Source organism: Ascaphus truei, chromosome 1 (assembly GCF_040206685.1).
Source record: "Ascaphus truei isolate aAscTru1 chromosome 1, aAscTru1.hap1, whole genome shotgun sequence".
Lineage (NCBI taxonomy): Eukaryota > Metazoa > Chordata > Amphibia > Anura > Ascaphidae > Ascaphus > Ascaphus truei.
In genome coordinates, this window is record NC_134483.1 from 245,105,654 (window position 1) to 245,177,742 (window position 72,089).

Here is a 72,089-nt window from a genome sequence, read left to right on the forward strand (position 1 = left end):
AAAGCGCAACATAGTTATGTACTGTATATATCAGCTGGGGAAAAACTAAATCAAAAGGGAAACACTAAACTTAAATCAATTGTAATATCAACTTAGGATAGGAATTGATATTACTATATGGAGAAACCATAAAGAGCAAGTTAGATCATATTAATGGATTAGAAATGCACCCAGGTCAATTTCAGCATTAAGTCCAAAAGAGACAAGGGTTTTCATAGTGTGTATCCATTTGGTTTCTAATTTTGAGATCTCATTAATATTATCTCCTCCTCTCCAATTTGGAGCCATTTTTTCAATTCCTATACATAGTATTAGGATTTTGGTCATGGCGTTCTTTAAAATGTCTAGAAAAACTGTGCTGAAGCAGTCCTTTTTGAATATTAGTTATATGTTCAGCAAATCTTAGGAACAGAGGGCTGCTCGGGACATGGCCTCTTCGGCCAGGGCAGCCAAGAACCCATCTCAGTGGAAAGTTAGGACTGCTGCAGATGGAAGTGCACCCAAGCCTGCAGAGTTTAACCATGAGAGGAGGTTCTCTCAGTACCACCAGACTGGTCACATAAAGCCAGACTGTCCGGACTGTCCGAGGAAAGTCAGGGGCAATGTTCTCAAGCTGCGAGGTCAGTCACCCCGTGCGACTGGCACACCCAGAGGAGCAGCTGTTCAGCCAGTCCAGCCAGGGACACAGACAGGGGAATCTACACCTGCAGGGGGCATCAGGGTGCAACGGTCAGGTTGCAATCCAACGATGAAAAAATGTATATTGAGCGCGCTGTCCCTCCAAATGATTCCCCCCTCGGCTGTCCGGTTCCATCCTGCAGCTCCTAATCTCCCGTGATCAGCGGGGCACACTCAGCAAACAAAAATCTCAAAAACTGTCTAAAATTACACTAATAATTAATACATATAGAGCCCAAGCTACGTGGAGTAAAAGGGTGTAAACACCCAAAATCACAATTGTCCTAGTTGTAACAGGAGGGGAGAAGGTGCTAGGAATGCTAGATGGAAAAAACACAGACCTTAGACACTAACTCTCATGTGAACTCCTCGTGGTATAGCTGAGCTCTGGCAACAACACAAACAGACCGTCGTCACGGCCGTGCGTCGCTGCGTGATGACGTCACCAACGCGTTTCGTGTCACATGACACTTCATCAGGGACTGGTCATGGACTCTCATGGTGGCATTGAAATACCTCCTATAATTTGACAGGGTCTCTCATTGCTGGATGTAATAATCATAGGAGGTATTTCAATGTCACCATGAGAGTCCATGGCCACTCCCTGATGAAGTGTCATGTGACACGAAACGCGTTGGTGATCACGCAGCGACGCACGGCCGTGACGACGGTCTGTTTGTGTTGTTGCCAGAGCTCAGCTATACCACGAGGAGTTCACAGGAGAGTTAGAGAGTCTCAGGTCTGTGTTTTTTCCATCTAGCATTCCTAACACCTTCTCCCCTCCTGTTACAACTAGGACAATTGTGATTTTGGGTGTTTACACCTTTTACTCCACGTAGCTTGGGCTCTATATGTATTAATTATTAGTATCATTTTAGACAGTTTTTGATTTATTATGTTTCTGTATATGTGTGTTTATATGAAGAATTTTCTTTCTATGATATAAAGTATATGTATTAATTTTGGGTCTTTCTTGGTTTCATTTCATGCGCTCCTATTTTTGAGTTTTTTGCAATCCAACGATGCCCGGCAAAAGCAGTTTAGTGCGGGCACAGCACTTGTCCAGTAGGGGAGCCTTTGGTACCCCTGCCTATTGAGGATCTCACCATCCCTCTGCATTTGAGGCCACCAGATTCTGCAGTTCCTGAGGAGACCAGTAACCCCATGTCACGAGAGAGCAGACAATATATATAATAACCGGGCCAGATTGAACAAGATTAGGATAGAGTAAACTGAATGAGTTTATTTCTTATGAGCAGAACAGACAATACATTAAGCAAATAACATTATAGAAATATTTACACTTACTGGGGTTGGATAATGAGATATTCAGGCGAATAGCAGCTCATTAGTTGTTACAGGAATCAGGACAGTCACGACAAGCACAGGGGTGAGGCTGCAGGCACCTTTTAAAGCTAGGGACCTGGTTTTCAACATTAGCTGCATCCGATTGGCAATGAATTATCTTACACCTATTAGACATGGCCACGTATTGTGGGAGAGCTGATTTCACCCTCCCCTGACAGCTCCAGACAGGCGCAGTGGACATTTGAGTAGCCCCACTTAGGAAACAGGGCCCCAAAACCTTGGCACCAGCAGGTCTGGCTGAAGTGACATTGGACCGGTGAAGCTTTGTCTCAGGGTTTCACCTTTGTGAAGTGGTTCTCACCTAGTTGTGAGACCGGGTCTGCATATTCAAGGGGGTGAGATATAGCCCCTTTTATCAGCATATGGCCTCACCTCTGGTGTTACTTATCCACAGGGGTCAGGGAAGTGTAGGACATCTCAAAGGACTTTAATTATTCCTTCCTTGCCTACACTTAGCATATCAAAGCCCCATTTGATGAGCTCTGTTCTGCCTTATCACATATAGCAGAAAGATATACAAGTTCTAAAATATAACTTCTGGTGGAGGAATATGTTAAATGCATGTGCAACCTTGGCTATATGTGTACTGTTATCTCTTCAAGAATTTGCTGGCTAGCTTGTTCACCACTGAGATAGGATTTATATGTTACAACATTGCATTTCATATAAGCCTAACTCCTATCTCTTTAATGGGTAACCTTCGTGGCTTGCAGGGCGAGTGATCTGCAAGCCCAGTGCCGCGGGACCATGCCCGGCTGCCTAGAACTCTCTGTCCGCTGGCTAGGAGCGAAAGAACGGGGTCGCAAGCTAGCGGGGAACGGGAGATTCAGAGTTAATTAGGTTTGAACTTGGCATGGGAAAAAATGGCCGCCGGTCCCACGCGAATTACGATTCAACCGCAAGTTCAATTGGATAAATAGCCGGATGGGTTACTTCAAAGACGAAGCGAACTTCAAGTTCACCGCAACCACTTATTCAATTGACCTTGCGGTTAGCAGGGCAGCTTTCGAGGAAGGCTGTCAAGGAACACAATGTTAGTCTATAGCGCTATTGACTTCAATGGGAGTGCGCCATCTACTGAAGTAAAAAAGCGGCCACCGGCAGGTTTCTAAAACTCCCATAGACTTCTATGGGCTGCAGACTGTTAACCCCTGAGACATGGGTTAACTGCAGCTCTGACCCTGCAAACCGGGGCCGACAATGGGAGGTAAGGGAACACAGCATTATACACACAATATAGTCAACCCTTCCCCTCCCAACATGATTTATAAACATACAGGAATATAACACAGAGCTGCAGGGAGTTGCAGCCTTATCCTGGGGACAAAACAGATGTGACAAGTAAATGCAAGTTATTACCCTGCCAGCTGAGTGTGACCCCTTTATTCAGGCCTGGCATATCCCTACATCATGACACCTCCCCTACCCAAAATGTGCCCGGTGGGCCAGCTACCTCACATGGGGACTGGGTCAGTGGGGCAGCTTTTGAGGATTCACCTTTAGAGGGCTTATCTTGCCGGGACAGTCCATCTGCGTTGCCATGCTCGCTGCCCTTTTTGTGCTGGATGGTCAAGTCGAATTCTTGCAGGGCAAGACTCCAGCGGAGCAGTTTGGCATTCTCCCCTGACACCCTCTGCAACCAACTCAATGGGTTCTGGTCCGTTATAACAGTAAATTGGCGGCCATATAGGTATGGCTGGAGCTTGCGCAGAGCCCATACAATCGCCAGACACTCCTTTTCAATTGTGGCAGAGGCCACTTCTCTGGGCAACAGCTTGCGACTTAGGTATACCACCGGGTGTTCACTGCCCCCCTCCCCTACTTGGTTGAGTACAGCACCGATGCCATAGTCAGAGGTATCGGTCTGCACCAAGAACTGTTAGGTTTAGTCAGGAGCCGCCAAGATAGGGGCACTGACCAGCGCAGCCTTTAGAGCCTGAAATGCAATTTCACAGGCGGGAGACCAGACTACCAGCACAGGCTGTCGCTTCTTGTTAAGTCGGTCAAGGGTTTGGCCACAGCGCTGTACTGTGGGACAAACTTTCTGTAGTAACCTGTGGTGCCCAGGAAAGCCATAACTTGCTTCTTAGTTTTGGGGACAGGCCACTAGTCTATAGCTTCCACTTTGACTGGCTCTGGCTTAAGATGCCCTCCACCCACCATGTTCCAAAGGTAAAGAACTTCAGCCATTCCTACTAAGCACTTGGTGGGTTTTAAAGTGAGACCCGCTTCTCTGATCCTGGCTAGCACCGCAGCTACATGCACTAAATGGGATTCCCAGGAATTACTAAACACAGTAATGTCGTCCAGATAGGCCCTTGCATACCACTGCACCCCTTCCAGTAAACGGTTGACCAGGCGTTGGAAGGTAGCCGGGGCATTCTTCATCCCAAATGGCATCACCAAAAATTCATAGAGGCCACTCGGGGTAATGAAGGCCGACTTCTCCCTAGCCTCCAGGGTCAGGGGGATCTGCAGTACCCTTTACTGAGATCCATAGTGGTCAGATACTTTGCCCCGGCGAGTTCATCTAACAACTCATCCATGCGGGGCATGGGATAAGCATCTGCTACTGTCCCGGCGTTGAGCAACCGGTAGTCCACACAGAACCGGGTGGTTCCGTCCATCTTAGGCACTAGGACTACCAGGCTAGCCCAAGAGCTATGGGACGGTATAGTTACCCCTAGGGCAAGCATCTCCTATACCTCTCTCTCCATACTGCCCTTGACCTCTGCTGATACTCTATAAGCATGCTTATGCAGAGGTCGCATATCTACTGTAAGCACTGGGTGATCAGTGATGTGTTTTTACCCTGGCATATCTGTGAACATAGTCTATAATTGGCATTAGCATCTGCTGTGCGATACACTTTCTGACCAGCAGACTTAGGGAGGATTTGTTCATGTAAAGTACACCTGTGGTTTGGCATAGGTTTTGGATGCCAGGGTATCAATGAGCGTCCCAAATGTTAAATGGGAGTCAAACCATACAGTATGCCCAAGTATTTAAAACTACTAACAGGAGTTAGGGTGGTATTAGTGTTGGTTCTGATCTGGAGGTCAGTCATTGTGAAGGAAAACCGTTATACCTCGCCTAGGCTTCAGAACTCTGCCAAGAAAGCTGAAGGCCTTGTGACTGGATACACATCTGCACCGTTTGCAGCAGACTTCCCAGGAAGCTTAATCACGCCCTGCAACTTGTTATCTTCAATCTTTGTTGAACTTACAGGCCTGGGAATATGAAAGAAATTAAACGTAACACACGCCAGGTTTCAAATCCTTTGTCTCAATTTATTACTCATAGGGTAATGACTTTTATACAGGAAAAATAAGATAATGGTTAGAGGCGTAACATAGGCGTAACATAGGCGTATCCTGGGTGTGTCTTGGGCGTAGCTTTGATTAGAGGCGTGATTTAGGGACAGGACATATTAGTGGCATGATTTTGGGACGTGTCTTTCCCAATACAAGCAATGTCTGAATACATAGCTTATTCATTGTCTGTTATCAAAAGAGACCTTGAATCTTTAGCAACTAATTATACTATTTTGCTTCTTGCAGAGAACCATTCTATTATATTCTGACTAAAAGAGCAGGAGACTAACAATACACAAAGTATCTTAGCAATATCCTGAGCAGGAAGAAAGGAAATGCAATTTGGCAGAAACTGACTGCATTTAGGAATTTTATTTCAGCAAAAGGCTGACTACAGAATCTTAACTAGTTATGATCAGACAAAATGGAAGCTTAACACAAGTGTAGATTCTGTCCTGACCTACTGGTCCTAACACATTGGAAGCTTTAAAAATTTAGCCTTGGTCCCAAATATCATTGTTACAGTCTTGTCAATGTTTAAAAATAGTTTGTTTTGGGAGATCCAATTTTCAAGTCTCAAAATGTCAGATTGTAGTATGTGTTGAAAGTCGGAGAAGCTAGGGCTGTTTGCATATAAGATTGTGTCATCTGCATACATGTGTATTGAAGCTCTTTTACAGCTGTAGGAAGATCATTGATGAACATCGAGAAGAGTAGGAGCCCCAGAACAGAGCCTTATGGGACACCACAGGTGATATCCAAGGGGGTGGAGTTGGAACCTGAGATAGACACATGTTGGGATCTACCTGATAGGTAGGAATGAAACCAGTTTAAAGCATGCTTCCCTATTCCAGAGCACTGGAGTTTATTAAGCAAGATAACATGATCAACAGTAGCAAAAGCCTTTGCAAAATCTAGGAATATTGCACCAGTGAGTTGTCCCAGTTCCTTTCCACACTGGATTTCATTGCAAACGTTTAGTAGTGTAGTTACGGTGGAGTGTTTGGGGGCGAAAGCCAGGTTGGAATTGGCTAGGGAAATTTGTCTTGGTTTAATAACCGCTTAGTTGGGAGTGGACACATTTTTCCATAACTTTGGATAGTATTGGGAGAAGAGAGATTGGCCTCTCGTTTGGGACAGTGTTTTTGACCCCACTTTTGAAAATTGGGACAACTCTGGCAGTTTTCCAGGTCTTATGGATATGGCCTGCAGCCAGAATAGAGTTCATTATGGAAGCAACTGGTTTGGCAATGGCTGCGGCACCAAGTCTTAGGAACTTGGATTGCAGTAAGTCAGGGTATGGCTTTCTGGGCATTAATACATAATGTATTAAACACAATAAACCATACTTTAATACAGTATAAACCTCTGGGAACGTCATATATGTGTGGGCCCTGCATTGGGGATACATGGGCTTTAAAACTAGGAGTCTGGGGGACTCTGTTTAGCCCCAGCTCCTTTCGTATCCACAAATAATGCCTGCACGCCGGGGAGAATTAGGGCGACTTCCAGTAACTCAGCCCCCGAACTCCTGCAAACAAAATTAATACATTTTGAACCAAATATCCCACCAAAACTTTTACTCCTTACGTTTCAGGACTCTGGGACAAAGGGGACATGAAAAGTGGAAAAGCAGGGGTCACTTAACTTTTACATGCAATGATACCTGGCCCATGGTGCTAGGTAGCTGCCAGGGACCCATGATTCAAAGGGAATACAGAACAGAATGCATTAACTGGCCCACTGGGCTTACATAGTTAACCCCACACACACGTTTCCTAGCTTACACCCTATGGGGGACAGTATACTGTAAGGGGAACAGAATTAAAGGGCAACACAGTAATGTACAATATTTGACCCAAGAGCTGACACTCAACCCTTGACATACGGTTTCAGGGGCAGCCAGCCGGGCGTCACCTTTATTAATGAAGGCCAGCTACCTCCTGCAGTCACATATATCATTTAATTTATTATTATTATAATTATTTGTATTATTTCTCTTTTCCCCTTTATTTCCTCTTCTCTTTTTGTCTCTTCTATTCTGATATTCACATGGGGCATGTTATGTCTGATTAAGGTTATTATTTGTTTCTATGCTTTTAAGTTGTTATATTTTTTCTATGTTCCCGGACGAAATTTGAGCCCCTGTACTTTCGAAAGAGTAATTATGCCTGTATTTTTTTTCATTGTGCATTAAATATAATTGATATTATGATGATACTTTGTATTTGATAGGATTAGTTTTCTTTGATCATTACTTTTGTTTATTTTATGTTTTTTTTTTTCAACTTTATGTTTTATTCAGTTTTCAGACATACAGCAGTTATAAAGCATACTATAACATGGGTCAGCTTCTTTGCTGTATTTACTGCCACTTCAATTCACACATAAACACACTTACACAAAGACTCAGGGGGCGGGACACTAGGGGAGGGGAGGAGGGGGGGGATGGGGAAGGGGGGGACCCCTGCTGCTACCGCTACCGGTTCTGCCATGAGACACCGTTTTTCCAGACCTCTCGAACTCCTCGTGCGTCCTAGCTAACCACTTGATCTGAGGCTGCAATTGTCCCTATCAGTCATGTCCGTCCTTGTAGTGCGACTACTGCCATTCGTTGAAGGAGAACTCACCTTGTGCTATCACAGCCAAATGGTGGCATTGCTCACCCCCGTGATGTCGGTTTGCGCCAGCCACGGAAACCATACTTTTTGAAAATTTGAGCCAGTCTCATTGACCAAACTTGTCAATTTCTCCATCTGGCAGACGAACCAAATTCTGTTCCGAATCTTATCTATTGATGGAGTCGTGTGTTGTTTCCACAATGCCGCTGTCTCGCACCTCATTGCTGTCGCAAAATGGGCGACTAGTTTATTTACTGCTCTCTACAGGCCCTCCAGTGGTTTATTTAATAGAAATAACCAGTGATCCAGAGGAATTTCGAAGCCCAAAATCCTCTTTAGCCAATTCTGTATTTGTTCCCAGATCGGGCGCAATCGAGGGCAAGACCACAGCATGTGCAACAAGTCCCCAGGCTCTCCACATTGTCTAGGGCACAAGGGGGAGTAACCTGGTACAAATTTAGATAGCCTAACTGGGATGAAGTACCACCTCATTAGAACTTTATATGAGTTCTCCTTCAATGTCGTGCAGATCGATGTTCTTGCTGCCGCTTCAAAGATTTCTAACCAGTCCTCGTCCTCTAATGTATCTCCCAGATCTCTCTCCCACTGTGTCATGTAGTCAAGTCTCTGTCTGCTGCCCTCTCCAGGATCGATCACTTCCTTATACAAGATAAGTCCCCGTGGTACGTGTCCACGTGCACAGAGCGTTTCAAAATTAGTCACTTTAGGACGGTTGGTGTGTTGGTATAAAATGCCCGGATCTGGAGGTATCTAAACAATTCTGTGTTCGGAATGCCTTTATCTGACTGAATCTGTGTGAATGTCTTAATAGTGATTCTACCCTCCAAATCCTTCAACCTCCCGTACCCACTCTGTCTCCAGAGTAAAAAGTGTCCCTCGTCCATTCCTGGAGCAAAGTCAGGGTTTCCAAATAATGGGGTCATCAGTGAGATCCTCATGGTCAGGGCGCATTTAAATTTGGTGGCTTCCCAGAATGCAAATTATTTGATCATTGAGGACAGCGGTCTCGAGATCTGCTTTAATCTAAGTCTTGGGTACCAAATCAGATTCTGAATTTCTAGTGGGGCACAGATATCCCTCTCCAGCTCCACCCACCTACGTAGTTTCGGGTCTGTGTGCCAGTAAATAATTAGACCCAAGAGCTCAAGAGCTGACACTCTCAACACTTAACATACAGTTTCAGAAGCAGCCAGCCAGGCGTCACCTTTATTAATGAAGGCCGGCTACCCCGTGCCATCACATATATCATTTCATTTATTATTATTATTTCTCTTTTCCCCTTTATTTCCTCTTCTCTTTTTGTCTCTTCTATTCTGATATTCACATAGGGCATGTTATGTCTGATTAAGGTTGTTATTTGTTTCTATGCTTTTAAGTTTTCTCTTGTTCAAGATTAAATGAATTCTATTATACATTTGTATTAAGTCTAAAACAGATTCTATATAGTCTGCTGAAAGACTAATTATGTAATTATGATTAGCCCCTGAGGAAGTCTGATATAGACGAAATGCGTAGGGCTGAATCTTGCCGTACAGAGACATTGGGGGTCATTCACTCACTGTTGGTGGACTTCAGCCTAGAATAGGTTCCAATTACTCAGCCCAGTGACTGCCTATCGGTCGTGCAGCAGTATCTGAGGGCTGTTATATAGTAGCCACGTGCGCTAACCCATGCGCGTCACTTCTAATTGGCTTAGGTTAGTCAGCCCTTCTATACAAGGGCCACTCGCGCGCACAGCAATGAGCGTGCATCCGGCTGACAGCGGGGAAGATAGGGAAAATAATATTTTCACACCGCTACCGGCACAGATATGTATGTATGTGTATGTATGCATATATGTGTGTATGTATGTATGTGTGTGTCTGAACGTGTCTGCACAATGTTAATAAATATTTTATTTTTACCAAAGCGTTTATTTTTTTAATAAATAATAAATTACACACATACACACACATATACATACACATACATACACACAAACACACAGTACCTTCTCACAGCTCAGCATAAACACAAAAAGCGTGCGGCACGTGCACTCGCGTACACTCTATAGAACAGCCCTAAAGCTGTTTTGGGAGTGCTGTCTTTCCAGCTCCTGAGTTGTGACCCAGGGTGGTCTGAATGCTTACCTCAAAGACACTTATGTACGTGCATTACTTTTGTTTAGTAATAATTAAAGCATTTTACACTATATTTGCTTTTTTCTTCTTGTATGTGGGATTCCCCTCCCACTATTTTCCTTTTGAATCATTTGGGATATTGTCTGTGACGGTGTGAATTTACCTGGATGAATTCAGAGCTGGTTACTCTGTGTAACCATACTGCCTGTTTGTCACGTGGAACACGAGTCTAACATTCAAAGATTAACCTAAACTGTTTCAGATTATTATACATTGTTGCACTATTGTTGTTATATTTTTTGTATGTTCCCGGACGAAATTTGAGCCCCTGTACTTTCGAAAGAGTAATTATGCCTGTATTTTTCTCATTGTGCATTAAATATAATTGATATTATGATGATACTTTGTATTTGATAGGATTAGTTTCCTTTGATCATTACTTTTGTTTATTTGATGTTTTTAACAGGAAGACTAGTATGTTGTAATATACTATTTAAGATTGATGTCATCACGGAGGGGAGGTAAGTGACACGGTATGTTGTCATGATGCGGTAAGTTGCGTAACACACTATACAGTGAGTGTTTTTATAGTTCATTTGTGGATGAAGTTTTTTCACATTTTATAACACGATTGACGTGCGTTACGCCTGGGGGACGGTATAAATGTACTGTAGTACTTTTTGTATATAGAGCCATTTTGACAAAACGTCGATTTCACAACTGGCGAAATAGTGTTGATCCAGATATGATAAATTCCCACTGGGGAATACCTAGACACCGTAGTGTCCCTTGTCTTTCCTGATCCTGGGTGATGTAAAATGTTCCTTTGATGACAGAATTGCAGTATATGCAATGTATTGTAAGCATGGATACATACCATTCGTTTTCTCGGTGAGCAGTGTTTGTCTTAATGTGGGCATAGATCTCGCTGCTCTGACCAAATTGTCTAGAAGTTCCTTACACATCTATAGGACAGCAAATATCTGTATGACTTGTATTGAGCAACATTTTTATTCCATGTTTTTTAACATTACTGTGGCTTATAATGAAACGATGTGGCTCATGGATAAAGATATTATTAAAGTGAAATATTCAATGAGCAATGCAAAATAAACGATAACATCATTATTCTTTTAATGTTACATAAACATGGTGTAGGGCAATTAATTTGTAATGAACATGAGCCCAATATGCAGATCGTGCTCCCCATCACTCCGATGGTGGAAATTAGAAGAGGTTCATCATGGGAGAGAGAGGAGTTGAGGTGCATGAAAGCAGGAGGGAGAGAAGAGGGAGAGAAGAGGCCACATATCTGTGTGTGTATGTATATAATGTGTTGTGCCCTTTTCCATGCCTACCATTGTGATGTCACTCAGTGACATCCTGGATGGCATTACAGTCTCTTGGAGGCAGCAGTAAGTACTGTACTAAAGAGGCTCTAAACTACTAATAACTGGAAATGTTATTTTGTTATATGGAAGATAAACTAGTAATATTTCTATGCCAGGTCAAAATGTAATTCATCATTTCGTTTTGATGGCATTTTAAGAACGTTTATATAGGATATATGTCAATGTATCAGTCACAGTGTAATCAGAAACATAAATGGAGAATATTCTCTCAGATAATGCAGGATCACTATGACTAAAACATCCTCTAGGGGTGTGCCCTACTAGTTAATAAGTGTAGAATGGGGTTATTGTTTTCTAAATATATGAATCATTCAGATGATCATATTTCTGTTGCCTTCCTTTCTATAATATATCGTTTCAGCATATAATTGAGTAATTATGAAAACCACCTAATGACTATCTTAAACTGCAGGCAATCATTCACATTAACATTGTTAGTATGTAAAAACTAATACATAAATCCCCATTCCAATATTATTGTTATTAAAATGATCTTTTATGTACACAGCACCAACATATTCTGCAGCGCAGTACAATGTGGGGGAAAAGACAAGAACAAAACATAAAATACATACAATTTAAAATGTAATGAGCTCCTTGCTGCAAGAAGTTGACATTAACCCCATTTCTTCACTGAAGGGGTTAAGTAGACACGATGTGTAGGCATTATTGTATTTAATAGTTTGTTCCTGGTTTTTTTTTTTTATGAGAGGGACAGAGAGACAGAGAGACAGAGAGACAGAGAGACAGAGAGACAGAGAGACAGAGAGACAGAGAGACAGAGAGACAGAGATCTGTACCATGTTGACTGAGCTTTAATATTCAAGAATGAATAGATGATACCATTCTGTGGCTAACGAAACACTTTTATTTACTTACATACACACACACACACACACACACACACACATGGAACATTCAAGGACTATTTAACACCTCAAGTCATAAATCGCACACTACATAGGGGGGAAGGATATGCTCTGGTCACAGATAACATTCCTAGAGATCAGTGTATCTCAAAAGCTCGAACAAATAAAAACATTACGTTAGCCACATAACGGTATCATCTATTCATTCTTGAAATATACATTCAATCTTGAGATGTACCTTGTGCATCTATCTTGCCTCATGTTTTCTCCATTGACCTGTATGAATAAACCAATCTAGAGACAATCTCCTGTAAATGGGAATGAAACGTAGCAGTCTTTAACAATCCAAACAGACTGGTAACAATTGACTGTAACGTACATTTCATACAATTTATTCCTCACTGTTGGTTTCACATACATCAGTGTTTAAATGTTCATCCTTCCTAATTAGCCTTACATAAAACTAGTTGATATTAGAAAAGCCTGTATGAAAGTAAATTGAGTGACATGGTGTTTTTGAGATATATATATATAGTTAACTGAAGGGCAAACAGAGAACAGCACTCAATAATTGAGTGCTGTTCTCTGTTTGCCCTTGGTTTAACTATTTTTGGGTACTTATGTCTATAGAACATGCACCACACCATACTTGTGCCAGTTGAGTGCCAGCTGCCTCATATATATATATATATATATGCAAATATATATATATATATATATATATATATATATATATATATATATATATATATATATATACACACACATATATATTCACTTTTGTTTTAAATATGAGTTACCTACTTTTTGTTTTTGTATCATGTTACACACATACACGTCTATATTCAAATGCAACAGAGAGTGTCCCAAAACAAGCACTCTGGTTACAAAAAATTGAAAAAATATGTATTCAATACAAGAAAAGACAGCTTAAAAACACTGTATCACTAAAGTTCCTAAAAAATCTCCTATAAGACCAAATAGAAAGCACATCTGAACACTATAACACAGAACTGTGAGATGCAAAAAAATGCAATGTATTGTAATGGAATGAAATGGAAAAAATGCTAAAATCGCATCTTCTAGACTTTTATTGTAATAAAATCTATATGTACAGTATTGTATACAGAAACCTGAATATTTTTTGTAGTGAGTAGGCAAGACTGGATTTTTTATATTTGACTTATTTTCACAGGTGATGGCATCAACTGAGGAATTGACGGTAGATGGCAGCTTTTCATCGCAGGATGGTACATCACAGGCCCACAGTATGCCAACGGCTCCGTCCCCGGACTCAAAGTGCTCCATTTGCATGGAGAGGTTTAATAATGTGTCCCACCTGGACCCATGCCGGCACAGATTCTGCTTCAACTGCATTCAGGAATGGGCAAAAACCAAAGCTGAGTGCCCCCTGTGTAAGCAGCCCTTCCGCTTCAACTTCCACAGCATCCAGGCTGATGATGACCACAAGCAATACATTCTGAATGGTACCTTTGCCAGACCAGATGGTAACCGGTTTCAGTATCGCACCACTTATAGCAATAACTACAGCATGCCCTTCCATCCCCTGACATACTCATTCCCTCATACAACATTCACACCTCCGGACAGTAGAATTCTGTTTGATGGGCGTTCAAATCAGACATTACTGCAAAGGGGCGGAGATTTGCACCAGATGATACAGAGGCTGGCCTCCAGGAGACAGGCAAGTGCTGAGGGGCAGTTAATGAGTGGGATCCAAGAGGAGGAGCTTATCAACTTCAGGAGGGCTCTGTATTACTCTGGAGTACGAGTCAGAAACATCCAGGGTGGAGGCCAGTACAGAGATATATCTGCTGAGTTCATCCGACGGAATCCTGCTTCACTTCACCGCCTCGTGCCCTGGCTGAAGCGGGAGCTAATTGTCCTGTTCGGCAGTCATGGTTCCCTCATCAACATAGTGCAGCACATCATCATAAGCAATGTGACGCAATATGACATGGAGAGCCAAGCCTTTGTGGAGGACCTTAGGCCGTTTCTGAAATACCGCACTGACCACTTCCTGCACGAGTTCATCAGCTTCGCCCGCTGCCCCTACAACGTCAAGGAGTATGACCAGCATGCCATTTACGACTGCCTTACCCCATCATACATGGAAGGAAACCGCTCAGACTCGCCCATCTTCATATCATCTGATGAGGCGGATGCTAGGGGGCCAGATGTCCCCTCTTCTGCTCTTGGACTCAGCCAGACTCCATCTGATGATGAGATAAAGGCTATGTATTGCTCCAGAGTACGTGTCAGAAACATCCAGGATGGAGGATGCTACCAGGATATCTCTGCTGAGTTTTTCCAACAGAATCCCATCTTTCTCTACTATCTCATGGCCTGGTTGAGGAGGGAGCTAATGGTTGTGTTCGACAGTGACGATTCCGCCGTCAACTTCGTGCAAGACTTCATCATGAGGAATTTAATGCTGTACGACATGGAGAGCCAAGCCTTCTTCGAGAAACTTAGAACCTTTCTGGTACACCACACTGATCACTTCCTTCAAGCGCTAATCAACTTCGCCTACTTCCTCTACAACATCGAGGCATACGATGAGCCCGCCAATTGCGACAGCTCTGCCCAATCATCCATCATCACCATATCATCTGATGAAGATGATGTTAGGGAGCCAGATGACATCTCATCTGCTCTTGGACTCGACCAGACTCCATGGGACGATGAGACACCAGGGACTTCCTATTCAACATTAGATCAAGCCACAGCTATCAACAATGCAACAACTCAGGTCAACATAAACATGGATTCCGCTTCAAGGATGGAAGACACCGAGGCAGACGGCCAGCACAGCAATTACGACTGCTCTGCCCAGTCATCCATCATCACCATATCATCTGATGAGGAGGACGTTAGGGAGCCAGATGTCCCCTCATTTGCTCTTGGACTCGGCCAGACTCCATGGGACAATGAGACACCGGGGACTTCCTATTCAACATTAGATCAAGCCACAGCTATCAACAGGGCAACAACTCAGGTCAACATAAAAATGGATACTGCAAGGGTGGAAGACACCGAGGCAGACGGCCAGCACAGCAATTGCGACTGCTCTGCCCAGTCATCCATCATCACCATATCTTCTGATGAGGAGGACGTTAGGGAGCCAGATATCCCCTCATTTGCTCTTGGACTTGGCCAGACGCCATGGGACAATGAGGCACCGGGGACTTCCTATTCAACATTAGAGCAAGCCACAGCTACTGCGCCAACCACCATGGATAGCTCAGAAAGCTCAGATGAAGATCCCTCTATCAACAGAGCAACAACGCAGTTGGACATAAACATGCATTCCGCTGCAAAGAGCCAAGACAGAAGATCATCTCCCCCTGCTTCATTCCCGCAAGATAAGTGTGCTCTCAAAGCTAGCCATAAGGATAGCACGTCAACTGACAAACATGGCTATTCTAAGAAGAAAGAGAAGAGAAAAAGGCCGGTCATCTCAGACTCTCGCGTGTCTGACGTGTCTGACGTGTCTGACGTGTCTGACGTGAGAGAAGCCAGGAAAAAAAGGAAGCTTGCATAGCAGCTATGAAATTTCAAGATGGAGGGCACGGTCAAGGAGTTCATCTAGCAGTCCGGGCCATAACAATCAAAGGAGCCATTGCAGCAGGGACAGACCAAAAACAAGGAGCTTCAGAAGTCCAGAGAAGAGTGGGCACAAAGGCTGAAGAAAAAGTAGAAGATCAAGGAGTAGAAACAGGAGCTTGTCCTGGAGAAACAGGACTGTCACAAAACAGTGAAAGCTCCAGGGAAAGTGACGGGTCCAGTTCTACAAGCAGTAACCACAACAGGTTCGACGAAGGAGAGATGAAGCACTACTGGAAAAAAATATTATCTAGAGAGTGTGTCCCCATTAAAAAGGTTTTATTGGATCAGAGCATGGTATACATAACGAGCCCTCAGGCCCCCACCAACGCGTTTCGAGCTTCCGCTCTTTCTCAAGGTGCATACCGTCTGAATCATCCCCTTACCTGATATAGGTTCATTTTCCCGCCATTCGCCATCACTAACCCGTCGCTTAGCCACGTCACAGGCGGCGCGCCATGTGTGCGGCTAAGCGACGGGTTAGTGATGGCGAATGGTGGGAAAATGAACCTATATCAGGTAAGGGGATGATTCAGACGGTATGCACCTTGAGAAAGAGCGGAAGCTCGAAACGCGTTGGTGGGGACCTGAGGGCTCGTTTTGTATACCATGCTCTGATCCAATAAAACCTTTTTTATGGGGACACACTCTCTAGATAATATTTTTTTCCAGTAGTGCTTCATCTCTCCTTCGTCGAACCTGTTGCAATCTTTGGAGAACCGGCAGCACACACCTGAGAAGGAAAAAGACCCACTGAAGACCACTCTACAAAACCGTGAGTGATATGCTCCCGTACACACCAAACAAATCCTATTCAATGAGTGAGACTGGACACAAGCAAGTGTGAGTATTCACCAATCAAGAGGTGTTACTCTTCCGGTTTATTGATATGTTGGATATGGTGTAACATTGGTTTAATGGTCTATCAATTTGTGGGACACTTCTGGGATATGGAATTATAGCATCATAATTTATGGAAACCAAGCAGCTGGTTGGGTGAGTGTTAGAGCACCATACAGCTTTTTTTGCTCTTGTAACCACAGCAGAGGCAGGTCACTGAGCCATGACAATGACCATAGATTTCCTGTCCACAGCTAGTTCTCCACCCGCTTCCCCTGCCATTATCACTATTGATTGTGACAGTGAAATACCAATGGTAAAGAACGTCTCCTGTGATGATCACAGCATTACCTTCCTGTCTGTTAAGAACCACTGCATTGACTTAACAAGTTTATTTTGACTGGATTATTTTCGTGTATTGAATAAAAGTTAGATTTTATTAATTGTTTGAGAGATATCATTCTATAATTATTAGTCTTTATTTATACTGTCCCTCACTTTACTCATGATACATGTGAGAGTGCACATTTCAAAGTAGGGCTTGTCTCTTTATTCTTTGGATTATGTAGCCAGCGCCATACATCAAGTGGAGAAGGGGCTGACACTTATTCAAAGGTTATGATATATCTTTAAGTAAGGGACACCTGGATGCTGCCACGAGAATACTGGATAGTTTGAATTTTGATGATATCTTGAGCAGGCCTTCACTGCAATGTGCCATCTGCCCAGCGCTGGGTCCGCCCATGGTGACGGCACAGCATCAACTGAGCCGCCTTTACCAGATCCTGAGTCTGCACAAGACAGATGCCATGATGTGATAGACAGGCACAGATTCAGTGATGCTGTGTGTGATAACAGGACTTCAAAAGAGCCTTGCTGATAAATACTGTCATTAATGCCTTAGAAAACGTGATATAGCATGTCATGCCAGGGAAAATGTTTTATTAGGTAGGGACTTACTTTTTATTCTGCCATTATCTTTCCCACCTTACTTGACTTGTTCATATATATTTTTTATATTGACCAAATTGAGGGAACATACTAGGGAAGTCATACAATATATTGATGTGGGTGTGTGTGCATGTAAGTGGGAGAGAGAGAGAGAGTGTGTGTAAGTGTAAGAGATTGTGTGTGTGTAAGTGGGAGTGTGTGTGTGTGTGTGTGTGTGTAAGTGGTAGAGTGTGTGTGTGTGTGTGTGTGTGTGTGCGTGTGTGCGTGCGTGCGTGCGTGTCTGTCTGTGTGTGTGTGTGTGTGTGTGTGTGTGTAAGTGGGAGAGAGTGTGTGTGAAGTGTGAGAGTGTGTGTGCGTAAGTGAGAGAGATTGTGTGTGCAAGTGGGAGTGTGTGTGTGTGTGTGTGTGTGTGTGTGTGTGTGTGTGCGTGCGTGCGTGCGTGCATGCGTGCGTGTCTGTGTGTGTGTGTGTGTGTGTGTAAGTGGGAGAGAGTGTGTGTGAAGTGTGAGAGTGTGTGTGCGTAAGTGAGAGAGATTGTGTGTGCAAGTGGGAGTGTGTGTGTGTGTGTGTGTGTGTGTGTGTGTGTGTGTGTGTGTGTGTGTGTGTGTGTGTGTGTGTGTGTGTGTGTGTGTGTGTGTGTGTGTGTGTGTGTGTGTGTGTGTGTGTGTGTGTGTGTGTGTGTGTGTTTGAGAGTGTGTGTGTGAAGTGTGAGAGTGTGTGTGCGTAAGTGGGAGAGATTGTGTGTGCAAGTGGGTGTGTGCAAGTGGGAGTGGGTGTGTGCAAGTGGGAGTGTGTGTGTGTGTGTGTGTGTGTGTGTGTGTGTGTGTGTGTGTGTGTGCGTGCGTGTGTGTGTGTGTATGTGTGTGTGTGTGTGTGTGTGTGTGTGTGTGTGTGTGTGTGTGTGTGTGTGTGTGTGTGTGTGTGTGTGCGCATGTGTGTGTACACGTGGGAGAGAGTGTGTGTGTGTGCGTAAGTTGGTGTGTGTGTGTGTGTGTGTGGGGGGGGGGGGTAGCTGGCATCACAAAGCTGAAAAGAAGCCCAGCTAGCTACCCCTACATCCATTTAACTTGGCCACCTATGTAAGGCTTATTTCAGCCAAATGTATTTAATATCTGGGGGAGGATAGGGAATGTGTAATGCATTATGTATGTGAGAATGTACTGCAGTGCCCACTGTTATTCTAACACAAACCAGTGGCAATCGCCAAAAAGACCCAGGTACACGCTGGATACATGCTGGATACATGCCTTAAACTTGCCTTAAACTAGACCCAGCATTTCTGCATTGATTAATGGCCCATCAGATTAACAGCAGGGGTCCCTGGCAGTCCCATTCAAACTGAATGGGACTTCCAGGGACCCCTGCTGTGTTAATCCTATGGGTCATTAGTCAATACAGAAATGCCTTAAACTTGCCTTACACTAGCCAGGTTACACCCAGCACATACCCAGAATGTAACCGGGCTAGTTTAAGGCAAGCTTTAGAATACTCGTGGTCTCGTCTGTATTTTAAAGCCTGTTTCTTTATTCCCTGTGACAATACTTCCCCCTGTTTAAAAAAAACTGGTATTGTTCTGTGATGTGATTTGGGAGTCAGCCCTGTAAAGTGTTAATTGGATTATGTGACTGTAAGAATCAGATGAGGTTCCTGCAGATAAATGTATATTGAGACAATGGTTGGGAGCGTGGAGGTGTTACAGACATTTGGTGAATGTGAAAGAGTGGACAATCAGGTTTGCTCTGATTAGCCAGCTACCCTAGCCACTAAGGGGTATACAGTATAAGGAACACTGCTGGTCAGCGCAGGAGTTAGTTACCCCACAGGTAGAGATATACTCTGGGAAGGAGTGTGGAGGGCATGTGAGTGCATCTCAGAGCATCTGAGAGACTACCTGAGAGACAGAGAGTCATTCTGTGAAGGAGTTTGGATCTTGACAGTGACCAGCTGGAGATACATACTGCTGTGTCTGATCAGCACTCTGATATCCTGAACGAGAAGCGGACAGGGCAAGTCTTCTTGAAGCAGGTCCCTGCACCTAGCGAGGCTACAATCTACTCCCCAGGCCCCCAGTTGGTATTGTATCTTGTTTGGTACATCTGTGTTTTGTCTGCTGGCATGCCAGAATAAACTCTTGTCCTGTCTGGTGCTAGTGATCCCGGTGGTTTCGGTGTAAAAGTACTGGTCTCCCGTGACAGGGAGTGGGAGTGGGAGTGTGTGTGTGTGTGTGTGCGTGCGTGCGTGCGTGCGTGTGTTTGTGTGTGTGTAAATGCTAGAGGGGATGGAGGATGGAGGGGAGATGAGAGAGGAGAAGGGATGGAGGATGAAGGGGAGAGGGGATGGAGGATGGAGGGGAGTTTAACAGTCCATTGTTAAACTCCAAAGAACAAAGAGTACGAAGATATTTAAGGCAGATGGGAAACAGATTATCAAAGAGTGGATGTCGCTGTATAAAAGCACAAACACAAAGCACAAGAATAAACCTTACGCGTTTCGTTACTTGCATGGGAACTTCTTCAGAGGTAGTGATGGCTATAAGTGCAGGCATTATATATATACATATATATATATATATATATACACACACACACACACACACACACATTGGTTGATTGAACTAAAGACACCTGAAAATCACAGGTTTATTCTAATGTCCAATCAACCACATTAAATTATTGCTTCGAAAATTTATTTCAAAACAAGCATACAAATATAATAATATACTTATACTAAGAAGCCGAACATTTTAATAAATATACTAATACTTGAACAAAAAACAAATACGGTTAAAAATACATTTAAATAAAATACAAAGGATCAAGGTCTGAATAAAAATATAAATGCTTGTAAAAGGGAAAAGCGCAACATAGTTATGTACTGTATATATCAGCTGGGGAAAAACTAAATCAAAAGGGAAACACTAAACTTAAATCAATTGTAATATCAACTTAGGACAGGAATTGATATTACTATATGGAGAAACCATAAAGAGCAAGTTAGATCATATTAATGGATTAGAAATGCACACAGGTCTATTTCAGCATTAAGTCCAAAAGAGACAAGGGTTTTCATAGTGTGTATCCATTTGGTTTCTAATTTTGAGATCTCATTAATATTATCTCCTCCTCTCCAATTTGGAGCCATTTTTTCAATTCCTATACATAGTATTAGGATTTTGGTCATGGCGTTCTTTAAAATGTCTAGAAAAACTGTGCTGAAGCAGTCCTTTTTGAATATTAGTTATATGTTCAGCAAATCTTAGGAACAGAGGGCTGCTCGGGACATGGCCTCTTCGGCCAGGGCAGCCAAGAACCCATCTCAGTGGAAAGTTAGGACTGCTGCAGATGGAAGTGCACCCAAGCCTGCAGAGTTTAACCATGAGAGGAGGTTCTCTCAGTACCACCAGACTGGTCACATAAAGCCAGACTGTCCGGACTGTCCGAGGAAAGTCAGGGGCAATGTTCTCAAGCTGCGAGGTCAGTCACCCCGTGCGACTGGCACACCCAGAGGAGCAGCTGTTCAGCCAGTCCAGCCAGGGACACAGACAGGGGAATCTACACCTGCAGGGGGCATCAGGGTGCAACGGTCAGGTTGCAATCCAACGATGAAAAAATGTATATTGAGCGCGCTGTCCCTCCAAATGATTCCCCCCTCGGCTGTCCGGTTCCATCCTGCAGCTCCTAATCTCCCGTGATCAGCGGGGCACACTCAGCAAACAAAAATCTCAAAAACTGTCTAAAATTACACTAATAATTAATACATATAGAGCCCAAGCTACGTGGAGTAAAAGGGTGTAAACACCCAAAATCACAATTGTCCTAGTTGTAACAGGAGGGGAGAAGGTGCTAGGAATGCTAGATGGAAAAAACACAGACCTTAGACACTAACTCTCATGTGAACTCCTCGTGGTATAGCTGAGCTCTGGCAACAACACAAACAGACCGTCGTCACGGCCGTGCGTCGCTGCGTGATGACGTCACCAACGCGTTTCGTGTCACATGACACTTCATCAGGGACTGGTCATGGACTCTCATGGTGGCATTGAAATACCTCCTATAATTTGACAGGGTCTCTCATTGCTGGATGTAATAATCATAGGAGGTATTTCAATGTCACCATGAGAGTCCATGGCCACTCCCTGATGAAGTGTCATGTGACACGAAACGCGTTGGTGATCACGCAGCGACGCACGGCCGTGACGACGGTCTGTTTGTGTTGTTGCCAGAGCTCAGCTATACCACGAGGAGTTCACAGGAGAGTTAGAGAGTCTCAGGTCTGTGTTTTTTCCATCTAGCATTCCTAACACCTTCTCCCCTCCTGTTAAAACTAGGACAATTGTGATTTTGGGTGTTTACACCTTTTACTCCACGTAGCTTGGGCTCTATATGTATTAATTATTAGTATCATTTTAGACAGTTTTTGATTTATTATGTTTCTGTATATGTGTGTTAATATGAAGAATTTTCTTTCTATGATATAAAGTATATGTATTAATTTTGGGTCTTTCTTGGTTTCATTTCATGCGCTCCTATTTTTGAGTTTTTTGCAATCCAACGATGCCCGGCAAAAGCAGTTTAGTGCGGGCACAGCACTTGTCCAGTAGGGGAGCCTTTGGTACCCCTGCCTATTGAGGATCTCACCATCCCTCTGCATTTGAGGCCACCAGATTCTGCAGTTCCTGAGGAGACCAGTAACCCCATGTCACGAGAGAGCAGACAATATATATAATAACCGGGCCAGATTGAACAAGATTAGGATAGAGTAAACTGAATGAGTTTATTTCTTATGAGCAGAACAGACAATACATTAAGCAAATAACATTATAGAAATATTTACACTTACTGGGGTTGGATAATGAGATATTCAGGCGAATAGCAGCTCATTAGTTGTTACAGGAATCAGGACAGTCACGACAAGCACAGGGGTGAGGCTGCAGGCACCTTTTAAAGCTAAGGGACCTGGTTTTCAACATTAGCTGCATCCGATTGGCAATGAATTATCTTACACCTATTAGACATGGCCACGTATTGTGGGAGAGCTGATTTCACCCTCCCCTGACAGCTCCAGACAGGTGCAGTGGACATTTGAGTAGCCCCACTTAGGAAACAGGGCCCCAAAACCTTGGCACCAGCAGGTCTTGCTGAAGTGACATTGGACCGGTGAAGCTTTGTCTCAGGGTTTCACCTTTGTGAAGTGGTTATCACCTACTGTAGTTGTGAGACCGGGTCTGCATATTCAAGGGGGTGAGATATAGCCCCTTTTATCAGCATATGGCCTCACCTCTGGTATTACTTATCCACAGGGGTTGGGGAAGTGTAGGACATCTCAAAGGACTTTAATTATTCCTTCCTTGCCTACACTTAGCATATCAAAGCCCCATTTGATGAGCTCTGTTCTGCCTTATCACATATAGCAGAAAGATATACAAGTTCTAAAATATAACTTCTGGTGGAGGAATATGTCAAATGCATGTGCAACCTTGGCTATATGTGTACTGTTATCTCTCCAAGAATTTGCTGGCTAGCTTGTTCACACACTGAGATAGGATTTATATGTTACAACATTGCATTTCATATAAGCCTAACTCCTATCTCTTTAATGGGTAACCTTCGTGGCTTGCAGGGCGAGTGATCTGCAAGCCCAGTGCCGCGGGACCATGCCCGGCTGCCTAGAACTCTCTGTCCGCTGGCTAGGAGCGAAAGAACGGGGTCGCTAGCTAGCGGGGAACGGGAGATTCAGAGTTAATTAGGTTTGAACTTGGCATGGGAAAAAATGGCCGCCGGTCCCACGCGAATTACGATTCAACCGCAAGTTCAATTGGATAAATAGCCGGATGGGTTACTTCAAAGACGAAGCGAACTTCAAGTTCACCGCAACCACTTATTCAATTGACCTTGCGGTTAGCAGGGCAGCTTTCGAGGAAGGCTGTCGAGGAACACAATGTTAGTCTATAGCGCCTTTGACTTCAATGGGAGTGCGCCATCTACTGAAGTAAAAAAGCGGCCACCGGCAGGTTTCTAAAACTCCCATAGACTTCTATGGGCTGCAGACTGTTAACCCCTGAGACATGGGTTAACTGCAGCTCTGACCCTGCAAACCGGGGCTGACAATGGGAGGGAAGGGAACACAGCATTATACACACAATATAGTCAACCCTTCCCCTCCCAACATGATTTATAAACATACAGGAATATAACACAGAGCTGCAGGGAGTTGCAGCCTTATCCTGGGGACAAAACAGATGTGACAAGTAAATGCATGTTATTACCCAAAACACATTAACCCCTCGTGTCCCACGCATGATTGCAGGGGCTGCCAGCTGGGTGTGACCCCTTTATTCAGGCCTGGCATATCCCTACATCATGACACCCCAATCCGGGGCAACGCTCCCCAGCGCCCGGGTGGACATCCGGCGAAAGGCTGTATCCCCAGGTGAAGCAGATGGCAACAATGCAGCAGCTTCAGACCCAGATACAGCCAGCAGCAGAAAAAGGTTTGATTTTGTACCCAGGGGTCCCATACTGTCGGTCTGGGAGTTCCCTGCAACCAGATACTCCTGGACAGCCTAATGGGGTCTGGCCCAGGCACCGGTACTCATGGACAGGGGTGCTGGTGAAGGTACAGGGAGAGGATGCTCTCGTGACACCGGTCACAGAGAGCCACAGTTGGGCAGTTGCCCTGGAACCGGTGCAGTCAGAACTGATGCCCACTATGGTAGTTTACACTCCTCTACATTGGGAACCCCCATACGCAAAGGACCTCAGAGGGATCAGGCAGGTGAGTCAGACTATACCCGACATATACCCCCACTTTGACTTATGTTCGGACGGTGTGACCCGTAGGGAACTATCAGAGTGCAGTGAGGTATACCGGGAGGTGAAGCGGGCAGATGCAGATCTGCTTGTGGACCTGGTATGTGTTTGGACTGGGTCTCAGCCTCAGGAGCTCTAGCTAAGGTAGATGTAGCAAGGGACCAGGTAGTGGTACCTTGCAGGTATAGCGTAGGCTCTGAGAAGCAAGGGTAGGCCGCTCCCCGGCTCGCAGCTCCCCACTGTGAGTGAAAGCGAGGGGGGTTAGGGAGACAGAGGGTCCCCATTAGGGATAGGCCCGGGGGGACCCCGTGGACTGATTGCCTGGTAGATCCAGGCGGTCAGCAGCCCCCCAATCGGACTGAATACAGTGTTATGATGGGGAGAGCCAGGTTAGACAGGAAGGTCAGAGACAGGCAGCAGTCCACTAGGGATTTAGTGACTGGCTACAGTGCTCCGATGGACCCCCTGACTATGAAGCCTCAGAAGTCTCACCATCAGACTGACTACAGTATAGTGAGGGAGAGAGAACAATTAGATAGGGAGATCAGGGACTCTCAGCAGTACTACAGGGACTTAGTGACTGGTTACAGTGTCCTCACAGATCCCCTGACTAAGATGACCAACCAGAGGGCATTGGTACTGGCAGCCTGGGCAATTCAAAGCTTGCAGTCCTGCATTGCTGCAGTTAGCAGCCCCTGCAGTCATATGTGATGCTAGTGGTCAGTGTCTATTGGGAGTATACTTCTGGATGTTGGAGTCCCGGCACCTAGTAGAGTATAGTTTTGTTTCCCCAGTCCCAAGTAAGTGTGCTTCTAACCCGTATTTTGTGTAACATTGTGTGTTTGCCTATTTTAAGTGAATAAATTACAATTTATTTCATCATCTTGCTTTGCTCAGTGATATGATCCCAGTATAAAGGTGTAATTGCCTGGTCTCCCGTAATCAGGTCCTGGTGATCAGACAGCAAAACCCAAAAGAGGCACACACTTTTTCTGTGCCATCACCTTAATGCCTTGCACTGCCTTTGCGAATGTGGCTGTTCCTATCTCCACTAGAATCCATAGGCAGGGTGCCCTCGGAGGGACTGTTTTGGGGTTTAGGTACACACGTCATCTCCAAGTGTGTTACCAGCCTGTTTGAGGTGTCTGGTTAGTTCTCCCCGCACGTCAGCCTCCCTACATTGCCTGGCAGTGTATTCTCGCGAGAGAGCCCGCCCACCATCCAGCATCGGGCCGAGTTCCGGTTTTAGAACTCAGCGTTGATCCGCGGTGATCCTAGGCAAGGAGAGAAGGTTGAGGCAAGGGTGGTGACGGCGAGAGCGGTGGTCGGACCTAGGATCCTCATCGGGCACACAGCTAATATTGATTGTAAGTTTTGAATTGTACAGTGCACAATAAAGTGAACTTTTGTTTAATACTCCCTCCCCTTCTTTTTCTCTCTGCGCTCCAACTTCTTTTTTAATTTCTAGGTATCCCCGTTCAACCTGCGTCTCGGGGGATCCGCTCGCACTCCTCCACTCCAATGCTGTCAGTCTCTGGAGTGTGGCATTTTAAGGGTCTCCGGCTGCCCGATCCTGTGAGTCCTCGATATGGTCCTCTGGGGGAGCAGCAGCTCCTTCTCCCGCCGCAGCCCAGGCCAAAAGTCCCCTGCCTTACGCCGGCACTACAGCTGTCACCGGCACCGCAGCCCACCCGCACACCTGGACTGGAGCAGGGGCACCCGTCCCACGAATCTCTCCCTTTCAGCCTCAGTCGGGTGAATGGGCTCTGGCCTAGTTCTGTAGTGCGAGCTAAGCGGCCATCTTGGGATCCTCAAGGGGCAGTGTCTGCGGAGGCCTCCCTCCTCGGCATCATGGTTGTGCATGTCAGGCTCTCAGCGGTGTCTCAGAGCCGCCAGCTATCTCTCTAAAGAAATTGCAAATATGCGTAATACACTAGTGGTCAGGGCCGCCAACAGAAATCGTGGGGCCCGGGACAAACATTTTAAGCAGCCCCCCCCCCATCCCACCCCCGTGTCGGCAGTATTGCTCGCCGCCGCTTCCCCCCCCCCCCCATTTCACACCTCACGAGCTCCCTCTCTTTCTCCTCCCTTCCCATGTATTTCTCTCCCTTCTGTCTCACCCCATCTCACTCTCCCGCCTCGCATGTATTTCTCTCCTCTGCTTCTCACTAAGGCTGCGACCCCGCTGGCGTTGAGCGCGCTCATGCTTGGAAAGAATGAGCGCAGGGAGTCCTGGCATTTACGCAAGCGTGCGCAGGGGGCATTGCGGGTAGTTGAGAGCGCTAGAAAGTTAGTCTTTTTTGTTTATATACGGGCCGAGCGCGGGTGAGCGGGTGTGCCCACGCACGAGTACCGCGTTAGCTGGGACTTACATATATCTATATATGTAAGTAACCGTGGTAAACGCCGCCCGCTCAGCGCTAGCGAGGAAGCAGCCTTACTCCCTCTTTTCCTCACTCACCCCATCTCTCCTCTCTATCTGTCATTTACCCCACGCTCACTCATTCCCTCCCCCCACCCACAAGATATATACCAAAAACTTCCCACCCTCAAATACATTTAAAAAAATCCCCACCCCCTCAAATAAATGCAACCTCCCCACCCCCAAATGCATACAATAAACCCACCTACCCAATACATATAAAAAAAACAATACACATCTCTCTCTCTCATATATACACACACACACACACACACACAGTATGTATATATATATATATATATATATATATATAAATATATATATAGTGCAGAATAAATTAGTTCTTCAGTATTCGGTGATACCTTTTTTATTGGACTAACAATTTATGTCATAGGACAAGCTTTCGAGAGTTCTCCTCTCTTCTTCAGGTCAAGCAATACTGATATACAAAAGAATCTATGGCTAAAACAGTGTGGAGAGAGGGGAAAAAAAAAAACAACAACAGATATTTACTGTAGATAAGGTAGGGTGTTAAGTGTTTGAAGCCAGGGGACAGTAAAACACAATAGGTAGCGCTAATAAAAAATTATATATATATAAAATACAAAAGAAGAAAAATATATGTAATGTAATTATATAAATGAAAAGCAGCCTAGATACACCTCTGACCCCTAGTCAGATGATAGCAATAGAACTGTAATGGTATCAATGGCGCTAACAGATAATATATAAATATAAAGAAAGTGAATATACAACCCGATGGCGTATGGCAGATTCAATGATGATCTCAGCAGACGGTGATCAAACATGAAATATAAAAAAGGAAAACATAGTATAATACTGTAAACACTCAAGACAAACAAACAATGACTAACAATGTTGCTGAACCACACAGATGACTAAATAAAAAACATTTAATATATCATAAAAACATATGAGACAAATTTGACAATATTATAGGTCCCAACGATATCCTGTGACTGGCTGAAATGCCCGCTTACCGGAGCCTAGATGGCATTATGGCAGTGGATAGTCTGAGAGTATCCCCTCTCATAGAGCACTGATGCAGCTCCTGCGCGTCTCTGGTGTCTGCCACGTGTAGTTAGCAGAGTCCGTAGATGGAACGTCTGTCCACGCTACCGCAAATGCAGGGGAAGCAGTCTGAATGTCTTGCCTCCTTCCTCTGTGGTTCAGACATGCGCAGAAGCGCCAGGTTACTGGAGAGTGAAGCCGCAGGATCACCAGCTTCTCGCGGTGGCGTGGGTAGCTAATGGCGGCAAATTCAAAGATGCTTCAGTGAAGAAGCAGCACCACACGGCTTGCGGGGATCAGGACAGCTGATAGAACGCACAGTGATATCAGGGACCACCCAAAGCGTTTCGGAAGCCTCTGCCTCCTTCCTCAGGGGTAAAATTGAATGAATAAAGTCCCTGTGTGTCCGTGTATTTATGGGAAAAGATTTAAAGGTACATAGTACCATAATAAAGTCCCGGACATGCGCAGTAAAGCATTTCTTAGACTGCGTCATGTATCAGCAACATGAACATAACAACAAGACAAAACATAATAATTAGCACAAGATAAATTGCACCTATAAAATTGCACTGGGTATATTTATATACACACACACATCAAATAGATTTAAAAAAAACTCCCCATACATTAAAAAATTCCCCCAAGCCCCCCCAATACATATAAAAGTTCCCCCAAGCCCCCCCCCAATACATATATAGTTCCCCCAAGCCCCCAATACATATAAAAGTTCCCCCAATACATATAAAAGTTCCCCTAAGCCCCCAATACATATAAAAGTTCCCCTAAGCCCCCAATACATATATAGTTCCCCCAAGCCCCCAATACATACAAAAGTTCCCCCAATACATATAAAAGTTCCCATAAGCCCCCAATACATATAAAAGTTCCCCCAAGCCCCCAATACATATAAAAGTTCCCCTAAGCCCCCAATACATATAAAAGTTTCCATAAGCCCCCAATACATATATAGTTCCCCCAAGCCCCCAATACATATAAAAGTTCCCCCAAGCCCCCAATACATATAAAAGTTCCCCTAAGCCCCCAATACATATAAAAGTTCCCCTAAGCCCCCAATACATATATAGTTCCCCCAAGCCCCCAATACATACAAAAGTTCCCCCAATACATATAAAAGTTCCCATAAGCCCCCAATACATATAAAAGTTCCCCTAAGCCCCCAATACATATAAAAGTTCCCCCAAGCCCCCAATACATATAAAAGTTCCCCCAAGCCCCCAATACATATAAAAGTTCCCCCAAGCCCCCAATACATATAAAAGTTCCCCCAAGCCCCCAATACATATAAAAGTTCCCCCAAGCCCCCAATACATATAAAAGTTCCCCCAAGCCCCCAATACATATAAAAGTTCCCCCAAGCCCCACAATACATATTAAAAAAAGACTTACCTTGTGGATGATCATGCCGTGTTCAGGAGATGCTGGTAGGGGTATGGGGTGGGGGGAGTGAGGAGCCGACTGCATCAGGCTGGGGAGGGCCGCTGCCTCAGGGAGTGGCCTGGTGCTGCAGGGGGGGGGGGGCATGTTGCAGGGGGTGGCACGGTCCTGCTGCAGGTATGGGGGGGGGGGCGATTCTGCAGCCTGCCGGGGGTGACCCAGTGCTGCAAGGGGGGGCGATGCTGCAGGGGGGGCATGTTGCAGGGGGTGGCACGGTCCTGCTGCAGGTATGGGGGGGGGGCGATTCTGCAGCCTACCGGGGATGGCTCCCTCTCTCCCCTCAAACCGCAGATCGCGGTTAGCGCTGTGCATGCCCCGCCCTCCCCCCCCCCCCCCGCCGGGCGCGCGTGTCACAGACATTACTGGGACCGCAGCCTAAGGCCCCGATCCCTCAGTCAGCGCGCCCGCACTGCAGACAGGCGGCTCGCTGTCACGCACAGACCGCGATATGCAGTCTGTAGGGAGCCGGGAGTGGGGCGGGAGTGGGAGGAGGGGGGCATGGTTTGAGCGGAGGGACCCGCTACTCCCTCCCCCCTCCCTCCCTCCACAGGCTCGGTCTCCCAGGTTGCAGGAGAGAGCTGCTGCGGGCTGCTGTAAGGTAAGCAGCTCACGCTCCCTCCCCTTTCCCCCACAAATGCCCTCCTCACACACGCTGATACACACACACACACCCTACCTTGTGGAGGAAGCTGTCTGACAGCCCCCGCCCCCGATAGGCTCATCAGCGCACCACGTGACGCGTCACCGCTCGGGATCACAATTTTCTTGCATCCCCTGGCGGCTGACGCGTCACAGCACGTTGTGAGCCGTGCAGCGAGGGGGGACTGGGACCGGATAGGAAAAAATACCCCTGCTGGTGAGGAACGTGGCCGGGCGCGCCGCCGGACGCAGTGGGACCAAAGCCTAATTATTCTGTGAGCTCTCTTCAAGCGGCGACCAGTAGCAGCTAATAAGATACAGCTGAGCTACGATACTGGTGGCTACGGCAGTACGTCTTCCGTCACATTGCCTCGGGGCTTAACGGTTATGTTACTGGCCATCTCCCCTCGCTCAATAGGTGAGTCTGCTTTATGCTGTAGCCCAGAGTGGTGCTCTATACACTTACTGACAACTTTTGAAATGCTAGTTTTTCCATTTCAGTGTGTGCATATACAGCTTGTGATAACGGCATCTGTCTCTGTGCAGCTTTGATCCGGAAACACTGTGTGGGGTTTATACGCTGGTCTCAGTGTTTTTTTCTGGTGACTATTTGGACTATTACTCCCCCGTTGACCCGGTTCGGACCTCCCACAGAGGAGAGCTATTAGCTCTGTGGACCCCACTTCTTTACCATCAAGGCCGCCTCCGGAAACATCCCGTACATCTGACTGAACAGCTGATGGCATAGCCCACCTGTGGTAGTCTCCTGTCGATTGCGGTAACACCATGCTGGTTAATGCATAAACATGACTTAAATAACTTATTTCCTGTACGTGTGATACTCACCCTTGTCATCCTCACCAATATATTATTTTGTATACTACACCATGAGTTGTGTGCTTTTTCCTCTTGTATTTCTTGAACTTACTAAGCTGTGAGCCATCTTTTCGTGGATAGCAGCCGACTCATCACTAAGACCTTGTTACAAGGTAACGTTTTAACCACTTGAGTGCACAGTTTTGTTGCCAACTTTGTTTGCACTCCACTCGTTTTATTTTATTTTTCATATTGTTTGCACTTACACAACATTTTTGTGCGCTGTTTATTTGTTTTTGTCACTATGTTTTAGGAAGACCCTTATGGTTAATTTAATATATTTTGTAAAAATTATAATTAATTATTCATTACCTGACATCCACCCAAAAAACATTCAATCATCATAAAAGGTAGTCATGTTTATTTAATTGTGTTTTATTTGTTCTTTGCTGATATACAGTACTTTATCTCTTGTCTAAATATCTGCATGGCAGTTGTGCTTTGCAACATGCTGCACAGTCTAAAGCTTCTGGTGGTGCAACTAAGGCTTGCCATTCACCGGCCTGCTGGTCATATATGCAGGCATTTTCGTTGATAGCGTAAGATTCTCTAAGATTGGCCACTGTAGATATAATCCCCCCGCACACAAACACTTTGCTATCGCTAATATGGCACAGTGTCTGGCACATACCCATTTTGTAGCCGAAGGGCATCAGTGGCACAGTCCTACCTGAGATATTCCCTTTGACTGTCTGCAGATGTATCTCCAAGCATTGGGTGTGGCTTTGCAAACACAGGAGATTGCTGCCCTGGAAGAAAATAAGGGGTCTGTGCTTGAAATTAATGGGAAAACTCATGCACAGTACCACTTCCCCCCTAACTGTGTCAAAGCAATCCACCACACCAATGCGGGAGAGTACTCCATTCACAGTGCAACTCCCTGTCACAATGTAGAGGATCTTGTCATATCTGGTGACCACCTCTGGTCTATCCATCGCCACACTCATCTTGCCAGCCAGTACCCATTTCCCCTTCACGTTGTCAAAACGATAGATGTTGGAGGTAAACTTTCTAGGGGCGATACTACCCCCGACTGTGTAGATAGAACCATCACAGACCACCATGGTGTGAAACACCAGGCCTACTGGCAAATCAGGCATTTGGCTCCATGAGTTAGCATAAATGTCATACTTCCAAGCTGACTTCAGAGCAGACATCTCCTCTGTGGCACCACCACTGACGTATACAAACTTTCCTGAGGTGATGGCACTCAGTGCTGTTGTTCTGTATGGCATATCAGTCAGTTTAGTCCAGCGATTTTCTTCCAGTATATATGCGAAGACACTCTCACTGAATGAGTTGTCTGACCGCTGGCCTCCTAGCACAAGCACTGTATCTCGGTGCGCACCCTTCCTTTGGAAGGTCAAAAAATTAACAGGGTTGCTCTGAAAATCAGGATCCTGCTGTCGGCTATTGAGGACACTGTCTATTTTGATCTGAGCTAATGGTCTCGTCATTACCAGCTGCTCCTGCTTGCTTATATGTAGGAGTACTTTGTCAGAGACTCCATGCAGGACAACACATGAAAAAAGGTTGTCAAAGTACTTGATTCTCTTAGCTGGATTGTGCTCCACCCATTTTATTACAGACAGTAGCACCTGATCTTCGTTAAGCACGTGAAGGTCCTCATCTTTTATCAAATGGGAGAAGGTCTTGTAAGGGCTTTCCAGCAGTTCCCTGCTCATTCCTGATCCGATTTCTCCCCCTGAAGCCATAGAGTAAAATCCATCTTGAAGGCAGGCATAGGCATTGTCCCCAACTTCCTTCCTGTCAAAGGCCTCAGCCAGAGTGAGCTTCCGAATGCAATTTCCCATATGCATGGATTTTACCAGATACTCCTGGCAATTGTCTCTCAACGCTAGAAGAGTAAAGAATTTGGCCCACGGATCAAGTCCTCTATGTTTCTGTCTGACAAGATTACTTTACCTGTATAGAAGTAATCTATAGTCTGTTCTACTGACTCCGGAATCATATAACTGGTGTCAATGGTGATAGATATGTCATCGGCAGGTTCCACATCGCAAATCATATCCTGCACAAAGGGGCTAATAGCTGCCAGGACATTCCTGTGCACAAAGAAGACATTGGTGTCAACGTGCACAGTGAGATTGCAGGATTCCTTTCTCTTTCTCTGGCTGTTCAGATTGTGAAGTACTTGGTGGCTGTAGTCCTTCTCAATGAACACTACAGTAGCTCCATGCAAAATCTTACTATTGGAGTTTGGAAGATATAGGAGATCTCTGATAAAAAAAATTTTTGAGAAGGTGATCTCTAGTCATGCTTGTTAATCACCAGGAGCAACAACAATGATTGTAGAAAAGTACAATCTTATTAACAAATGTATGGTCTTGTTCTCGTAGAATATTGTGCTTTGTCACCTAAGAACTTTTAGCCTGTTTGTTTGTTGCGAAGACAGACTATCCAAAGACAGTTAGTGAACATTGAGTATGGAGATATAAGAACACTGTGATGTCACAATTGTCTGTGACATTGCAAAAGGCAACATCAGAATCAACTTTTTCTCTTATACAGTAAACTCTTGCAAATATAATTGATAGCAACAAACTGTTCAGATTAGTAGGCATTTAAAATAATGTATCTTTTTTTAATTTCTAAAATTGAAACAATGTTAGTAAAATGTAAAGTGCAGCTCATTGAAGCTGCAGTTTATAAAATATCACATTAATGTAGAGACCCATCCAAAAATAGTCATGAGATTTAAGTTTCATATTTAAGGAACAACTGATCCTTTTTTTTTTTTTTAATGATCTCCCTTGTTAAAAAATGTAGCTCAGTTTTTTGCCTATATAGTACAGTACATAACATTTACACAGGATATTTTGGGGGCAGGGGCTCCACTTCTCTCTACTGTACATTTACTTTATACATGATGCTTTGCACATACAATATAATTTTATGATAACCACTAACACATGTTAACAACTAAAACCTAAAATACTGTCTGAGAGTTTAGTGAAACATTCGTTGTTTTCTATACATTATTTACTGTATTCTCTTATCTGTACTTTTTGTTTTGATTTTTTGCTCTTTCCTCTCCTTTTCACTGATCTATTTTCTCTCATTTCTTTTTTTCTTCTTTGTCACCTGGCCTGTCTGTTTCCCCTCCTTTTTCATGCTTTCGCGTTGCATTAATCTGTTCTCCCTGAGGCAGAGGTGCAGTTCTATTGTTAATACGCAAAACCTTCAACTATGTTCATGCATTTGAGGCATCTGCTTTATTCAGAAAACTCGCAGAAAAGTCAGTAGCTTTCTAGTGAATTTTTCTATTGTTTACGATTAGGCAAAAATATAGAAAGTACGTTTGTTTGTTTTTTGTTACGCAAATTTCCCCCAATTTTTTTTTCTTATATTCAAATATGCATGAATATTTATGTGAACATTTGTGAACATAACAGAGACAACTCTGTCCATCTTTAATGATAGATCAATGTTTTTGTGTTGAACCAGGTACTACCAAAGGAGACAAGAGTGATCAGGCCTGCCGACAGCTTTCCTAGGGCCTGTGACTTCATCCTTGAGCTGGGCACAGTTGTTGATGTGGGGGAGGGGGTTGGTGGGAAGAGCCCATCAAATGGAAATCATGTTCTGACTTACACGAGATAACTGTCCCATCTTTCCCCCCCGTCGGCAGCCCTGAGACTGGTACAAAATGTGGCTAAAGTTAAAACATTTGCAGGTCATTCTTTAAGCATAATACATGTATAAATTGCACCTGCAATCTGTCTAATTGGAACATGGTTTGCACATGTAGGGGCTTATGCTATATGCGCCAAAGCGGCCAGTAGGACTGTTTTTAGCCAAAATTTCCCATTTTACTCTATGGAGAATTTCGTCTGAAAGCAGATTGCTCGGCTCTTCGGCAGCTATATAGTATTCATGGGTAGCACCCATAGGAATAAAGACATAGGGGGCCTATTCTAGAAGCTTCGATAACCTACTTATCAAGGCCATTTTAGCCGAAATGACTTCTGCTATTCAGTAAGCCTCGATAAGTGGGTAATAAAGGCATGAATCGACAATTTTTACAGCCGTCCAAAACACATCGCCGGGCGAGTGGTGATAAGCCACTTATCGGCAGGTTCTGAAACTCGTGCAATTCTAGTAGCCCCAATTAGTTTATCGATGCTAATCACAGCTCTAGAATGGCGATCCTCGTGCCAACTTTTCTTCAACCTGCTGAGAAGGTGGTGAGAGAGGACTTAGAAAAAAAATGCTTTTTTCCTGCATCTGATTGATGCCGGGTGCCTCCGGAGCTGATACCCATTAATATCAGCACTGGAGACCCCATGCATGAATCCCATGCAATAAAAATGCATTTACAGGCAACTTCAATTCCTTTAATTAATTATTTTGGGGGTTCAATAGGAGCTTGTTAGGTGTCCAGTATGTTTTAAACTTCAATTCCTTAGCAGGTGTGTAGGCCTGGGGGGGGGGCGGGTTTGCGGGTTGAGTTAACCCCTTAATTACATTAGCGGTTAATACCGCTAGGGTAATGAAGGGACTAACACCCCCCGCTACCACCCGGTAGGTCTAAACATCCATCCTTGGGGCTTCTACCCCCTTTACCCAATCCCCCTACCCACAATAAACAAAAATATGCACAACAACCCTACTACCCACCTCCTCTACCCCAACAACAACCCCCCACCCCCTCTCCCCAACTCATACAGTACAGTGATGGGCAAAATTATTATTATCCAGATATGAATAATAGCTCATTTGCCCATTCAAAATCAAACATTAGCCAGCCAGAATAAATTAAGTAAATAAAATGTTCTACTTACCCCTGCCATCATGAAGGGCATCCTCATCAGCATACTCCAGGTCCATGTCCTCCATTGCCTGCAAAAGTACATGGGAAATACAATCTAATGGTCCCTAACTCCTTAATCACCTTAGGAATTAATAACCGTTATAGTAATTAAAGGGTTAACGCACCCTCCCCTGCTACTCACCCGGGAGGTCGAACCACCCGCCACAGCCCCACTAAACCCACCCTCCACCCATTGATTGGAACAGTAGTATTTCATACCCATATAATACTCAATGGTCAACCTAATACAAATCATTAAGACCAAAAATACACAATAATAAAAGAAATACACAAGCACCTAAATACCCCAACAATAAAAGAATTAAAAAGCCTAATCGTACACATGAATAAAAATTATCACCAAAACCGCAAAAGAATACAAATTATGTTATTCCAAAACATAACAATACAATTAAATAAACACCTATCTAACCAATTCAAGAAATATAAGCACTAGCCAACAAATCAATTAAATAAATAAAACCACTAGCCAAAAAAACTATTAATGAGTGTTCACCACAAACAGGACGGGACCGCAGGGCTGAGGTGGGGATGTTAGAATACACCGACCAACAACCGCGCAACCGCGTCCGGATTGCAGCATCATAGTCGTGTAGCTGGGTCAGGGTAGTGGAGGTCAGGATAGTCGTAATACTCACCGTGGTCTACAATTGGAGAAGTTGGATGGTCGTTGTGCGTAGCCGGGGTCCAGGAGTAGAGAGGTCAGAATGGTTGTGTGCGTAGCCGAGATCCAGGGGTCAGAGGAGGTCTCTACCGGGTTAAAGCTGAGGTGAAAGGTAGAAGATATCAAGCAGAATGCACAGAGCAACAGCAGGGAAGCAGGATGCTTGAGGCAACCACTTCGTACATAAACACAAGTTTATGCTCAGCCAATTTGCCTAGGGGCTGGCTGAGCATATAAAGCCTAGGGAGGCAATGGGAAGGCTGCAGGCAGTGAGTCATCACACATAGACTGTGTACTGATAGGCAGGGGGAGTGTATCCCAGCTCTGGAGTAATGAATGAAGTTAGCATTAACCCCTCAAGTGTTTCTGGTCATGCGATGCCACGTGTATTGGAGACAGGAGCATCCTCCGTTGTGCCACAGGAGGCGGTGCGGGGGCAGAGCCTAGGTCCGGTGCCGGCAGGAGTAATGCGGCACTCGCGTGCAGTTCACGTGCGAGGGGCTTCCCCCAATGTGTCACGGGACGAATCACGGGGGTGGGACCGAGTTCCAATCCTCACAGCCTATATGTATCCGGGAATCCAACCTGATTCCCGGGTACATTTTTGGGGTATCCAGCAACTCTGGACCCCAACTAGCTAGACACATTCTGACAAGACTTTCTCCATATACCCCCCCTTGAAACTCATAGCCAAGCAATCTCTGCTAGCTGGCACTTCTGGAAAGGTAAAAACACATACATTCTTTATTGTCGCATAATTTTACAACAAGCATGTACTGTACAATCGCTGAGCCCAAGAGCTGACACTCCCGAACCCAAATACAGCTCAACCCCCTTATAACGCTGTGCTTGGGGTCCAAAGAATCACATCGCGCTATAAGCGGATCGCGTTAGAAATAATGCACAATTGTATGCATTGTACAATAAGTTATTTAAGATACCAATAATCGTGTTGTAAAGTATTCATAAATACAAAAATTGGGAGCCAGGCTTGCATCGCGTTATAAGCAGATTCGCGTTGTAACGGATCGCGTTATAACGGGGTTGAGCTGTATATGGATCAGAGGTAACCAAACGGATTTAACCTTTATTGTGAGCCTGGTTACCCCCTCACCGTCACACCGAAGGTAACAACGTTTTTAACTTAAAGTTTCAAAATGTCTCACGTTTTGTGAGCTCAATATTCCTGTCACCACCCCTCCAATGGGGCAAAATGTGTTCTATCCCCGTGAATTTTAATCCAGTGGGATTTCCTTGATGGTGTATGAGGACATTTTTCGACAGATAATGTGTGGTAACCTTCCTCCTGATATTACCCACATGCTCCAGTACTCTTACTTTTATGGGTCTCGTGGTTTTACCCACTTACTGTAGCCCGGAAAGGACATTCGAGGCGATAGATAACGTGGTCTGTCTGACAGCTTAAATGTTTGGTGATCTGGAATCTCTTTGGTGACATTTGCGGAATTTTTTTTTTATCTGTAGCGCTAAAATTGCATGCCTTGCATGTAGTGTATACATAAAATCCCTTTACCTACAGTAACCAATTATTAATGGGTTCTTTCGTTTTGAATAAAGCACTAAGTGCAAGTGTTTTTTTTTTTTAATACAGTATTACAGTAGCTCTTCTAAATCTCACATTAGGGTTTTCTGGAACAAATTCTCCAAGAACATTTTTCACAATGTGCCAATGCCTTTTAATACAGGCATACCCCGCTTTAAGGACACTCACTTTAAGTACACTCAAAAGTATGTACATGTCGCCCAATAGGCAAATGGCAGCTCACGCATGCGCCTGTCAACACGTCCTGAACAGCAATACCGGCTCCCTACCTGTACCGAAGCTGTGTGCAAGCGGGGAGACTATAGAGCCTGTTACACATGTGTTATTTACATCAGTTATGTATGTATATGACGATTGCAGTACCGTGCATGCATCAATAAGTGGAAAAAAGGTAGTGCTTCACTTTAAGTACATTTTCGCTTTACATACATGCTCCGGTCCCATTGCGTACGTTAATGCGGGGTATGCTGTAATATTCGTTCTTTTATCTGCTTTCCTGTTATAATTAGTAATAAATGCAAAGTTAAAATCTCCCTTTCCAGATTTACTTTTTGACTTTTTTTGTTTTTATCAGATAATTCCTATCCATAAGAGGAGCTTTGTTTATAGCATCCTTGGCATTGTTAGATCCATATTCCCTTTCCAGAAACCTCTTGTGGAGAAATTCAGATTGTTCGTTAAAAACATCTAGCTCTGTACAATTTCACCTCACTCTCCTAAATTGTCCATGAGGGACATTCCGGATCCACCCTGGATGGTCAACAAAAAGCAACAGGACTGGCACTTATAACAGTGTAGTTAAACCCTTTACACAATAAGTGGAATTAAGGATACGCAATAATATGCTGATAGTGACTCCCAGTGGTGGATGGTGAAAATACACTCGAGCTACAAGACAGTGGAAATTCCATAGAAAGAATATATAATAAAGGTAAAATACAGCAAACAACGCCCCACTCAACCTTCATTAGAAAAGAGTCTTCTTTTTTTCTTAGATAAAGAACGGGATGAGGGAGCGGGAAACGTTATATGCAAAAAAATCAGTGAGGGAAAAATATAGTGTAATACTGTTGATAAAATTTGCAGATACAGTGGTGTTACTCTTCAACCATTATACTCACATAAGTATGAATAAATAAAGCGTGTCACGAAAGGGGTTGAGCAGCCGAGCTAAGAAGCTGTGCAGCCAGAGAGCTCCTGAGCGACAGGCACCAAAAACGCCCTGCAAAGCCCTAAAAACCCACACAAATAAAGAAAAAAAGGTACACAGGTGGGGGAGACTCTCACCGCGCCCCACAAAGCCCCCCCGAGGCGACTCGAATGGGCAGTGAGCGCGGAGGCGCAAAAGTGTACCGGAGCCCCAGACACGTCCACCAAGATGGCCGCCGCACGCGAGTGAAAGCTCCGATCAGGCGGGTAAACCGCACGGGAACTAGAGCGGCGAAGGTAAGAGGAGAAGTGGAGGGGGCCCTGACTAACGGGAGCCCTAACCAAGCCAGGCAGCCAAGGCACAAAGACGGGGGGAGTGAAGTGAGGAGTGGCGGCCATATAGACCCAGTACACACTGCAGGATTGCTAGCAGTGGTGTGCTGGCCCCCACACCCCTGCCCCCACACCCCTGCCCCCACACCTGAACTAACTCAGAGTAGCCCTGACCAAGAGGGGGAGCACCTGAGAGTGACTAACCCAACAAGAATCTGCAGCAGGCAGCCAAAAGGAGCCCAAAAGCAAAGACTCACAAAACATACCCCTCATTCAAGATGGCCGCTAGGACCCCCTGACTAGAGGGTGGGAGGGCAGGAGGGAGACAAAAAAAATAACCAATCTGCAGGAGAGGACCAAGAAGGGAGCCCAGAGGTTAAAACCTAAATAAGAGGCCTGGGAGATACCCCACTGCTCAATAGACTGTAAACCACGGGCACCACCTGAGCACTAAAGCCCGAAACCGGAAGCTGCACACGAACACATGCACACCCCCTTCTTCCCCCCCCTCCGCCTACCTCCAACGAAATGCTAAAGAACCAGGGTCGATGTACTTAGACCCATGCACTAACAAAATGTCCAAGTGAAGGGATGCAACTGTGGTACTGAGATAAGCCCAGCGAAGGTACAAGATTTACTCTGAGTTTCTATAACCTAACACAGACAAATAAAGCATAAAAAGAAAGATTGAGGACTGACATATGCGCACACCCTCCAGCTGAGCGCCAACGACATGGCTCCTCCCAGAAAGTCAGGGAGACCAGAAGCCTCCACGTTCTTCACGAAAAGAAGAGCAACACCTTCACTAACAGGCAAAGGTAAAGCAGCCCAAGACCCAAAGGAAACGGACTCGGGCTCAGACGCAGAGCAAAACCCAGACATCAGAAACGAGCTAAAAGCCTGGGTCAAAGAAATAAAGCAGACGTTTCACGAGGAGCTGCAAAGCGCAATGCAGAGCCTCCACACCAGGGTCGTGGAGGTGGAAGAACGAACAACAGGATTGGAGGTAGCCATGGAGGCGGTCACCGAAAAGCAAGTGGAGGCAGACGGAGAAATATCCTAAATAAAAGAACAGATTGCCCGACTCCAGGATGCCCAAGAAGAGGCAGAGAACAGATCACGAAGGCACAATCTCAGAATCCGTAACATCCCAGAGTCAGTCCCCAATGAGGAAATCAAGCCCTACCTCAACAGATTATTCCAGAGTATCCTCCCTGAAGCGCCCAACACCAAGCTCGAACTGGACAGAGCCCACAGAGTATGCAGACCGAAAGAATTCGAAAACAGAGGACCCAGAGATACAATTACAAGGCTCCACTATTATACCATCAAAGAGGAAATATTCAACAAAGTCAGAAACCTAGACAAGATCACCTTTGAAAATGCAGAACTACAGATCTTCACAGACCTCGCACCAACAACACTCGCCAGAAGACGGGAACTCAGAGAAATCACAAGCTACCTGAGAAGAAAGGATGTCAGGTACAGATGGAAACAAAAAGAAAACAGCGCACAACGCCAAATAACAAAAAGAAAACAGCGCACAACGCCTCCAAGCCTCACACAAGGGAAAGCAAGCCACCTTAAGAACCCCAGAGGACGGACCGAAATTCATATCCGCGCTGGGCCTAGAGATTCCAGAGGAATTAAAGAGCGGCACAACGAAGACACACCCGCAACCGAGGCAAGACAGGTGGTCCAGAGTGCCAAGGAATCCGAGATAACTTACCATGCCCCAAACACTGAGGCTTGACAATCTGAACTTGGCAAAGCTCTGAGAGCATAGGAGAGACAGGCTCATCCCACTTGGTGCCCCTACCCCGGACTCTCCATGCCAGTTCAAATGGAGAGCCGCGAGCAGCGGGGGACACGAGGGAGAGAAACAGAGAGTAGAACAGTTAAACTACTCCTAGAAGCACTAATAAGCCATTATTATTCCTCTAAAGACTCTGTTTAGTTTAACTAACAATGTCATTGTGTTCCACTCCACGTTATGATTGCCCCAAAAGTTTGACTGTTATGTTTTATCCCTTTATGTATGTGTTCTAGTTTCAGTTTGTCTCGCTAGAAAGGAAGGTCATTCAATAAGCCAGACCACCGACGTGGGTCCAAGCAGAGACGCTGACTGTATATGCTCGCAACCTTTCAGACTGCAAGTACCACATTGCTCCCTACACACACCGCTCACTTTTTCTTGACTCTGCATGTCCCAAACACCCCAAAAGCAGAGTCATAGGCCCAAAGCAACAGAGGGCCCTACCCCATACCAGGTTAAACCCCCCAAGGTTATTTTAGTTCTACCCCACACCCCTCACCATTCCACCCCAATCGATATACACATGTATACAACCAAATTGACACAATCAAAAAACAAGCTAAAATAAGATCTAGACAACCCGCAAACCCCCACAGGACACCCAATAACAAAAAGATGCCCGTAGCGATTATCTACGCAAAATATCTTCCACAAGTACATGGCTAAATTACTAAAACTAAACACCCAGAATGTAAAGGGACTAAACTCACCCATGAAAAGGAGACTACTGTTTAGGGATCTCAAAGCTAGGCAAAGTGACATACATATGATCCAGGAAACACATCTAAATAGAGAAGATACTGCCCGGCTAAGAGACAGGAATTTCCACCACATCTTCCACTCACCAGCGACAGACAAAAAATCAGGAGTAGCCATCCTGATTAGAACCAGCGTCCCCTTTGTAGTAGAAAAAATAAAAAGAGATAAGATCGGCAGAATGCTCATTGTCTCAGGAAAACTGGGCACAGCTGAACTAACGGTAGTATGCCTATATGCCCCTAATATCGACCAGGAGAGTTTCATTAACAAGGCCTTCGACATAATAAACCAGAACAAGAAGGGCTACTTAATAATTGGAGGTGATCTAAACACAGTTATAGATTGCACTAAAGACAAGGCGAGACTCACGAGCAAAGAGCACCACTCGAGATTGAGGAGCTCAACTGCCCTTAAACAAAACATAAAAACAAGCGGGCTGGTCGACTCTTGGAGATTAATGAACCCCATAACCAAAGGTTTTATCTTCTACTCGGCCCCGCATAGGTAATACACCCACATTGACTATTTCCTTATATCTAGAGAATTGGCTGGCCGGATAACAAAAGCAGATATAGACAACATAACATGGTCAGACCACGCCCACGACAGGCACACGCTGGCGTATGAACGACCTCCTACTCAGGATCCCAAAAACAGAAACCGCCATGCGAGATTATTTCACACTAAACAACAACGGCCAAGTCAGCGACTGCACTCTGTGGGCAGCGCACAAAGCCACGCTAAGGGGCAAGGTAATCAGCATCGCCTCTTAAAGGAAAAGAGAGAAAATAAAGAGGATAAACAGCCTCAATAATAGTATTAGCAATAACGAAGAGATTTATCAACAAAATCCAACTGATACCGTTAGAGCCACGATTGATAAGGATAGATCAGAACTTAAAGGTATACTGATAGAAGACACTGAGAAAGCGATGAGGTGGACAAATCAGACCTTTTATGAAAAAGGCAACAAAGCAGATAGACAACTGGCGGCCAAACTCCGAAATAAAACAGCGAGCCTTAATATATGTAGCATTAAAACCAACCAAAATAATTTAACTTACAACCCAGCCGAAATTAACAAAGAGTTCGTTCAATATTACAGAGACCTATACAACCTAACAAACCCAGGCCGAGATAACAGGGAGCTAGAAACAAAACTAGATGAATACATAAAAGGATCAAAATTAACCAAACTAGATAAATCTGAATCAGCCCATTTAGGAGCCCCAATAAAATTCGAGGAGGTATCAGCAGCTATTAAATCCCTCAAGAACTCTAAAGCCCCGGGCCCAGACGGGTTCACTAACTTCTATTACAAGAAATTTGAAAACATACTGAAACCATACCTAGCCCGATGGTTCAACAAGATTCTAGATGGTGAAGCCCCACCGAAAGAATCCCTAGAAGCCTCCATTATCGTCATACTAAAGGAAGGGAAAGATCCTGCGCTATGTTCTAGCTATAGGCCCATCTCTCTGATCAACACAGACATAAAACTATTCGCCAAAATTTTGGCAACTAGATTGAACCGAGTACTAAACACCCTGATCCACCCGGACCAGGTGGGGTTCACCCCAGAACGACAAGCTTCCGATAACATTCGGAGAATAATTAATATCATTCACAACAGTAATGCGAACCAACGTCCCACCCTGGTCCTGGGGCTAGATGCCGAGAAGGCTTTTGACCGAGTGGACTGGTCGTTTATGTTTCGAGTTTTCAGGGAGATGGGCATACACGAAAAATTCATTATGGGCATTAAAGCGCTATACTCCAACCCAATAGCTACAGTACGTACCTCAGGCTACACCTCAGCACCATTTAAAGTCTCTAACGGAACTAGACAGGGATGCTGACTCTCACCTATGCTGTTTGCCATGTGCATTGAAGTATTAGCATCAAGGATCAGAGAGAACCAGGGGATAGAGGGAGTGCTGATAGAAACAATACATATAAAGTGTCCTTATTCGCGGACGACACTCTACTTTCCCTGACCAACCCAGAAACTTCTCTAAAAATCCTATTTGATACATTAGACGAATTTGGCAAACTATAAATTTCAAAGTGAACCACACTAAATCAGAGGCTATAGGTTTCACATACCTAGAGAAACAGAAAGTGCACTAAAGAAACTATTCCCAATAAAATGGATGCCTGACAAAATGAGATATCTAGGAGTGTACATTACTAGACAGTACGATGACATCTATAGAGAAAACTACCCAAACCTTATTAAAAGCCTGAAAAAAGATCTAGAGGCCTGGTCAAGATATCAGATATCCTGGTCAGGCAAGATTATTTCAGTAAAAATGAACTTGTTACCCAGAATACTCTATCTATTCCAAGTGCTCCCAGTAACCGTCCCAACCTATGTAATAAGAGACCTGGAAAGAGCGATAACTAAATTCATCTGGAATGGGAGAAAACCCAGAATCAAGAAAAAATTGATGGTGCTCCCTCTGACCCGGGGAGGTCTGGGTCAACCAGACATAGCTAAATACTACGAAGCAGCCAAACTAAGCCCAATAATTTATTGGTCCGCAGCTCCAGGAAAAACACAGTGGGTGGACATAGAGAGGTCGGAAGCTGGGTACGAGGAACTCGCATCTCTCCTATGGGTAAATACAGCAAATAGACAGCCAAGCTATAGGAATCATCCAGTCTTATTACACTCCTTGAATATCTGGGACAAAAACTGCAAACACAAGCTGATCTCCTCCATCCCATCGCCCCTAACACCAATCAGATCCAACCCCGAATTCACCCCAGCGCACAATTCGAACATTTTTAAACAATGGGACGAGAAAGGACTATCCAAGCTAGGAGACATGCAAAGTGGAGGCAAGATTAAATCATTTATGGGGATAAGAGAGGAATATGATATTTCAAGTGTACAAATATTCCAATATATGCAGTTGGCCCACTTCGTTGCCTCGATACAGCCCAGAGACACCTGGAACAGACCACTCACAAATTTTGAGAGTCTGTTCCAAAGGGGACACTACATATGTAGAAGCACATGCACACCGCTGGTAGGTGCTGGAGGGGGGTACTTATCTGCCGGTGCGCTGTATCCAGGGAGGTCCAGACATCCCAGAGGTACTTGAGCAAAGGTCCAACGTTTCGGCAAATAGATTGCCTTTATCAAGGAGAGGGCCCTCTCCTTGATAAAGGCAATCTATTTGCCGAAACGTTGGACCTTTGGTGGCACAATAAACTGCACCTTTAGTAAGACCGTGTGCCTGCTTCCATTCCTTTGCCCAAAGGGGACACTACAACAGGGGGGCGATTGCCCAATTTTATCAGACACTTTTGAAACAAAATGAAGGCCAAACAAGCAAAAACATATCGGACTGGGAACGCGATATTGGGAACCCCTTAGAAGAAGAGGACTGGGAAGAAATATATGAAAGGATAGCCAGGGCCTCTCGGTGCTCAACAATCAGGGAAACAAATCTGAAAGTCCTACACAGATGGTACTATACCCCAGCGCGCCTCCACTCTTTTTTCCCACTAACCTCCCCTATGTGCTGGCGTAACTGCGGCCAAATAGGCACATTTAAGCACATATGGTGGTCTTGCCCTAAGATAATTCTTTTCTGGGGGAGAATCAGGCGGCTAATAGAAGGGGTAACAGGCCTGGACCTACCCTGGGACATAGAAACAGTGCTCCTACTAAAACCCAACGAGGTCCTAGAGAAAAAAATAGGCTACTTGATAACACAGATCCTATCAGCAGCCAAAACACTAATAGCAAAACACTGGAAGCAGAACGACCCCCCCTCTATCACTGAGGTATTACACAAGATAAACTATATAATGACAATGGAGAGACTCACAAGCCTGATTCATGACCGGCACCACACCTTCCTGACAACATGGGACCCGTGGGAGACATACATTTGGAAAAATCCAATAGGCTCGACGAATTAAGGAAATTTTTTACTGGGTAAACTGACTTAGCTCCGATTAAGGATGTTTCATGTGTATTTGAATGTACGCTTCCTGCGAGGAGCGCATGACAGGTGATACCCTACTACCCCTCCCCCCACACCCTCTTATTTTCTGTACCCACTCCCCACCCCTCCCCCCTCTTTTGTTTTCCCCTTTGTTTTCAGTTTGGAAATAAACAATAAAAAATACAAGTTTAAAAAAATAAAGCGTGTCACACTCAATACTCTGGTGTGCAGAAAACGGTCTGATGCTGCATGTAGTGACTTCGTAGGTAGAACGCTGTGTGGGTATGCTAAGTTAGAAGACAGGAGACCACCATAGCACAGACTATCTGAACATCATTTAATAAATCTTTAAAAACCTCAAAAATGTGCACTTACAATTAGTGCAGTTTGTCAAGGCACATAAAATAAATCAAGGAGCGACGTCGATCTCACCGCCCCTCTCGCACAGATGAACGCCAGTGGGCGGGTGCTGCTTCCTATTGCGGCCGCAGGGAAACAGCAGCTGCACTCCACGGGCTCTCGCTCAGTGTCACTCCTTCCACTCTCCTCCTGGATTCTACGTGTTTCGCTTGATAGAACAAGCTTTGTCACAAATCCTAATACCCTACACAGCTAGCAGCACTTTAAGAGTAATGAGTGGTTCCTTTGTCTAGCACTTTATATTAGTAGTATGGATTTATAATCCAGTTGAATCTGTAGTCTTTTTATATGTTATTATCTACAAATTGTTTTTAACAATAAGAGATTTTTTAAATAAGACATTTTTATGTCTGATTAATATCATTGTTTAGTATTACCCTTGTGCATTCTTTATATGGTGCAATGATTGGTTGTGCATAGAAGAGGCTTTTGACATAAACTCGCTTTATGTAATTTCTATGTTTGGTTACAAGTATTCTATTATTAATTTGTATCTGATATCTTGTATCCTCTATGCTATTCGTCTGAACATGCACGTCAGAACAACATGGAGCTCATCCGCAAGAAAAAAAGAAAACACCAAAATCATTGCTTCGTTTATTAGATTTTCTAGTTTTTATTGATGAGTTTGAATAGTCGAGTCTTTTCATGTATTGCTTTTGTCTGTATATATTTGTTGAGTCCAATTATTGTTTGATTGGAACTTCTGCTGCTATTTTTTATTATATCATGAGATGAAGGCTTGTATTGTTTATGGCAACTAGCTTGTAATCAATAGAATAACAATACCATTAGCATCTGTATGCTGTATTAATCATAGGCCTTTTTGTTGTATGTACTTGTTACATTTTAATGTTTGTCATGACCAATTAATCATGTGAGGGTTTGTCATTTGGGCACCAGAGCAGATATCAAGGCATCTGTAGCGTCAAACATTGGCTGATGCTATTGGTTCCTATTAATTACTTACCTAATAGACAGGTGTTATTGCTGCTGCTCCGGACCAATGAGGAACCACTCATTACTCTAAAAGTGCTGCTAGCTGTGTAGGGTATTAGGACTCCTGACGAAGCTTGTTCTATCAAGCGAAACGCGTAGAATCCAGGAGGAGAGTGGAAGGAGTGACACTGAGCGAGAGAGAGCCCTGTGGAGTGCAGCTGCTGTTTCCCTGCGGCCACAATAGGAAGCAGCACCCGCCCACCGGCGTTCATTGAGCATATCTGTGAAAGAGGGGTAGCGAGATTGACGTCGCTCCATGATTTATTTTATGTACCTTGTCAAATTGCATTAATTGTGAGTGCACATTTTTGAGGTTTGAAAACATTACTTTATTAAATGATGTTCGGATAGTCTGCGCTGTGGTGTTCTCCTGATGTTTCCCGCTCCCTTATCCTGTTCGATATCCATCCTGGATGATAACAGCTTGATTGTAATAGATAGTTTATTTCTGTCTACAGTTTGAAGAAAGTCTTGGTCTTGATTTTATCGTCTTCTACATAGATATTGAGATCTAAAAAGTCTACCTGTTTTAAACTATAGTTCAGATGTGAATCTCAAATTCAAAACATTCTCATTTAATGAGAACCATGTACGCAGTAAGTAGTGTATATTACAAACAATGGTAATAAGTACAACAGGTAAATGACGACATAAGGCTAAAGGAGACCCCCCAAAGATCTTATAATTTAAGTGCTCTGTCTGGAGGCTGACACATTAAGAGTAAAAATTGTATTATTAGAAGTGCAAACGGGAGGTCAAGGTGCATCTGGTTTTCGTAGAAGAAGCGTAAAACATTTAATGAGCTGCTTCTTTTAAGAGGGGAATTATCAGATGGCAAAAATAAAACAAGAAAGGGGCGCATGTATAGCAAATAGGTATTTATATAGTGAAGCATATAATAACAAGTAGCTGAAACATTAAAAACAAAGACTTTGCCTGAGCGTTTGTGTAACTGTGAAGCACAATTAGGGTGGGGGGTGGTTGTCCTACACATGAATCCTTGGGATTTCCTCCTCTGGGTGCCTGGAGTTGGAGCTGCACTGTGTCCCGCTGGAGCGCTGATCCTCTGGGCGGTCTGCTCAAGGGGGTCTACGCTCGTCGCTGGAACTGTGAGTGCTGCGGCTGGCGTTCTTTTGTTTGGTCCTCCACAGCTCGTCCTACACTGCACCGGAGGTGACCACGTGTGCCGGTATCTGGTTTGGTCAGTCAGGGAAACCCCTGGGCTAATACAAAAGAAACAGCGCAAAAGACCTCATAGTGTAGTATGAATAAAAAATTATATTAATATAACAGGTGAGTATTGCACGTACATCAGATAAAATAATTACTGGCAGTACATGTATATGGACATGTTACCAATCAGCCACGAGTGGAATGGGCGATCATCAGGTGGATTATCTCTCCTTCCCGTCTCCTTTAATGGATCTAGGCTGCCGTGGTGTGTGGTATTAACCCGACATCCAGCTGCAGCGGTCCGGTGGAGTTCGTCTACTTCACAGCTGTTGTTTCAGCGAGGCAGGCTCACGGCATCCAGTTTCAGCAGCCCGGTGTAATTTGTCTGCTGCACGGCTGTTAATCCAGCGAGACAAGCTCTCACTCTGTGTCTCTCGGCGTGTGACGTCTAGCAGGATACAAATGCACAGTGGGTAGTGCTAGAGAAGCGTCCTCTTATCCAGGATAAGAGGACGCTTCTCTAGCACTACCCACTGTGTATTTGTATCCTGTATACATCCTTTACTAATCTCCGTTCCCGCCCGCTGCCTCCCTGACCGGCTGAGATCGTGAAGACGCTACCGGATGACGTCATTGATGCGCGCCGGAGCTAGACGTCACACGCCGAGAGACACAGAGTGAGAGCTTGTCTCGCTTGTCTCGCTGGATTAACAGCCGTGCAGCAGACGAATTCCACCGGGCTGCTGAAACTGGATGCCGTGAGCCTGCCTCGCTGAAACAACAGCTGTGAAGTAGACGAACTCCACCGGACCGCTGCAGCTGGATGTCGGGTTAATACCACACACCACGGCAGCCTAGATCCATTAAAGGAGAGGGGAAGGAGAGATAATCCACCTGATGATCGCCCATTCCACTCGTGGCTGATTGGTAACATGTCCATATACATGTATTGCCAGTAATTATTTTATCTGATGTACGTGCAATACTCACCTGTTATATTAATATAATTTTTTATTCATACTACACTATGAGGTCTTTTGCGCTGTTTCTTTTGTATTTGTTCTTCTAGTTGGTCTGTGGAGCCATTCCACGAATACAGCCGCACACCTTCACAAAGTAACAGGTTTATATATATATATTTAATCACTTAATCACTGTTAGATCACACCACCTTGTTCACAATTATTAGAGCGCAGTTCACTCCTTGTTTGTTTCCAAACCCCTGGGCTGTCAGTTTTCCAGTCAATACACAGACGCCCACCAGTCTTTCACTAGAACACCTGCCAAGAGTCACCTAGCACACAAGTTTTCAAATTTCTCTTTCAGGTGGGCTTAGAATATGGAAAGTGAAAGTGCTTGACAAATATCGAGAGGAAGTGTTCCGTAGGTAGGGAGAGATTAGTGATAAAGGTTTAAGACGGGAGATGGCTGTAGATGTAAAACATGCAAAGATGAGACAACCTTAGTTAGAGTGTAAGAGATGAGTAGGTATGTAACGAAAGATCAGAGTTGATATACTGTATAGGGATGCAGAGGAGTATAGAGCCTTAAAAGTAAGGAGGAGAATTTTGTAGCTTATACGGAAATGAATAGGAAGCCAGCAGAGAGAGTGAAGGAGGTCAGAAGCTGGTACGCATCTAGAAGAACATTAATCTCATTTGACTATTTGTATTATTGATCTGTCATAGGAAATCAATTATTAGACTTATTAACAATCCACAAAAGTAGCATATACATCTCATCCCCCTTATAACACTGGGCTTGGGGTCCAAAGAATCACATCGCGTTATAAGCGGATCACGTTAGAAATAAGGTGCAATTGTATGCCTTGTACAATAAAGTATTTAAGATACCAATAATCGTGTTGTAAAGTATTCATAAATACGAAAATTGGGAGCCACGCTTGCATCGCGTTATAAGCGGGTTCACGTTGTAACGGATCGCATGATAACGGGGTTGAGCTGTACATTCTATTTAAGGTTCATGTTTAGATTGTAGTGTATTTAATATAGCAATGATTGATTTATTTTCCTAATAATTTGTTTATTCATTTGTGACAGTTTGTTATTATATATAATAATAGCATGTTCTTGTATAGCGCTGCTAGTTTTAAGAAGCGCTTTGCAGAGACATTTTGCAGGCACAGTTCCCTGCCCTGTGGAGCTTACAATCTAGGTTTTTTGGTGCCTGAGGCACAGGGTGATAAAGTGATTTGAACCAGGTTGCCAGTCAGTGTGTTTACTCACTGAGCCACTCCTTCTCCATATGATACAATAATAATAATTGTACAGCTCTTTTCATTCTCACTTCAAATGTTTGTGTATACGTGACATATCTTTTCCCTTTATTCTATTGGGTTTTTGTAATCCTTTAGAATAGGGAGATATACAGACTAAGGGCCTCATGCAGTAAGCCCCGATAAAATCTCTTCGGCAAGTGTTGCCGATAGGCCTTTTTTTGGCGATTTGCCCTCGCAGTATTCAGTAAGGGCCGAATCCTTCCGATCCCTGCCGAATCACTGCGAAAGCAAAACTGCCGATGAGCCTGTGCCGATACAGCCTGGCTCCCGATAAGCCTTCCGATAGGCCTTTTGTGCCGATAGATGTTTGCAACAGAGAGAGACAAGCCGCTCTCTCAGCGCAAACATCGGCAAAAAATAAAGTATTTATAAACAACTTTTACTCATAGTGTACATGTGCAGGGGGTCTCCGGAGCTGAACCGCATTGGTTTCAGGTCCGGGGACCCCCTGCTTCCCGAGATACAGGTCCCTTTATGAGGTGCCGGTATCCATCACTATTGAAGTAAAAAAATAAATAAAAAATAAAAAAAGACTGAACTGCAGCTTTAAGGGGTTAATTGATATCTGAATGCAATTGCAATGTATTGGCTTTGTTTTGGCTATGTATTTTGTGGGCAAGACAAGGATGTTGCTGGCGATGGAGACTTCTTATTGAGGAGGTCAGTAGTACTTAATTTATTTGAAAATGCTAGTTAATGTTTTTAATAATGGCCAAATAATCTATTATCCCTATCTGGATAATAGTTATTTTGCACATTATTGTACTGTAGGTGTTGGGGCGGGGGTGTATGTATTGAATGTATAGGCCAGGTTTATTTGTTTTACATTCAGGGTTTGTTCTGTGGTTCTGGGTGGGACCTCTGGAGACCACCTGCGGGTCTCCTCGAGTATCTCACGGGTATCAGGCTGGTGGTTCCACGGGTGACACATGCGGGGATGAAGCGGTGGGCTCACATCTGTGGGGGCACCACGGACCCATAGTCTGCGGGGATGAAGCGGTGGCCTCACATCTGTGGGGGCACCGCCGACCCATAGGTGCGGGGATGAAGATGTGTGGTCCCACTTCTGTGGGGGCACCGCGGACCCGTAGTGAGCACTCGTGAGTTCCCGAGACCCCCGTGGGAACCACCAGAGGCACTGCAGACACCTGTGGGTCTGACCCGGGGCTCCCAGACATCCTTGGGCCTACTGTGGGGAACCAATTGTGGCCCACGGTGACCCAAGGAGACCACCTGGGGGCCATGGTGCTGGCGGGACCCACCAGCAGGCCTCCAGAACCTGTTTGAAAAGGGCTGCTGGTACCCTGTAGGTCTGTCAGGTGCCTCGCCAGCCCACCGGGGACTCGCGTGGGGCTGCGTTATGAACCCTGTATGTAAAAGGATAAATCTTATATTTATGGGGGGGCACAGGGGGTGGGTAATGTATTTAATAAATATAATGATGTTTATTATGTATCACTGTATTGTTTTTATTGTGGGTACTGGGGGTGGGGGGGTATGTGGGTAGGCCTCCCTTATGGGTAGTGGGTGAGGGTGGTTAGGCCTCACGGGGTGGGGGGTTAGTGGGGGAGGGTATGTAGGCATCCCGAGTGGTGGGTGAGGGTGGGTTAACCCCTTAATGACTGTAGCGGTTAATAACCGCTATGGTGATTAAGGGGTTAGGGGACATTACATTGGATGTTTTCATTCTTGTGTCTGTTTTGCAGCAGCGGAGGGGGCCATGGCTAGGATGAAGAGGAGGATGGCCTTCCTCGTGGCAGCCAGACATGGGTGGTAAGTGCTATATGTATTTAATGTATTTATTGCTGTTTATGTATTTAAAATGGGAACATTCACTATTATCCCTTTGTGGATAATAGTAATTGTGGCCATTACTATATTGTATACTATACTAGTATTGTATGCTATATTGTATGTGTTTAGACATTAATTTGGGGGGCACATAATTGGTACTGTAGGCCTGCGGGTAACACCCGAGGGCCCCCGCCGGCCTATAGTATCATTGATGTGCATATATGTGTATGTTAGGGGTTGTTGGGTTATATATATATATATATATATACAGCTAAACCCCGTTATAACGCGGGTCTCGGGGTCCACCCCGAGACCACCGCGTTACTAACGGGGTCGCGAGAAAAAAAAATGGCCGCCGCGCTTTAGCGCATATTCATCCCGCGGGACAGGAGATGGGAGCGGGCATGTCCCTCCGCTCCCCGCTTCCCCCTGTCACCGCGGGACAGGCCGCGGGGCAGGAGATGGGAGCGGGGATGTCTCTCCTGTCCCCGCTTCCCCCTGTCACCTCGGGACAGGCCGCGGGGCAGGAGATGGGAGCGGGGATGTCTCTCCTGTCCCCGCTTCCCCCTGTCACCTCGGGACAGGCCGCGGGGCAGGAGATGGGAGCGGGGATGTCCCTCCTGTCCCCGCTTCCCCCTGTCACCTCGGGACAGGCCGCGGGGCAGGAGATGGGAGCGGGGATGTCTCTCCTGTCCCCGCTTCCCCCTGTCACCTCGGGACAGGCCGCGGGGCAGGAGATGGGAGCGGGGATGTCTCTCCTGTCCCCGCTTCCCCCTGTCACCTCGGGACAGGCCGCGGGGCAGGAGATGGGAGCGGGGATGTCCCTCCTGTCCCCGCTTCCCCCTGTCACCTCGGGACAGGCCGCGGGGCAGGAGATGGGAGCGGGGATGTCTCTCCTGTCCCCGCTTCCCCCTGTCACCTCGGGACAGGCCGCGGGGCAGGAGATGGGAGTGGGGATGTCCCCTCAGGTCGCCGCTTACCTCAGAACCATGCTGCCTGCATGGAGGTTGTAGCGGGGGGTTTCTTCTCCCCACCGCTGTCCCCGGTGCTCCCGCTGCCTGCGCGGGAGGAGGGGGGGGAGCGGGTGGTGGTGCTGGTCGCGGCCCGTCTGTGTAGAGTGAGAGAGTGTGTGTGTATGTATATATGGGAGAGAAAGTGTGTGTGTGTATATGGGTGTGTGAGTGTGGGTAAGTGTCTGAGTGTGTGTGTAAGTGTGTGTAAGTGTGTGTGAGTGTGTGTGAGTGTCTGTGAGTGTGTAAGTGTGTGTGAGTGTGTGTGAGTGTGTGTGAGTGTCTGTGAGTGTCTGTGAGTGTCTGTGAGTGTCTAAGTGTGTGTGAGTGTGTGTGAGTGTCTGTGAGTGTGAAAGTGTGTGTGAGTGTGTGTGAGTGTGTGTCTGTGAGTGTCTAAGTGTGTGTAAGTGTGTGTAAGTGTGTGTGAGTGTGTGTGAGTGTCTAAGTGTGTGTAAGTGTGTGTGTGTGTGTGTGTGTGTGTGTGTGTGTGTGAGTGTGTGTGAGTGTCTGTAAGTGTGCGTAAGTGTGCGTGAGTGTGCGTAAGTGTGTGTGAGTGTGCGTGAGTGTGGTCAGTGTGTGTGCAGTGTGTCAGTGTGAGCAATGAGCAGTGTGTGTGCAGTGTGCAGTGTGTGTGCAGTGTGGCAGTGAGCAATGAGCAGTGTGTGTGCAGTGAGTGTGTGCAGTGTGTCAGTGTGAGCAATGGGCAGTGTGTGTGCAGTGTGCAGTGTGTGTGCAGTGTGGCAGTGTGAGCAATGAGCAGTGTGTGTGCAGTGAGTGTGTGCAGTGTGCAAAAAAAAAAATGTAAAAAAATTTTTTTAAAAAAATTTTTTTTTTTTTTTTTTTTTTTTTTTTTAAAAAAAAAACGGGAGCCACGGGAAAACCGCGTTATAACCGAATCGCGGTATAACGAGGCGCGTTATAACGGGGTTTAGCTGTATATATATATATATATATATATATATATATATATATATATATATATATATATATATATATATATTTATATATATATATATATATATTTATTTATATAGAGATATTTATTTATTTATTTATTTAGATATATTTATTTATTTATTTATTTATTTATTTAGTGTGTGCCTGCTGCTGTGTGTGATTATTTTTTATTGTGGGTAGCGGTGGTGGGTGAAGGGGGTATTAGCCACAACGGTGTTTGTTTTGGCCTTGCGGGGGGTAGCGGGAGGGCTTAACCCCTTCATGACCGTAACGGTATTGACTGCTACGGTCGTGAAGGGGTTAAGTGCACCCGCAACCCCCCCGCAAGTCCTAAACTCACACCCAGGGCCAAATACCCCCTTCACCCACCCCCGCTACCCACAATAAAGCGGGCACGGTGGGTTAACCCCTGCATTGCCTTAGCGGTTAGCCGCTAAGGTAATGAAGTGGGCTGTACATGCCTTTTTCCTGCCTCGGATGCATGCCGGGGGGCTCCGGTGCGGGTATCAGCTCCGGAGACCCCCGGCATCAATCACAGACAGGAAAAAGGGCTGATTTTTTCTAAGTGTCGCCCTTGCCAATGCTTCTCCCCCAGCAACTTGCCAACTTTAGTTGGCGGGCTGGATTCCCGATAAACTCTCCAATCTGGGGTGCTGATCAGCACCGAAGAGCTGATCGGGGCTACCTGAATTCAGCCGGGTTCAAAAAGTGCCGATAAGTGGCTTATCGGCAGCCGGCTCCCGATAATTTTTTATCCGGAGGAAAAGTTGCCGATAATTCCCACTTATCGGCACTTACTGAATCGGGAGGGCAAAAAATGCCGAAAAAATCCTTATCGGCGCTTACTGCATAGAGCCCTAAATGTTGATTTTTGTATCCATTTATTATTTGTATACGGGTTTCTTTTATTGCGTCAATGTTTTGCTCTAGTTAATAGTGCTTAATCGCACTTGTGCGATCGGATTGTGAATATTGTGATGTTCTGTGTTAATAAAGTTTTCAGATTCAATGTTCTGACTAATACGCACTGACGTCACCGTTCCCGCCTCATTTTGACATCTCATGAAGGAGAGGGGATTGGTGGCAATGGCGCGGTTAGGAGGTATTTAAACACTCCTATAAGTACCCTATTTTGACAAAGTGCTTCGGCGTGAAACTCGTAGGTGTGGGCTGTTTTCCCTTGTGTTAGGAATGTGAGCACACAGCGCCACAGGCGGAGCTCACGGCTCTTCCCTTACACTGCTCAGACCTTTCCGCTACAACCACGCAAGCCCCCTTCAGCTGCATCACTTACCCCTCGGCATGGTGGGACACTTCACGGGGTACTTCCTCCACGCTCTACGCCGCAGCCGTCGGCGCAGAATCGCCGCTCCGCGCACATGCGCGCACCCAACGTTGCTTCCTCTCATGTGCACGTCGGACTTACAGTACAGCGCACACACAGCCCCTGAACTTATCCCCGCTCAGGCTCCGCCCCCAAACACCGCACGGTTACAATCTGGCTCTTGCTGAGTGTCACCTGGGCTCTAAGAACAGCAGCCAATGCGCTGAAGCTCCCTGGGATCCTCCAGGCACGCCCCCTCTCCTGGTTGGCTGTTCCAGCTTTATATATCCTTCTGTTCTGTGCTTCCTCGCTCGTCATAGTTTTTGCATGGGTGATTCAAAGTGCTTGTTCTTTGATTCTCTCGGTTTTGACGCGGCTTGGCAGACTTCCCCCTTTGGCTCTCGCCTTCGGATTGTTCCTGTTTACGTACCTTCTGGCTCCCTACAACCACGGCTCTCACCTCGATCCTTCCATACTTCTCCTACTCCTGATCTCGCAACGGCAACGATCATTCTTCTGGAAAAAAACGGTACCGGCAAGAATTCACGCAATACTCCCTATCTGGCCTGGCACCATCTAATAACAGAACCCGGACATGTCCCTCGCTCTGTCGGTGTGTGTATTCATACCTGCCACCTCAGTTCTAGGGACAGGTCTGGTCTGCGGGCTACTCCGGCGTAACACCTTGTATGTCTTTCATGATTCATTAAATTGTTATAGTGTTTTATCTATGGGAACGCTCTCTAATCATTTTTCTGCATAGAAGTTGTGCTCTGCTTTTTCTCCTCCATTCTTCGTATCCAGTGCTAAGCGGAAGCACACCCAGTACCCCAGGACAAGTGGGTCATCATACCAGGATGCTGCACCTACACGTGAGTCCTAGGTTATCGCCCACATATACTACTCAAGGTATTACCTGTCTAATATTGCTTTGGTCTGGACACCAGAATGTGTTAAATCCTTACCACAGTGCTTAGTGGGATTTTTTCCAGCAATTACGTCAGACACCGGGAATTGTTTATCACTATTCATGTGTATATTCTACAAAAATACCTGTAGGGGTACTTTATTGCGGACTATTGTTCTTTGAAACTATATATAGCGATATCTGCCTTTGTTTTTTAGAGCACCACACAGGTTTTTATTATATCAGTTCTTATGTTGCGAGGTAGCTCATACAAGCAGTTTCATACATCTTGGATTAGAGAGTGCGTTCAATACAATTAGTTTTTTGTTGTTCACTATACAATAATTATACACATTTTTTCTACATAAGTGGAAATGGATCTCAACACAACAGAAAGTGAGAATGAAACAGAAAATCCAGTACAATACGCTTTTTATTGCTCAGATAACTATAAAACGAGTGAGAAAGGCTGAACAAGTATTCAACAACATCCTAGAAACTAATTGTGAGGACTTATCAGATTTGAAAATACAATTCTCTAAATTAGAGAAGTATCTGTCATCCGATGTATGCATCTGGTGGGACATAGTAACCCTACAAAACTATGTGAAATCAGAAAGAATTCCAAGATTTAATTTTCCCAAGATTTAAGATTTCTCCAGTTTAATGGAGAAAGAAATAAAGCTGAAAAAACAGGTAAAATTTGAGAAAGACAGACAGGACTATATCAGAAATCAAGGCAAAAAATATATACCTTTTAGGAAATTTAATTCCTCTACTGTCACGCTGTTCTGCCCGTAGACCAGGTTAACCCCCTATACTGAGGTGGAGAGTGAGTAACCACGCACCCGCAGCAGAGGGAGCTTGCTCGGAGTGTGGATTGGGTTGCGTGGGCTTGGCCAGGGGTGCCAGGGTAGATAGGGTACTTGAAACAAGAGAAAAGTGATGCATCCAAATTGGTCAAAGTTCCTCAATAATAATACACTATCACCCAGTCTTTTCACTGCAGCAGATGAGAACAAATCCCCTTTACCAAAAGGAATGTTCACATGCACTAATTGTAAAGCGTGTGCTTCAATAAATCAGGGTAAAACTTTCACCTCTACAGTCACGAGATTGACGTATAACGTCCCCTGCTTTATTAACTGCAACTCCACGTTTATAATATATTTACTCAAATGTGGATGTGGACGCCAGTACGTGGGGAGGACCACTAGAAAACTAAAGATTAGAATCCTAGAACATCTCCGATTGATTAAGAATAAAGATCTAAATCACCCTGTACCAAAACATTTCTCTAATTGTCCGCATGGTAATGCCAATCGTTGTACAGTACAAGGCATTGAACACATTCCCGCCTCCCCCAGAGGAGGAGATAGAGTTAAGATGCTAGATAGACGGGAATCTTACTGGATTTTTACTCTGAGGACTAGGGAACCCTTTGGCATGAACATTGATTGGGATATAAGTCATTTTCTAAACTAATTAAAACAATTTGTATTTTGGGTTTTTTCATATAGATAGGTCCACATTATTACTGTTCAGTATTTTTATGTAACAATGCACTTTGTATTATTTTTTATGCACTGATGCACTCTTTTTTATTTATTATTTTTTATTCTTTCAGAAATAATATTATGGACATAGACTAATTCATTAATTAAAATTGTCATTAACCCTCAATACTTATATATATTTGTTCTAATTTTTCTCTTCCTGTTTTGCTTTCCCAATCTTTGTTCATGCTTTTCTATTCAATATGAAAGTAGGTTAGCTACCATCACATATTCCATGAATATATTTGAATATTAATATATCATTAGGTCTAGGGTCAACTCATAAATAAGTGACTTATATAAGAAGCATCTTATGTTGTCCACTAAAGTGATTAGCTAGGACTATATTCTTATGTATATGCATTTGGTTATAATAATTATTCTATATTTTGCACTTGAATTGTGGTCATGTTCAGTCCACGATCCACAAACTACCAAGTATCACCTACACAGGCATAGTTCATTATGAACCTAATGGGGGCCATTTATAGCACTTAGCTGTAAATTTATTAGAGTAATATCATGCCCCATACATACTACAAATACCCACTGTCTATGCCTGTGTTGATCTACTGCTATTATAGTATTGAAATGTGTTTTTAACTCTGTTTTTTTATCTTATTGTACATTGTTGTTAATAAAGTTTGTTTTAGGAAAAAAAAGAGAAAAAAAGACAGTCAGATAACATTACCATACCACCTGACTGGCCCAGCCAATGGCTGTGTACGCCGCGTCACCGCGACCCGTTGCGACGCGGGACGATGACGTCACACCCGGCAGCGCGAGGCACAGTACAGGTGAGTATAAATCACGCAGTTTTATACTTGTTTGTCACATTGATAAAGTGCCTCATGCACGAAACGCGTAGGTGCGTTCGTGTGGCTTTGCTGTTCCCCTGCTGCACCACCCTGCAATAAACCTGACCTGTTATTCAGCTGAGTGCTCACTTTGTATTTTTTCCGGTCTCATTGGGAGTTGGAAATTGAGGCAGTGCAACGCATCTTCACCTATCTTCCTGCTAGATAGGGTACTTGCGAGATCCGGGTGTAGAGAAGATGCCATAGTAGGTTCCAAGGGTAGAGGGTAACGGAGTTCCGGGTAGTAGGGGTCCAAGTGCCATGTTCAAGGGGTATGAGAGGTAAGCGTAGTCGAGTGGAAGCTGAGGTCGGGGAGCCACAGAGGGTAGGTAGACGAGCCGGATCGATAACGAAGCTGGAACACAGAGAGAGAGAGCAAGGCACAGAATCCAACAGCACTAGGTAGATGAACTATCCAGAGCGCTGTTGGAGAGGAATCACAGGGGTAATAAAGTGAGGAGGACCAATGAGAGGAGGGGGCAGGGCACAGGCAAGCCCAGGAACCCTTTGTGATAGAGCAGGGGTTAATGTCCGGGTTTGTTGCAGGTGCACAGTATGAGGGTGTGAGACTAGGAGCTGAGACGGCCGGAGGGTGGAGCTACACTGCTTGTTCAGTGAATAAATTAAGTCGTGTGGCGCGCCCCCTGTAAGGGAAGCGGGTGCGCGTCCAGCAGAGACGTTGGCGGCGTGTGGGAGAGCCGCGGGGGGCGGAGGGCCGGACCGCAATGCAGAGCGGGGGCGGAGGAGACCGCAGCCAGTGGGAGAGGTAGGGAAGGGCCACGCCAAGGGCGGCATGTGCCCAGACTCCTGACAGTACCCCCCCCTCGAGGATCGGACTCAGGATGATCCATCCAAGGCTGTGGGGAAACTTGTGATGAAAGCGTCTGAGCAACACAGGAGCATGAATTTGGTCCACCGGAACCCAGGATCGTTCTTCCTGACCATACCCCTTCCAATGTACCAGGAATTGTAAATGACCTCTGGAAAAACGGGAATCCAGGATGACCTGAACCTCAAACTCAGGTTGTCCTTGTATGGAGATGGGTTTAGGCTTACGATCTTTGGACGAAAAGTGGGTGATCTGGATGTAGGGTTTGAGCAACGAAACGTGGAATGCTGTGGGTATATTCATGGTCGGAGGAAGTCGTAAGCGATACGTGACTGGGTTGATCCGCTCGAGAATCTCGAAGGGTCCCAGGAATTTGGGTGCCAATTTCAGGGTGTGAGTTTTCAGGTGGATGTTCTTGGCAGAGAGCCACACCTTACTCCCAGGTTTGAATTCCGGTGCGTCTTGACGATGCCGATCGGCTTGAAGTTTGTACCTTTGAGAAGCATCAGCGAGAGTAGAGTGAATTCTCTTCCAGGAGTCTTGAGGAACGGATATCCGAAAGTCGGCTGCTGGTACCCCTGAGGAAATACTAGAGATGGGAAGACAAGCGGGGTGAAAACCATAGTTCGCAAAAAATGGGGATACTTGGATAGATTCATTCTTATGTGAATTGATCGCAAATTCTGCCCAGGGTAGTAAATCAGTCCAATCATCGAGGGTCTCGGATATAAAACATCTTAGGTATTGCTCCAGATTTTGGTTCATCCTCTCAGTCTGCCCACTGGTTTGCGGGTGATAACCAAAGGAGAAGTAGAGAGAGATACCGAGTGATTTGGAGAAGGCACGCCAAAATTTAGAGACAAACTGAGAACCCCTATCGGAGACAATGGACGTGGGAATACCGTGGAGTCAAAGGACTTCTTTGGCGAAAACGTCCGCCAGAACAGGAGAAGAAGGAAGAGCTTTGAGAGGGACGAAGTGTGCCTGTTTCGTGACCCGGTCCACAATGACGAGAATGGTGGTCATACCTTTGGAGGGTGGAAGTTCAACTATAAAGTCCATGGAAATGTGTGTCCATGGATGTTCGGGGATAGGTAACGGAAGTAGAAGAACTGAAGGCTTGTGTCGAGCGGTCTTATTTTGGGCGCATATTGAGCAGGCACTAGTGAACTCCTGAACCTCTCTACCCATGTTAGGCCACCAGAAGGTTCTTCGGATGATATCCAGAGTTTTCTTTAAACCGGGATGCCCCGCAGTCCTAGAAGAGTGCCCCCACTACAGAATTTTCCACCGGAATTGCGGCGATCCGTACAAAGTACCGCCCGGAATTTCTAAGCCCCTGGGAATTTGAGATTGAGCCTTGATAATCTTGTCCAGGATATCAAAAGAAGTCGCGGAAATGATGAATTTGGATGGTAGAATGATCTCGGGAATCTCTTCCGCTCTCTCTTCCGGGGAGAATTGCCGAGACAGGGCATTGTCCTTAACATTCTTGGTACTGGGTATATAGGATAGAACATAATTAAATCTCGAGAAGAATAGTGTCCATCGGGCCTGCCGCGACCCCAAGCGGCGAGCTCCTTCTATATATAAAAGGTTTTTGTGATCCGTAAGGATGGAAATGGGTACCCGGGTACCCTCAAGCAGGTGTCGCCATTCTAGAAGAGCCATTTTGATGGCCAAAAGCTCCCTGTTCCCAACATCAGAGTTTTTCTCGGCCGGAGAAAATGTCTTCGAGAAAAAAATCCGCATGGGTGTAATGTGTCTTGAGGTCCCGTTCTTTGAGAGAGTACCGCACCGGCTCCATACTCGGAAGGATGAAAGGGAGGGAGGTGTCTAGGTGCCGTAGGATAGATGCAGAAACGAAGGTACATTTGAGGGTCTCGAAAGCAGAGATAGCCTCGGCCGGCCAAATGGGAGGGTCAGCTCCTTTCTTTGTGAGATCAGTAATGGGGACCACTATGGAGGAGAAACCACGGATGAACTTCCTATAGTAATTGGAGAATCCGAGAAAGCATTGACTGGCTTTTAGCGTACCGGGCTGGGGCCATTCCATTATGGGCTTCAGTTTCTCGGGATCCATGCTGAAACCCTTGTCAGAGATAATGTAACCTAAGAAGGCTGTGGACTTCTGATGGAACAGACATTTCTCTAATTTAGCATAGGATGGTTAAGGCGAAGACGAGCGAGGACGAGCCTAGTGTGTTGTACATGTTCTTGAAGGATTTTAGAAAAGATAAGGATGTCATCTAGATAGATGATCACGAAGACATTAAGTACGTCTCGGAAGACCTCATTCATAAAGTCCTGGAACACGGCTGGGGCATTGCAAAGGACAAAGGGCTTGACAATGTACTCATAATGCCCGCTGCGGGTGTTAAATGCGGTCTTCCACTCGTCCCCCTCTCAAATGCAGATGAGATTGTACGCCCCCGAACTTAGATCAAGCTTAGAAAAAATGGTGGATCCTTGCAGTCTATCAAACAACTCAGAGATGAGAGGAAGCGGGTAGCGATTTTTGACCGTTATGCGGTTGAGGCCCCTGAAATCAATACAAGGTCGAGTGTACCGTCTTTCTTTTTGATGAAGAAGAACCCCGCGCCGGCAGGGGAGGTAGAATGCTGTATAAAACCTTTCTGGAGGTTCTCCTGGATGTAGTCCACCATGGCAGTGGTCTCAGGAACAGACAGAGGATATGTCTTGGATTTGGGCAAGATTGCCCCTGGGAGCAGATTGATGGGGCAGTCGTAAGGGCGATGCGGAGATAAGAGGTCGGAGTAGGTCTTACTGAAGACGTCTTGGAAATCAGCGTATACCTCAGGAAGAGGAGAGGGATGAGTAAGAGGTATCTCCACCCCAGCAAGAAGGGTAGTGGAACGGACTTGTTCCGAGGGATTCTGCCACTGGATGGGTACTTGATCTGTCCAATCAATGCACGGGTTATGCCTCTGTAACCAGGGCAGGCCGAGGATAACTTGGACCACCGGGGAGTAAAAAACATCGAACGAGAGACGTTCGCAATGACCATCCTTAGTAGACAAAATAAGTAGTGGAGTCTCCAGCGAGATGCAGGCCGGCTTTAAAGGGCGCCCATGAATGGCCTCTAATCCTATGGGAGACCTCTTCTCAACCAGGGTAATTTTATTCAGAATAGCGAAACTCTGGTCAATGAAATTTCCTCCCGATCCCGAGTCGAAGAACGCAGAGGTGGACACATGGAAATCCGTACCCTCTAGGGTAACCGGTAACATTATCCTCTTGGGCAATTCTGTCTTGGAAAGGGGGCGAGAAGAAACCATACCAAGGGAGAACCCCACATTACTCATTGGGTATCCTCGTTTCCCGGCTTCAAAGGGCATACACGTATCAGATGTTCTGAGGACCCACAGTAAAAGCAAAGGCCCTCGTTCCTTCGACGAGACCTCTCCGCACCCCGAAGTTGCTGACTGCCAATCTGCATTGGTTCGGAAGTATCTGGAGGAGGTAAGATAGCCGGAGGGTTCCTGAAAGGCATAGAAGGAGGAGGAAAGGAAACAGGAGTGAGAAACCGGGGACGCTGGCGTTCGTGACATCTCTGTAGCAGACGCTGGTCTACCCGTATACACTGGGAAAATCAATCCCTCCAGAGTCTCCGGCCAGGGTTGCGTCGCGAGTTCATCCTTCACCGGCTCGGACAGTCCCTGCCAGAAAACAGCAACCAGAGCCTCTTCGTTCCACCGTACCTCCGCTGGGATGGTCCGAAATTCCAAGGCGTATTTCGCTACGGATCTACGACCCTGAGACAGGTATATCAAGGAAGAGGCAGCCGAATCTGAGTGGGATGGGGTGTCGAACACCTGTTGAAGTTCCCTCTTGAAGCGGGGGTAAACAGTGGTAAATTCCGGCCGTACGTCCCAGATAGGGGAGGCCCAGGACAAGGCGCTTCCTGTCAAAAGAGAAAAAATGTAGCCCACCTTGGAGCGGTCCATGGTGAAGTGACTAGGGGACAATTCGAATTGGATTTCACATTGCGTCAGGAAGCCTCGACACGCCTGGGGGTCTCCGGAGTATGGTTTGGGTGCAGGAATCTTTGGTTCCACGGCGGTAGCCCCTTCACGGATGGTGGGGTTAAGCGCGGGGTGCGTGGTACTCTGGGAGGATTCTTCTGGAGGGTTAGGTTAGAAAGTTGCTGCGGGGTGGCTACTTGGTCTCCTAAAGTCTGACAGTGTTGTGTCAGAGCCGTCAGTATTTGATTATATGACAACAGCTCTGCATAATGTCATGCTGTTCTGCCCGCAGACCAGGTTAACCCCCTATACTGAGGTGGAGAGTGAGTAACCACGCACCTGCAGCAGAGGGAGCGTGCCCGGTATGTGGATTGGGTTGCATGGGCTTGGCCAGGGGTACCAGGGTAGATAGGGTACTTGCCAGATCCGGGTGTAGAGAAGATGCCGTAGTAGGTTCCAAAGCCAAGGGTCGAGGGTAACGGAGTTACGGGTAGTAGGGGTCCAAGTACCGTGTTCAAGGGGTACGAGAGGTAAGCGTAATCGAGTGGAAGCCGAGGTCGGGGAGCCAGAGAGGGTAGGTAGACGAGCCGGATCGATAACGAAGCTGGAACACAGAGAGAGAGCAAGGCACAGAATCCAACAGCACTAGGTAGATGAACTATGCAGAGCGCTGTTGGAGAGGAATCACAGGGGTAATAAAGTGAGGAGGACCAATGAGAGGAAGGGGCAGGGCAGAGGCAAGCCCAGGAACCCATTGTGATAGGGCAGGGGTTAATGTCCGGGTTTGTTGCAGGTGCACAGTATGAGGGTGGGAGACTGGGAGCTGAGACAGCCGGAGGGTGGAGCTACACTGCTTGTGCAGTGAATAAATTAAGTCGTGTGGCGCGCCCCCTGTAAGGGAAGCGGGCGCGCGTCCAGCAGAGACGTTGGCGGCGTGTGGGAGAGCCGCGGGGGGCGGAGGGCCGGACCGCAATGCAGAGCGGGGGCGGAGGAGACCGCAGCCAGCGGGAGAGGTAGGGAAGGGCCGCGCCGAGGGTGGCGTGTGCCCAGACTCCTGACATCTACTCCACATAAACCTAATAAATCTAAGGGACAAAAACAGAAGTCTATGTTAAAAAAGAACATTTATTTTTCTCCACTCGTTGAGTGGGGAGTCTGATCTCTCTGATTGTGATCTTTTTTTCCAAAGCCACGTCATCCCATTACACAGGAACACAGGATCGTGACCATCGGAATGAACAACGCGGGGTATACCATGACAGAGGACATCAAAGCCAAGATGGACATAGAGGTAAAGAATATGATACAAGAACCTATTTTGGATCTTCAAAAAAACAGGGGAATGCAAACGGACAAGGAAAAGCCAGAAGAGAAGGTATCAAAAATCCTCAGAAGAGGAAAAATAACTTTAAAATTATGAAACTGGAATCATCAACCTCTCTGAGGCTACCCTTACCCAGGCCAAACTTTCAGTGCTCAATAAGGGGTTACAATTTGCACCAGACACCAATTTCAAATTGTTTGATACGGTTGTAGATCTGAACAGATATATGCGCAAATTAACCTTGAAAAGATTTTTTGATCAAAATGGTATTGCTAATCACCTTGATTTTGTTAATGAGGATATTCCAAACGGTGACCACCTATGGTGACTGATATGATTCTCCCTCTGTTATTGACAATTGTGCACAATTCAGCTCTAAGGAGCATTGCTGGTTGCAAGACATGAATGACCTTATAGATGAACATACTATGTATCCCTCTCTAACAAGTTCCTCTCTGTGCATGACTTATCTCTCACTCCCTGCTTCTCTTTGCTATAATTGAGACCTGGCTCACTCAGTCTGACTCTGCTCTGGAAGCTGCCCTCTCCTACGCTGGCCTTTCCTTTTCCCACACTCCGCACCCTGATGGCAGGGGTGGAGGCGTGGGGCTCCAGCTCTCCTCTCTCTGTCGTTACCGAACCCTTCCTATTCCCCCCCTCTCTTGCTTTTCCCTCCTTTGAGGTTCACACTGTTCAGATCGTCTCTCCTCTCCCTGTCCACGTGGCGGTCATCTATCGCCCACCTACCTCTACTCATCCCCCTTCTGCCTTTCTCTCTCACTTTGAATTCTGTCTCTCTTTCTTTCTCTCCTCAGACTCCCTGTTCTTCTCCTTGGGGACTTCAATTGCCACATTGATGACCCCTCTCTCCCTTGGGCTTCCCGCTTTCTTTCTCTAACCTCTTGTTTTGACCTTCAACAATGGACTGCAGACAGCACCCACAAGGATGGCCACTACTTAGACCTGGTTTTCACTAAAAACTTCTCTCTCTCCGATTTCTCCATTTCCCCTTTTCCTCTCTCTGGCCATCACCTCATCTCATTCTCTCTATCTCGGTTCTCCACCTCCGTCTACCCCCCGGTTTTGCAGAAACCTGCGCTCTATTCACTTACCTGACTTTGAGTCCACTTTACACTTCTCCCTCTCCTCTCTCAGCTCAGCTACAGACCCTGACAACCTGGTCAGGAACTACAACTCTGCCTTGTCCTCCTCTCTTGATGTACATGCCCCGCTTTCTCTCTGCCGCACTCGCCCCTCTAACCCTAGACCCTGGTTAAATTCCCACACGCGCATGCTGCGTTCCTCCACTCGATCCTCTGAACGTCTCTGGAGGAAATCTCATACTCTCGCAGACTTCCTTCACTACAAATTTATGCTATCCTGTTTCAACTCTGTCCTCTCGCAAGCTAAACAAGCCTACTTTTCTTCACTAATCAACATGCACAAGTCTAACCCACGCTGACTGTTCTCTGTCTTTGATTCTCTACTCAAACCACCCTCAGCTGCCTCTCCTTCCTCCATCTCCGCTCAGGACTTTGCTGACTATTTTAAGGAAAAGGTGGAATCCATACGTCAGAACATCCCCTCTGTTTCTTCCTCCCATCCTATACCTCTTCCTAACTCTCCTCCTGCCTTCCTTGACTCTTTTTCCACTGTCTCTGAGGAGGATGTGTCGCCTCTTCTCCCTCTACCACTTGCCCTCTTGACCCCATTCCCTCCCGTCTCCTAAAACCTCTTGCTACTACTATAATCCCTACGCTCACACACATTTTTAACTCCTCCCTCTGCTCTGGAACCTTTCCATCCTCCTTCAAACATGCAACAGTCATACCATTACTCAAAAAGAGCAAGCTTGACCCTACCTGTCTTCTAACTATCGACCTGTCTCCCTCCTGCCTCTTGCCTCTAAACTCCTTGAACGTCTTGTATTCTCTCGCTTGCTCCATTTTCTCAACACCTACTCTGTCCTAGACCCTCTACAAACTGGCTTCCACACTGCTCACTCCACGGAAACAGCCCTCACTAAAATAACTGACGACCTCCATGCTGCCAAAGACAGAGGTCATTACACTCTGCTCATATTACTCGACCTCTCTGCAGCATTTGACACCGTGGACCACCCTCTTCTCCTTCACATTCTCCATACTCTTGGTATTCGGAACAAAGCTATATCCTGGATCTCATCCTACCTCTCCCATCGTACTTTCAGTGTCTCTCTGCTAACACCTCCTCCTCCTCTATTGATCTCTCTGTGGAGGTACCCCAGGGCTCTGTCCTGGGACCTCTTCTCTTTTCTCTATATACACTCTCTCTAGGTGACCTATTAACATCTTTTGGGTTTAATTATCACCTCTATGCTGACGACACACAAATATACTTTTCAACACCCGACCTTACACCTGCTGTACAAACCAAAGTTTCTGAATGTCTCTCTGCTAGATCATCCTGGATGGCCCTCCGCTGCCTTAAACTCAACATGGCTAAAACAGATCTCCTCATACTACTTCCTCCCAAACCTGGCCCTACTACCTCCTTCCACATTACTGTTGGAATTACGATCATTCACCCAGTAGCCCAAGCACGCTGCCTAGGGGTCACACTCGACTCCTCTCTCACATTCGCCCCTCACATTCAAAACATTTCTAAAACCTGTCGCTTTTTCCTCCGCAATATAACTAAGATACACCCTTTCCTCTGTTGCTCGACTGCTAAAACTCTGATTCAGGCCCTCATTCTCTCCCGTCTTGATTACTGTAACATCCTGCTGTACGGCATTCCTGCGTCTCACCTGTCTCCCCTACAATCTATCCTAAACGCTGCTGCCAGAATCACTCTACTCTTTCCTAGATCTGTCTCAGCATCTCCCCTCCTGAAATCCCTTTCCTGGCTTCCGATCAAATCCCGCATCTCACACTCCATTCTCCTCCTCACTTTTAAAGCTTTACACTCTTCTGCCCCTCCTTACATCTCAGCCCTAATTTCTCGTTATGCACCATCCAGACTCTTGCGTTCTTCTTAAGGATGTCTTCTTTCTACCCCCTTTGTATCTAAAGCCCTCTCCCGCCTTAAACCTTTTTCACTGACTGCTCCACACCTCTGGAATGCCCTTCCCCTCAGTACCCAACTAGCACCCTCTCTATCAACCTTTAAGACCCAACTTAAGACACACTTGCTTAAAGAAGCATATGAATAGCACTGTGAATATTTTGAACACATGATACATAAAGCTTGGCCCCCTGCAGTTGCACTTACCAGAACTCCCTCCTACTGTCTCTGTACGTTCTCCCTACCTACCAATTAGACTATAAGCTCCTCGGGGCAGGGACTCCTCTTCCTTAATGTTACTTTTATGTCTAAAGCACTTTTTCCCATGATCTGTTATTTATATTATCTGTTATTTATTTGATTACCACGTGTATTACTACTGTGAAGCGCTATGTACATTAATGGTGCTATATAAATAAAGACATACAATACAATATAATACTGATACCATAGAAATTTCTTCCTTCTTGGGCAGACAAGGCTCAGGGTTTAAGAATAAGTCAGTATTCTATCCAACGCATATGAAAGGCAACTGTCTTGCAACTTTTGAAAAAATAATTGAAAGGGAGCTATCCTTTCTTTCTAAGGGTTATACATTTAATACATTTCCATTAAGACATAAGTTTGATCATCTAACAGTTGTGTAAAAAACGGCACTACAATCACTTAGATCTAATAACTCCTTGGTAATAAAGGGGGCTGACAAAGGATAAGCCATTGTAGTTCAGAGCAAAATAGACTATAAAAAAAGAGGCGCTTCCTCTGCTGAATGATGCCTCTTATTTAGTACTACGAGGTGATCCTACCACCCCCTTTCTCAAGGAGTTCAGAACCCTTTTTTGAAGAAAGATCCATTTTAGGAGTCCTAGACAACAAAGAATTGGAGTTTCTCTTTGAGGCTTATCCTATTATCCCGATTTTTCACCATCTCCCAAAGATCCATAAGACATTGGCACAATTGGACTCTGTCAAATGGGAGAGAAAATATATCTGGGTGACCCTTGACATGACATCTTTGCACACGGTCATAGCACATCAACATGGGATGGCAGTTGTCCGGTTTTATTTGGAACACTCTAATTTATCACCAGCACAGAGCACTTTTATTTTAGATGCCATACTGTACACTTTTTGTTAACTCACAATTACATTTTGTTTGATGGGGTTTTCTATCTCCAAACACGTGGAACCACCATGGGTACCAGCTTTGCCCCCTCCTACTCCAATCTTTTTCTAGGCTGGTGGGAGTCGGTCCAGGTGTTTGGAGAAGGAAACCCCTTCAGACAATTTATCACTTTTTATAAACGATTTATAGATGATTTTATTTTAATTTGGAATGGTGATATAAACACAGTTTTATTATTTATTGATTATCTTAATACTAATCTAAATCTCCACTTCACTTATAATTACGACCTTCACCATACTCATTATTTTTTGAGGATTTTCTCAAACAGTCTAGACTAGAGACTTGCTAGCCAGATTTGACGCAAAAGGTTATTTACCCAATGATTTAAAGAGATCTTTTGAGGAAGTGAATAGTATGGATAAGATTTCATTATTAAAGTACAAACAAAGCAACAGGAAACTCCAATTCAGAAACTCCAATGTTCATAACACAGTATAATGTACAAGTTTGATATAAAATCATTCATCAATTGCAATACCACATTCGTAATTTATCTATTAAAATGTGGATGTGGTAAGCAATATGTGGGACGTACCACAAGGGCCTTAAAGGTCCGAATAATGGATCACCTATGTCTCATTATAAAAAGTGATCTTACCAATTATAACGGGTGCTCTAATGACAAACAGGACAGAACCACGAGGCTGAGGTGGGGATTTAGAATACACCAACCTCCAGCCACGAGACTGAAGTAGAATAGTGTTGATACTCGCCATGGTCTAGGGTTGGAGATGTAGAATAGTCGATGTGCGTGGTCAAGGTGTAGAGATGGTGGGAGTCCAGGTACAAGCTAAAGTCATGGATAAGAGAAGGCGGGGGTCCAGGTACAAGCTGAAGTCGTGAATAAGAGAAGGCGGGTGTCCAGGTACAAGCCGAGATCAAGGATACTAGGAGACAAGACAAGGTTAGCAGAATTGCAAAGGCAAAGCAGGACACGGCAAGCTGAGTGCTTGTGGCTAGCACTTCGTCTCAGGTTAGGACTACTATGCTCAACCGATTTGGAGCAAGGTGAGCATATAAAGGACTGTAAGCCAATCAGGGGAAAGGCACAAGGCTGAATGTGATGATTGCCTCTTGATAGCAGAACCAATCCACGCTGAGTTGTACGGCTGATTGCCATCCACCCACTCAATTGTCAGGGGGCGGAGTAAGCACTGCAGGTGAAGTAGATGAGATGGTTATCCTGCTGTCAGTGTTAACTCCTGGTTGAGTCCTTTGCCTGACATCAGTAGAATGATGCCTACGAACAATCCTGTCAGCGTGAAGCACGTCACGGGGCATGCCATGGAGGCGGGACCTAAGCCTGATCCTCACAGTACCCCCCCCCCCCCCCTCCCTTCAGAAGCAACCTCCGGGCGCTTCAAGGATGGCTTGGAGGGATACCTCCGGTGGAAGGCCTGGACTAGCCTAGAGGCATGTAGTTGGCCTCTGGAAAGCCAGGAATGCTCTTCAGGGCGAAACCCCTCCAGTGGACCAGGTACTGGAGCTTCCCTCTGTTTACCGTGGAATTCAGGATGGTCTGAACATCAAATTCCTGTTGTCCTTTGTCACGGGAGACCGGGCCTTTTACCGGGATCATTCACTTAGCAAAACAGGATAAGTGAAATAAATTGAAATGTAAAGGCATACACAGTGGAACACAAAATACATGAGAAGGCACACTTACTGGGGGTCTGGGCTACAAAACTAGACTTGTTGAAATGAACGCAAAAAACAAAGTCTTTAGTTGACCGGGACTCAGTCCGAAATGTCCTGGGACGCAAATCATCATGAAGTTCCTGACGCCACCGCTCTCTTTCCTCCGGAGGTCCTGAAAGCAATTTACTGGGAATTAGCTCCAATCGTCCTGGAACTAAATTCAGCTTGCATTCACAGTTGCAACTGCTACGGTCCTTGTGACAGGGTAAATTAAAGCCACCAGCTATATGCCTGCCAGACCTATGTTTAGTCTGCAGTTCAGCAGTGACTAGGTTAACTTCAGCTGGGAACCTCAGGACAATTAGTTGGATCCCAGCTGCCTAATCAAGGTGTGTTAAAACCCCAGGCTGTAGACACATGGGGGCTGGCTGTTCAGGAGAGAGGAGATTACTGATAGAAGGTCTGTCTATTGTATGCTATCTGAAACAGGAAAATCCCCTGAAACTCTGGAGAGAGAACAGCTTGATACAAGGTCTGTTAGCAAAGTACATGGTTTATGAACTGTCTGTCTCCTGCATAGAAAAGAGTAGCTGCCTTATTTTGACTCTGTCTACTAAAGAGAA

The 72,089-nt window shown here is 45.4% G+C and overlaps 2 protein-coding genes across 2 annotated transcripts; one reads left to right on the top strand and one right to left on the bottom strand.

The window, feature by feature from the left end:
- The first annotated feature begins 427 nt into the window (after positions 1–427).
- On the top strand, positions 428–15,968 carry LOC142494968 (E3 ubiquitin-protein ligase Topors-like). Its single transcript, XM_075599782.1, has 5 exons — positions 428–620; positions 3,220–3,253; positions 8,629–8,713; positions 13,599–14,553; positions 15,502–15,968. The coding sequence occupies exons 1-5, from the start codon at positions 428–430 to the stop codon at positions 15,966–15,968; spliced, it is 1,734 nt and encodes a 577-aa protein (XP_075455897.1).
- A 15,493-nt stretch (positions 15,969–31,461) lies between these two features.
- Positions 31,462–40,357, bottom strand: LOC142495019 (calicin-like). Its single transcript, XM_075599911.1, is given in 4 exon segments — positions 31,462–32,936; positions 32,939–33,297; positions 38,689–38,792; positions 40,334–40,357. Coding segments are annotated over 4 exon segments (1,962 nt in total).
- Positions 40,358–72,089: the final 31,732 nt, after the last annotated feature.

Coding starts and splice junctions, on each gene's coding strand:
- LOC142494968 (XM_075599782.1), top strand. CDS start 428: ATGGCCTCTTCGGCCAGGGCAGCCAAGAACCCATCTCAGTGGAAAGTT. Junction 621..3,219: donor CAATGTTCTCAAGCTGCGAG/GTCAGTCACCCC, acceptor GGTTAACTGCAG/CTCTGACCCTGCAAACCGGG. Junction 14,554..15,501: donor CATGGAAGGAAACCGCTCAG/ACTCGCCCATCT, acceptor ACTGCTCTGCCC/AGTCATCCATCATCACCATA.